The sequence below is a fragment of the Pinus tabuliformis genome, chromosome 1_1 (genome assembly GCF_031772625.1).
Source record: "Pinus tabuliformis cultivar Carrire ecotype Pingquan chromosome 1_1, CPIR1, whole genome shotgun sequence".
In the NCBI taxonomy this organism is placed as follows: domain Eukaryota; kingdom Viridiplantae; phylum Streptophyta; class Pinopsida; order Pinales; family Pinaceae; genus Pinus; species Pinus tabuliformis.
The window spans coordinates 937,972,688-938,044,776 of NC_142297.1; the positions used below are offsets into that span (position 1 = coordinate 937,972,688).

At 36.4% G+C, this 72,089-nt stretch overlaps 2 protein-coding genes across 2 annotated transcripts; both read right to left on the reverse strand.

Moving 5' to 3' along the window:
• Positions 1 to 1,596: 1,596 nt before the first annotated feature.
• Positions 1,597 to 13,728, reverse strand: LOC149217554 (cysteine-rich receptor-like protein kinase 2). Its single transcript, XM_089390275.1, has 10 exons — positions 13,658 to 13,728; positions 13,097 to 13,551; positions 3,942 to 4,268; positions 3,788 to 3,832; positions 3,242 to 3,367; positions 3,011 to 3,150; positions 2,707 to 2,917; positions 2,363 to 2,597; positions 2,079 to 2,226; positions 1,597 to 1,974 (listed from the first exon to the last, which is right to left on the reverse strand). Exons 1-10 carry the CDS (start codon positions 13,726 to 13,728, stop codon positions 1,597 to 1,599), a joined length of 2,136 nt encoding a protein of 711 aa, XP_089246401.1.
• Positions 13,729 to 26,097: 12,369 nt separating this feature from the next.
• Positions 26,098 to 28,915, reverse strand: LOC149217555 (cysteine-rich receptor-like protein kinase 2). The gene is made up of 8 exons (XM_089390276.1): positions 28,453 to 28,915; positions 28,290 to 28,334; positions 27,743 to 27,868; positions 27,521 to 27,651; positions 27,208 to 27,418; positions 26,864 to 27,047; positions 26,580 to 26,727; positions 26,098 to 26,475 (listed from the first exon to the last, which is right to left on the reverse strand). The coding sequence occupies exons 1-8, from the start codon at positions 28,913 to 28,915 to the stop codon at positions 26,098 to 26,100; spliced, it is 1,686 nt and encodes a 561-aa protein (XP_089246402.1).
• Between the last annotated feature and the right edge of the window lie 43,174 nt (positions 28,916 to 72,089).

Sequence of the window (72,089 nt, forward strand, 5' to 3'; positions counted from 1 at the left end):
TAAAAATTTGTTATATTTAATAATATATTTTTGCAGATGATCTTTTTAACTCTTTTATCCTTCTATACATCGTTACATTTTTAAATACAATTATTATTTTACAACCTTTAAAAGGAAAAATATAGTCTCTCTATCTTGAATATCCATTTTAAAATATATTAATATTTTTATTTTAATTAAATTTTAAAATATTTTAGAATAAGATGGACTAAAGCGAAAACAAAGCCAATTTCCCATTAAAATATAAAATTATTACAAAATTTATGTTTAAATTATTCCAAAATTTACAATGGGATTACGCTTAGGTTTCGGTCTCTCGTCAACCTCTGCGATGCCAATCAGAAGAAAAACTTTAAAGTGCATCCACGGCACAATATTTAAACTAATATAAAACTAAATATATTATTTAAACTAATATAAAACTAATATTTAGTATATTATTTAAACTAATATAAAACTAAATATATTTATAAATAATTACATTAATTAAACATAAATTATAAAAACTAAATATATTGGTATATAATTACATTAATTAAACATTCTATCTATACTACAAATATTAAGATGCATAACCTCAATTCATATGTCTATACCCCAATGCTATGATTTGAAAAGAAGCCAATTCTTTTGTTTGGTTTGGTTTGCATATTTATTTATCATTAAATATATTATTGTTTAAATAATTTTAATGTAGAAAAAGATGATTGAATATTTTTAAAATTAAATTATTATGTTATATGGTTTATATATATGGTGGTTCAAGTGAAATAGTTTTAAGAAAGATGAATACTTTTATTAATAAAGAAAGGTGATTTTCAGATTTATAGATTATTGAGATTCTCAATCAATTTTTATAAATCTGTAACAATAAAAAAAAAAAATAGAAGTTTTTTTTAATATAGAAACATGGTTATTCTAAATGAAAATTTTCTATAAATTATGAGTGAAACCTATCAAAAGTGAATAATCTCTTAAAATAGATCCAAAAACATTATAGATAAGATGTGGAAAATATCACAACCTTTCTCAAATTATATAACTATTATCTCAAATTATAGAAAGTCCTATTAAATCCACACTTCCAAGTGACATGGTATGAAAAATCTCAATACATAAAAGAATATAAAAATAGCTAAAATTATTGTCTAATATTTTATAAATGAATTCAATATTGTTTTAACTTAAAACTACTAATTCAATATTGTTTTAACTTATATTTTATATAACTTAGTAAAAAAATTTACAAAATAGCTCAAAAGCATTTGCCAATATTTTAAAATTTTGAATTATTTTAAAATAAATAAAAAATCTTGAAATTTACCTTACTATTCAACAGATAATTCACAAATTATATTTTAATTAATAATTTACAAATTATAAATGAATTTACTAATTATACAGGCTCAAATGTAATATCCAATAATGAATCTACATCATCAAACGCTCTGACTCATCATAATCCATGAAACCAAGTAGAGTGACTTTTGATGCTTAATTGTCTCAAAACCATAGCATGAGAAGGGTAAATACCGCTTTATCACGCTTTATCATAATCAATCGCGATAAATATGATAGCAAGGCACCGCTTGATTTTCACCTTGCCTCCATAATGCTTATTGAAAGATTACCACCTGCAGAGTCGACATTAAAAGGTGTCCTAGAATAAGTCACTACTTCCAACGACTGAGCGTTGCTTGACGTGATGTTAAGGTCTTGAATAGGAGTAAATGTAGCACCTTCCAGTACACTCTGCTCATCTACGAAATGTGGCCTTGTGGGTGAAGGAATTTGTTGTTGCTCACCTATCAGCATCATCACCACATGGGACATCGAAGGCCTCAACATTGCGCCTGCTTGAGTGCACAGAAGACCAATTTTAATCACTCTAATCCCTTCTTCGCACGAGTAACTGCCCTCCAATGTCGGATCCATAACTTCCAATGCTTTCTCTGCGGTATACAGTCTCCATGTCTGCTAATTGACCAATATCCACAAAACCATAAAACATTAGTTAACATAGAATCATAGTTTTAAAAAAATTTCTACTTTAAAGATGAGGTCCACATGTGCCCTACAACTTCAATGAGAAACTCCATGTCTTGAGAGACACTGTAGTACTTCTTTCTTCCGCTGATAATCTCGAGTAGAAGCACTCCAAAGCTGAATACATTTGCTTTCTCTGTCAACTGTCCGTGTAAGGCGTACTCAGGCGCAATGTAACCACTGCACAATCAAATCTTCATCTCTTAACCCTCTAAAAATTATATGATCGTTTCTCTATTGTAATTGATTAATATCCCGTAATTTATTAAATAGAGTTTGGGACATCAAGAGATTGAACTGTAGAGAGACTTCTTACAAAGTTCCTGCAACCCTGGTGCTAACATGGCTCTCATCTTCTGCAAATAGTCTGGCTAAGCCAAAGTCTGCTATTTTGGGTCGGTATTTATTGTCTAGTAAGATATTGCTTGCTTTGATATCTCTGTGGATGATTCGAACCTCAGACTCCTTGTGAAGATACGCAAGCCCACGCGCAGTTCCAACTATGATTCCATACCTAGCTGTCCAGTTAAGTAAATGGCTTTTTGTTGTATCTACAATTATTGCAGCACAGTAAAAGAGTCAAGAAGCTACGTGCACAAACTTGAACAGTTACAGGATTGAATCAGAGATTAAACAGTTAAAGAGCAAGCGAGAACAAACCGAATATAATCTTGTCGAGACTACTGTTGTGGAGGTATTCGTAAACTAGTAGTCTTTCTGATCTTTGAACAGAGCAACCAAGCAATCTCACTAGATTCCTGTGAGGAACACGAGTTATCAGATTTGCTTCATTCAGAAATTCGTTGTCTCCTTGCCTTGAACCTATATTCAGCCGTTTAATTGCAACCTCTCTACCGTCAGGTAGAACCCCCTGAAGATCAATGAAATTCAAAATTATTTTTTGTTCTCCATTATAACCTACTAGTATGTAATTCAATGGAAGGCAATGATTTTAGGCCCTTACCTTGAACACAGATCCAAACCCTCCTTCACCAAGTTTGTTTTCTGCTTTAAAAGTGGAGGTAGCCTGCCTTAGAGTATCGTATTTGAAAATCAGTTCAAGATTCGCGATAGGAGGCAACAAGTTACGTTCTCCTTCTTCACCTGCGAAAGCAATTACATAATGAAATAGGCGAAGAGTTCACCACATAGAAGCTAATAAGGTGCACACTGAACTATTGAGCAATTTTGGAACCTCTGATTCGAGAAATCCGTTCCCAACGTTTTCGGTGAAAACGAAATAGGCCTATAGCGGCAATTAACCCAACCGAAACGGCCAGTGCGCCCAGAGTTATCTCAAGCACATTACGTTTTTTTCCTCCTGCCAATTTTCACACAGCCTCAGCATTAAATTGGCCATGTTAAATTTCACCAAAATGTACAAAACTAGTTTATAACTTTATTCTTATCATTGTAAAATATGTGAAGGATGATACCGGATGATGGAGCCGGTGGAGGGGATAGGAGCATGATTGCCCTCTGCCAATTTGCACACGAAGCCTCACCATTAAATCGGTCATGTTTAATTTCACCAAAATGTACAAAAACAGTTTATTCTTATCATTGTAAAATATGTGAAGGATGATACCAAATGATGCAGCCGGTGGCGAGGGGAAAGGAGCATGACGGCTCTCTGCCAATTTGCACAGGAAGCCTCAGCATTAAATTGGGCATGTATAATTTAATGTATAATTTCACCAAAATGTACAAAAACAGTTTATTCTTATGTGAAGGATGATACCTGATGATGGAACCGGTGGCAAGGGGATAGGAGCATTAATGTCCTCTGCCAATTTGCACACGAAGTGTTAGCATTAAGTTGGGCCTCATCTTTAATTTCACCAAAATGTACAAAACATCATTGTAGAATGTAAACGCTATGTGAAGGAACATACCGGATGATGGAGTCGGAGTCGATAAAAATGGATAAATCTCGTAACGCAGATCGCAGCCCATACTATAGAAATCTGCTCCAAATGACCCGTATGGGCATCCGTTTGACTGATCAAATTTTATACTTGAGAGAGCAGATAAGCAAGACTTGCAGCTCGCTCGGGACAGATCTCTCCAACACTGGGCTAAGCCAAGGATTTTCCAAGAAGGCGAAGCATACGATTGGAATTCATGTGCAGCAAAATGGTTGGGATTTCGTACGGCTGTTTCGCTAATATTCGAGAGCACGTTTAAAACATCAGAATCGAACGTTTCAGGCGGGTAACGGTCTGCGCGTTGCATTTAGAAGCATAAGGCTGGATACCCTCAGCACTATAATTGTAAAAATAATGATCGTCATAACGTATGAAGCAGCCATCCAGTTGAATGAATCCAGAAGTACTGTTTTGACATTTCTCAAGAAGCATTGTTTTTATCGTGTTTGCGCACTGTTGGCGGAGAGAGGTATTTAAATCTCCCCTGCACTGTTTTAACATTTCTCAAGAAGCATTGTTTTTATTGTGGTTGTGCACTGTTGGCGGAGAGAGGTATTTAAATCTCCCCTGCACTGGAGAAGCCCATAAACATAATCATTACTGTTTTGCCCCTCAACACTAGAGGTATTGAAACCACTAGTAGAAATGTTGAGCACCAATGATTCCAAAACCTGGTTAAGATGATGCTGGAAGAGGCTACCATTTGTATACTGACTATTCCCACAACCGTACCCATTCAGAAATGGTTGACCGACTGAAAGGCGCAGACACGTACATAGACTGAAGGTAACCAGCATGCTTCTCATTAGTAGTTTTATCTTCGTCGCCATTGCAGCACAGGGTACGAGCTCAACGCTCTTCGATGCTGCTCCTATATTAATGCTGGGCCTTTGCAAAGCTTTTGATGAATGGAGTTGCTCGTATATTTTCAGGCCTGGCAAAGTTCAACCTAACTTGACATTTTATCATGGTTTTTTTTTCAGGGGCAACTTTCATTTTTTATGATTGAATTTCTGATCGGAGAACCCACAGTAATGCAGTTTTTACACCAACGTTTCGAATCCCAAATGGGATCCATCATCAGGGAAAAGAGAAAGATGAAGAGAAAGATGATAAAAAGAAGAGCCAGATGGAGGGAATAAATACTTATGAGGGCAGAATAATAGAGGCAAAGCACAGGTCGGCTGGAAAAATAATGAAACCTAATTTTAATTTTAATTTTAATTTTAATTTTATTTATTGATTTTAATTTTAATAAATTAATTTTATTTATTTAGTAACTTTAAAACAAAATCATTAAACTAAACATTTTAAAATAATTTTAAAATCATATAATTATCTAGATACTAAAATAAATAATGATAATAATATCAAATTTTTTTTTTTTTTAAAAAAAAAAAAAAACCTGAAACCCTAATGGTAATAATATCTAGAAACTAGAATATAAATTTTAATATTTTAATATTTAAATCAAAAACCTAATAACATTAATATTTATATAACCTAAAGACATAACTAAGTATTTATCTAACCTAAGGTCTAAACAAATTCATATATATATATTAGAATTAATAACAATCAAGCCTACAACTTCATATATATATATTAGATTTAATCAAAATCAACCCTAAAGCCTATATCAATAAAAAAAAACTAAAATAAATATTTTAATATCATACCTTTATAAGACATAATCTTTATATAAAATTATTATCTAAAACTAATGTAAATATATTAATATTAACAAATATGATACTATAAGTTAATGACACTATATGACAAAATAATGTTAATATATAAGACATATAACTTAATAATAATAATAATATATATGGCTATATAACTCTAATATTAATCTAAATATGAATAAATAACCTAATGACTATATAACCTAATAATTTTATAAACTAGATCACTATATGACTTAAAACTTTTTTATTTATATAACATAAAGCCTTAAATAGCTTAAAATTTTTATGATTATCTTTTCATTCTATAAGTTTTTATGTGAGTTAAAAAATTAGAAGACTGGTTCAAATTGGAAAATATTAATATTAAATTGTAAAATTGTAAAATAATAAATAGATTCATCAAAAATAAGCGGTGGGTGGTGAGGGGTGGACATTTCTCTTTTGATATAATGTCAGCGCACATTAAAAGGGTTTTTGGTTTGTATTATATTTGACTCATGCACAGTTACTTTATTCATCATCGCATGAAGCCAATAAGGTTAAAAGTCATTTCAATATTGCAGGCAGTATAAGGAAAGAGAAGAGAAATTCTATCAAATCAAGAGAAATATTGAAAGTATGTACTTTATATTGACTATTCTAACCAAATATCAGTTCAATATTGCAGGTAGTATAAGGAAATACAAGAGAAATTCTATCAAATCTATGGGAAATATTGAAAGTATGCGTTTTATATTGACTATTGCTGCGAAATGATCAACTCAACATCTGTTTTTGGACCATGAGAATAATGACCAATCCATGCAAATGCTTAACTATTTTACCCAATAGATATTATAACTCACTGGTTTTTTTCGCTTACAGTATTAACTATATTTTGGTTTTTTCATATTACCCAATAGATATTATAACTCACTGGTTTTTTTTGCTTACGGTATTAATTATATTTTGGTTTTTTCATATTAATATATATCAACATCCAACCTAACTATTGTATTTTTATAAATTTTTATTTATAAGATGTTTAATTAGACAAACTTTTAAAGATATCAAGACTCTCAATTTGTATTACTCATTTGATTTCTTTTCAAAGAAATAAAACATAATACAAAGTGCTCAAAATAAATAAATAAAATTTAAAATTTAAAATATAATTTTGCTCAGTAACTGCCTATAAAGACTAAGGCAGATTTACTTCACAATAGACTTGGTAAAAAATATTCGAAATAATTTAATAATTGTAAAAGATTCGAATTTACGCATCTTGTTTTTTTATTTTTTTACCAAGTCATTGAAGACTCGTCCCTAAGTCATTGAATACTCGTCATTTTTATCATAAACAGATAGTATAATCATCAAAACCTCCCCAGTCAAATTCAAAACCCTAGGCCTCGTCATCAAATATGGAATTTTTGAAAACCGCGTTTACCTACCGTATTTCTGAAAGGCGTGGAATGGGCTCCATACACGTAATAGGCTTTTTATAGGCGTGGAATGGGAACTTGCATTGTCGGCATTATAATCTTGTAATTATTATAATTGATTATTAAAATTTATAATTAAGACGTTTTTATTTATACATAAACTTTTGAATTTATTATATATTAAAAATTTTGTATACGAAAGCGTGATGCACATATATTATTTGATTATTATAATTAATTTATAATTTTAAAGTTTTGTTAAAAATAATCGAACAGAATTTAATGTTTTCTAATAATTATTTGTTTAAAAATAATGATATTTAAAAAAAATAAATTTATAAAATTAAAATTATATATATATAAAATTTGTATAATTAAAAATTATAATGTTATTTTTATTTATAATTATGTTGATAAGTATGTTTATTTTGGAATAGAGTTTTTCGAATTTTAATTTAACTATCAATAAGTATTAGGTAGATGGTAGAGATTTAATCTCCACCTAATATTCTAGAGTATTTTTAATAGTGTACAAAAATTAAAGGTTGAGAGTTATCTTCAAAATAGTTATGCCATTTTTTCCATTTTAATTAATTTGATTAATTAAAACAAAATGTTATATGAACAAGTGTCATATGGAATGAGTTAGAGTTTTGTAGACATATAGTAGTAATAAACCATGCTATTGGAATATAATATTATAACAAAACTTATTTATAAATTAAGAATCTCCATGGTGAAATGGAGGTGAATCTTTATGTTTAGGTAAATGGTAATATGTTTATGTATTTTTTAATTTATATATGTTTAACATATATATAATTTTGTTTATAATTATGAATAATAATAACATAAAATAGAATTATAATTAAGTCGTAAGGCGTTCCATCTGAAAATAACTTTCCTCGTGTTATTATTGTAGGCCATTGGATTATTTGTTAGACGATTGAAAGTTGTTCAATCGTTAGATCAGATCAGGCGAAGGTAGTTAGGGATTAGTTTTTCAGTCGTTCGATCAATTAAGCGAAGGTAGTTAGGGATTAGTTTTGCTAGATTTCGTTACTTTGCCACTTCTCAGATCTTTCTGCGGCATAGAATCTCCTTCGCCTAGTGCTAACTGTCATAGTGATTGGTTTTGAGGTTTGACTGCTTCTTTGAACTGTATTATATTTCTTCCATTCCCATCTTATCTTGTTGATCTCGTTGAAAAGCAACAGATGGAACAGGCACAAGTTGTTGTGTATTCTGTGCTATTGGCTTCAGCTCATGTTGGGAACCAACGAAATGTTGTGCACGCTCCAATCAATAGATGGAATAGGCACAAGTTGTTGTGTATTCTCTGCTATTGGCTTCAGCACATGTTGGGAACCAGCAAAATGTTGTGCATGCCCCAATCCTCTTGAATACACAGGTTGTGAAGATGGATTTACATTTCCCTGTGCTGTGCAATTTTCTTGAGGACTTGTCTGGGTTTGCATGCAATGTGACTATGCTTCTATCTTCTTTTGTGCTACTGCTAATATGATGTTGGCCTGCATTCATGTTCGTGAACAGGACATCATTATTCTGGCTACATCTGACATAATCTTTGTTTCTGACTCTATTCTCCACAGTGGCATTCAGATTTTCTCCGAGACCAATGGATTGGTTGTCTATGGGAGCCCTACTAGCTTCTGTAACACCTTTTCTATTATAATTTTGTACATCTACAATCTCCAAATCTGTGTCTAGATTTCTTCTTAAAGCATCATTTTGAAGAAGGGGAAGACTAATTGGTGGAAAGGTGTTGCTTCCTGCTTGGACCTTCTTAGCTTTCACATTCTTTATATGATGTTGGTGTGCATTATGGGTTGGATCATCTCTTCACACTAAGTTTCCTGATTTCTACATATTTTCAAAGCATAGCATATTATTGATGCTAATATGTCTCGTTACAAAGCATTTGCACTTAGCTTTTGAAGATTGTGGGGCTACCTTCTATTATGATATCTCTGGTATAGGGATTTTTTTTTTTTGAGTTATTGCTTTCAATTCTATTAAAATTTTGTATTTATGTTCAAATATAGTACTTACCATGGTGAGTGTGATATTGATTGCAACAACCAAATCACGAGGATCCCCTTAACCAGGAAGTTGTTGTTGTGATGAGAGATAACCCAAAAGTGTTCAGAAGCAATGTCAAAAAGGCCATGGCAGGGGGTTATGTGGGATCTACTTATTTCTCAAAATACATGTAATTTTTTAATGGGTTCAAGCTTTACTGTGTGGCTTTGAACTTGAGAACTGAGATATGAAAGTTCTCTATCTTCTTTGGGGTATAAAAGGTATTTTTGGTCTTTCCACTATACAAATTATGTATCTTTTAATCTTTTAAAATGAGCCTGAGCTATGAGAATTTTGTAGAAAATCCATGCTATGAATTTTTTTCCTTTTTGTTGTCCTAGGAAGAATTGAGTGAGCTTGCAATTTGAACTTGAGAACTGAGATATGAAAGTTCTCTATCTTCTTTGGGGTACAAAAGGTCTTTTTGGTCTTTCCACTATACAAATTATGTATCTTTTAATCTTTTAAAATGAGCCTGAGCTATGAGAATTTTGTAGAAAATCTGTGCTATGAATTTTTTTCCTTTTTGTTGTCCTAGGAAGAATTGAGTGAGCTTGCAAGGAGAATGAAATGTGCAAAAGAAAGGTATTCAATTTCCTTCATTTTGTATGATATGAATGACAATAGTGCCCCTCGCTTTTAGGGATTCTTGGAGAAAACACTCATGCAACAAAAGGTCAATTTGTCTGTGATCAATACTAGGAAAAAATACATTATATGGCACAAAACATATATTGTTGGTAGCTTCTCTCATTCTCATTCAGTTTTCACGACTCATAGCATACCACCTGTCCATCCTGCATAAGGAATCCATCAAGTCCTTTCTTGCAAGCATCTGTGCATACTAAAAACTCTTTTTCTGGATCTGCAATCTTTAACATTGGTGCATGTGTCAATAACTGCTTAAGTTGCTCAAAACTAGCCTCACACTCCTCTATCCATTCGAACTTCATACCTTTCCTTGCAACGATGTAATAGGATAATAAATCTGTGAGAAGTTCTTGATGAACCTCCTGTAATAGCCTGTTAATCCCATGAAAGATCTCACCTCATCTAAATTCTTTGGAGCTACCCACTCCATGATGGCCCTTATCTTTTCTGAATTACTGCAATTCCCTCCTTGGAGACAACATGCCCCAAGTAGAGCCTCAACACTGTTACTAAATTATTGGCATTCTCTTCCTCATTTTTAGAGTATACCAATATGTCATAAATGACCACAATAAGAAACTTATCCAAATACGGATGCAACACACTATTCATCGAGCACATAAATGTAGTTGGAGCATTAGTTAAGCCAAATGGAACTACAATAAACTCATAATTCCCATACCTAGTCCAGAAAGTTGTCTTGTAAATGTCCTCCTCTTTGATGCATATCTGGTGATCTCCGGATCTAAGATTAATATTCGAGAACACTACTTCTCCCTTCAACTGATCGAACAAGTCATCAATCCTCAACAATGGATACATGTTCTTGATGGTCACTTTGTTCAACTGTCTATATGTTAGGTCCCTATACTACTAGTGTAGTCCCATATTTTTATTAGTGTAACCCCTTTATTGTATGGTTGTGCCCATGTAGTCCCAATATTGTTATTATTGTGCCCCATAGAAGCCTACTATTGTTATTGTTGTGCCCTTACATTATTATTGGTATGTAGGCTCTGATTATATTGTGACCCCTTAGACTCATATATATAGAAAGGAGGTATTGTCATTTGTATCATCGAATAATTGTTCATCTGTGTAATGTAAGGGATTTTTCCCCCTCGAATAAGCTAATTTTGAATTCATTGATCTATCCTTTCTTTTATTTTGTGATATGGTTGCATAACATTTGGTATCAGAGTTCTGGATTCTAGGGTTTCGCTGCTTCAATCCAATCATCATAGAATTTTCGCTATAAATTTTTTTATACAAAGCTTCAGAATCTGAAATTAAAACCTATTTGAGCCGAAATCTTAGTGAACCTTGTGTACAAATTTTTGATCTTATCTCACTTTATTTTCAGAGATATCATCCGAAGAAGTTATGGTTGTTGCAGGCTCCAGAATTAGATCTAAAATAGGTGACCTGGGGAAACTCGTCATAAATTTATCTCTAAGCATCAGATTCAAATTTCATAAGAAGTGACAAAAAAAAAAAAAAACAAAAAAACAGAGTGTAGTTTTTTGGGTATCATTTTCAGGGCCGAAGGTCGAAACAGTGATACGTGGTACTTCGTACAAGTTCACTCTACTGAACAAATCTATAATTAGGTCATCGTGGGATACTGGGCATAACGCTTTCTTGGAGAATGCAATATTGACAAGACTTGTGGGGTTGGAAAGAGGTCTCAGAGGGCTCCCACAAGACATAGTTTCAAACCTTGGATATCCTAAACTACAGAGATACATCAGATTCAATATCGATCTGCTACAAAGCAAAAAAAGAACGTTTATACTTTTTTTTTTTAAATTTTGCGTAAGTTTTGTTTCAAAAAGTAGTTTGAAGTGATTCAAAGGGAATTGTGAAGCATAATTATCGTTAATTGACCCGAAGAAATAAAATGGAAACACCTAGTAAGCACCCCAAAATATCTACTATGACACATGAAGATGAGGAAGAAATGAAACATGATATATCAAAATTATGAAACCAAGTGCAACAAATTTCACTCTCAAAAAAGGCAACTGAAGCTAAGATGAATGGTTTGAAGAATGGAATCAAATATAATATTAATGGTTTGAATATTGGCAGGGAAGCTAAGATCAATGGTATAGAAGAAATATTAAAAGGAAAAATGGAAGATTTGAAGAAAGACATGGAAGATTTGACAAAGTTGCTACAAGAAATAATTCCTAATGGCGAAAAGGTAGTAGAGGAAACTCATGATGAGAACAAAATAAATTTTAATCATGATTTCATAGACTCCAACATTGGATTAAAATACCCACCATGTTCCAAAGACCGATATGAAGAAGTTTGATGGAAATGATCCCGTAACATGAATACTACAGATGGAGCAATATTTCGATCTCCGTAATGTGAAAAAAACACAAAAGGTACGCATTGAAACTTTATATTTAGAAGCCAATTAGTTTGTATGTTATCAATGGCTTTTCTCTCGTAAACAAATTGTCACTTGGTGAATTTTTACGGAGTAAATGATAGCACATTATGAGGATACAAAGAGCAACAGCGTCTTTAGCCAATTGATAAATCTCAAACAAAAATGTTCAATGCAGAGCACATTGATGACTTCAAAAATTTGAATATAAGGGTAAATGATATTCCAAAGGAGCATAGGGTTGATGTCTTCATAGGGACTTTAAAGGATAACATCCAAAATGAGGTTTGTCTTTGGGAATTTGATTCATTGGAGGAGGCATTCAGGTTGGAAAGAAAAATTGAAAGAAAAATTATGGCAACAAGGAATTCTACCACTCACAACTATAAAGATGGAAGTGTTGTTGCTCATAGCCTTCCACAACCTAAAAGGTTGATACCACAATAATTAGAATAAAAATGAGCAAAAGGATTTGTTACAATTGTGATAGCAAATACACTAAAGGTCATAAGTGTGCTGCGAGGAAATTAATTTACATAGATTGTGAAGAGGAGGAAGAAAATGATCAATAAACATCAAAAGAAGAGGATATACACCAGGAAACAACCTCAGAGAAAGAAGAAATGGATCCGACCATATATTGTAATGCATTGGCACTTTATGGATATCATCCACCATTTGTTGGGTGTGGAGCTTGATTATCTTCTTTATTCAGAGGTATTGTCGCATTGGACCTAAGTTTGTAATGTGGTGGCAACACTGCCCATAAAATGCGTGCCACAAAGGGGGTCCAGGGGGATGCAATGACGATTATTTGGAATGGAGATTTATATAAATTATAAATCTCGTAACGCAATTTGCAGCCCATAGAATATATGCGTGCTCCATTTGATCCGGTTGGGGATCCAAATGTTATATTCGACTGAGCGGCATATAAGCAAGACTGGCAGCCCTCTTGGGACAGATCTGTCCAACACTGGGCTAAGCTGTAGATTTGCTTCGAAGGCGAAGAAGACTCTTCGAATACATGTGCAACAAAAAAGTTGGGACTCCGCACGGCCGTTTGGGTAATATTTGAGACGACGTTTAAAACAGCCCATGGGAACGGCAGGGCAGTGGTGCCCTGGTTGAAGGCAACAGTATAAGGCTGGGCACCCTCACTGTAATTGTAAAAATAATGATTGTCGTAACGTAAGAAGCAGCCTTCGAGTTGAATGAATCCAGAAGTACTGTTTTGACATGTCTCAAGAAGCACTGCTTTTATCGTTAATGCGCACTGTTGGCAGTCCGAGGAATTTAAATCTCCCCTGCACTGGAGAAGCCCATAAACAGAATCATTGCTGTTTTGTCAGGCTCAACACTCGAGGTATTGAATCCAGTCCTGGAAACGTTGACCACCAATGATTCCAAAACCTGGTTAAGTTGATGCTGGAAGAGGCTACCGTTTGTATACTGGCTATTCCCAGTCCCACAACTCTCCCCATGCCAAACACCAGCTGTAAAATTTATCTGTTGACCCACTGAGAGGTGCAGACACGTCAATAGAGTGAAGGTAAGTAGCATGCTTCTCATTAATTGTTTCATCTTCATCGCCGTCGCAGCGCACGACATGACCTCAACGCTCTTCGCTGCTGTTGCTGCTCCGATAATAATGCTGGGCCTCGTAAAGTTTTTGATGAATGGAGCTGCTCGTATCTTCTCAGACCTTTTATCATGAATCTGTATTTTTTTCCGGGCTGCTTTTTATTCTCTTTTCATTTGATTTAGGTTTATTTATTTTTCAAAAGACTCGTTCAAAATGAAAAATATTAATATTAAATTGTAAATTCAAATATAATAAAAAAAATTATTTTGTTTGAGAGTGGGTATTCCCTTGATTTGATATGACGCTAGTATACACAAAAGGGAGTTATAGTTTTCAATATATTTGACACATTTGATGGATCATGGTATTAAGCCAGCACAAACTTAAATATTATTTTAATATTGTAAACAATATATAGAAGTAGAAGAGAACAGGAGAATTTTATCAAATAGAAGAAAATATTATAATATAGATAGCAAGCTGGTTATTGTAGCAAAGAGATTAGAGATTCTAACCAACTATAGTTGACCAACTATCAATGATGCCTAGAGATTCTACTAAAATAGTTTTTTCTGTCTTCATGTATATCAATTTCTGACCATTCTAACAAAGAGATTAGAGATTCTAACTGACTAACCATAGTTGACCAACCATCACTGATGTCTAAAAATAGATTAGTAAAGAGATTAGAGATTCTAACCAACCATCAATGATGCCTAGAATTATTCTACTAGAATAGTCTTTTTTGTCTATAAGTACATCAATTTTAGAATAGTGAGTATATTTTTATAAGTTTCTATTTACAAAATGTTCTATTTAAACAATGTATCTCAACACTATAAACTTATGTTATTAATCTCATTTCCTTTCAAAAACAGTTAGTTGAACTTTTTTTAGCTATATAATTTTCATTTGACATTATGTTCAATGGATAATTTAAAAATAAAAATAAAAACATAATTTAAATAAAAATAACATTATAACTTTAAAATATAATTTACTTAATAAACAACCATATAAATTTAAAATACAATTTTGTTAAATAAACATCAAAACACTGGCTTCACAATAAATTTAATAATAAAAATAATTTAATAATTATAAATCAATTCAAATTTACGTGTATTGTTTTTTAAACTTTTTACAAAGTCATTGAAGAATCGTCACTTTTATCATAAACTAATGGTGGGAATCATTATATCTTATATGGTTCCAATAGACTTTATGAAAAAAGGGATTGATTGGACTTCATTGTTTGTGATAGACACAATTATTCCGTATTCAAGACTTTAGCATTTAATAAGGACCACGAGACGTGAGGAAATTTCTTCACGTGAATGGTTGATTGAACCTTCAATGGTCCACAAGTGTGGAAATTCGTTGCATGATCACAAAGTCTGTGGTTGATTGACTATTCTCCTTCTCGAGTGTGGAAATTCCTTCCATGACCACAACGTCTGTGGTTGATTGACTATTCTCGTGGACAACTGTGGCACGACAACGCTTGTGGCTGATTAACTTTTCTCTCGAAATTTGTTGATATGATAAGTGTGGAAATTCCTTGCATGAGCACCACGCCAATGGTTGATTGAATATTAAATCGTGGAGAAGTGTGGAAAATTCTTACATGACCACAACGTCTGTGGTTGATTGATTACATGACCACAACGTTTGTGGTTGATTGACTATTCTCGTGGATAACTGTGGCAATTGCTTGCAAGAGCACGACGTTTGTGGTTAATTGACCGCTCTCGTGAAATTTGTTGATATGGTAAGTGTGGAAATTCGCACAACGTCTCCGGTTGACTTGTGGACAAGTGTGGAAATTCCTTGCATGAGCACGTCCTTGATTGACTATTCTCGTGGAAGTGTGGCAGTATATTGCATGACTGTAACTTACGTTTGTGGCAGTTCATTTTAGTGAAATGCATGCGTGTGGGGTTTAGTTTTCATTTAGTTAAAAGAAAATTTAATGAAAGTTTTTTGTTTGAATTATTATATGTTTTTTAAAATGGATGTAAAGGTAGAGTTATGGGATTAACGATTAAAGTGTTTATGGATTTTTAGTTTATGGGTATGAATTGTAAATTAACATTACTTTTTTTCAAAATAGAAACAAATCGAAAAAAATTCGAAAGCTCTTGATCATTATAGTACTTTATGAGATAACTAGTCTCATAAATAATTAGTCTCATAAACTTTTTTTATCTCGTTAAAATATAATTTTAGTTAATTTTTAATAAATAAATAAATAAATTTTTAAATTAAACCAGTATCTTACTCTTTATTTAGTTAAAACGAAAAATCTCTGAAAACCTATGGGTTGCATCATTAATTACTGAATGAATATACAAGGGATTAAAAATCAAATCTTCCCTGAGAACGACGTGTGTGTAAATTCGTTGCATGAGTTTACACGCAAACAAAGTTTTTGATAAAGTGTCATCACACACTTTTGAAATTCCAACGCTGTATTTAAACATTACGATTAAATCAAATACGGTTTGGTTTTGTTTGTTTGTTTTGGAGAAGTGAGGTGTCCAGTATATTTAGTTGTATTAATAAATTTATTTTTTATTTTATATATTAATATAATTTTTATTAATTATATATAATATATATATATATATATATATATATATATATTTTTAAATTTATAAGTTTAAAATTAGACGGGTAGAGTATGTATGTCTTGGTAGATTTAACAGTCAAATTGTTACACGGAGGTGGGTCCCTTGTCCCATAAACAAGGGGGTCGCACGGATTTTCAGGTGCCGGAATCTGGCAGAAACAATTGAGGTGAAAAATTGATTTGTGTTATTTAAACTAGTTTTTTTAATATATATATATATATATATATATAGATTCAGCACCCTGAAAAACCCTAGGGCACTTTGATTGTTCAGGAGTTACCCATCAATATTTGTGATTTCAATAAATTCCTACCGGATTTTATAGAAATTAGACCTGAAAAACTTCCAAAATATTTCACTAAAAACAACTCATTTTTATGATGTGATATGAAAATATGCATAATTTTTTTGTGTAGATTTAAAATATTATAATTAAAAAATTATTTGATGTGATCTCTCCAAATCTACTCTAAATATTTAAATGTTAACCATAAATAAAATATTTTAATATTTAAATTAAATAATATTATGTTATATTATTTTTCCATATATACAAAAAAAAAAAAAATAATTAAAAATATATACTTTTATATTTTCTAATATAAAAAAAAAATTAAATTTTTTAATAACAACAAAATATATCATTTACAAATAAAATGTTAAAATATTCACATTCAATATAAACTTGATATAATTTTTAATTTTTTTTATTTTAAACCCTCTTAATATATTATAAATACAAAATTAAAATAAATTTATATTAATAATTTGAAGTTAAACTCGCTACACAAATAAATAAAAACTCCAATCAATCCATTTTTTTAATTGTTATAGTAGAAATCATTATCTTGAAGTAGGAGATAGAGGTCCCTCATGTTCCTTTTATCCTCTTCATTTATTTCGTTCTCTTTATGGGTTCTCTTGTATTTTCCAAGATTCAATTATTTGATAGCCGGAAGTCTCATCTTGGTGATGTTTACAATCACGAGGCTCTGCTTGGATTTATGTTTGAAGTCACTATAGGGTGTCATTTTTCTTCTTCGTTCTTAAGAACTTTGCAAAAATATTTTTCTATTTTGGAGAAGGACAAGAAGGAGAATCCAATGTGTTTTTAGGAATCTATTGTAATGAAAAAGGAGATTGTTCTGATATTACAACCGTAGTGAGCTCTTCAAAAGTTTGAGCTTCCAAAGATTCTTCTTCAACATTTATAGTTTTTCTCCTTTTAAATGCTTTGAATGTTGATTTTTGTAACTATGACCCTGTTGGAGATACACTTTCTCTTAGTCTCTTTAGCTCTTTCTCTATCATCCTTGGAGTTTCCACTGTTTTTTTACTAGAAACTGGCTCTTCAATCTCTTGGAATGTATTCTCTGCCCATTCTTCCATGTTGGAAAACTACTCAATTTTAGGTTCTACCACATGCATATATGGTACAAATTTCTGAGCAATTCTCATTGATGAGATTACTCCTAATGGATCATATGACCAACTAAAACTTAACTTAAAATTCATCTGGCTCAATAATTCATTGACCTCTTTCTCTACAGCTCTGGTGTTGACTATGAATGGACCAACTTGCGCTTTCAATTTAAACTGAGTTTTTTGTTTTCTGGAAACAAAATGAACCTCATCCATGTAAAGCATTTGTCTAATGTAATCAAGAGAAAAAATCCTTATGGGGAGGAATACTAGCAATTTGTATGGTTGAAGCTCGTAGCCATAAATCCCGAGTTCAGTGAAATTTTGGTATAAATACCAGTCTCCAACCTTTGTCTTCTCACTCAAATGAAAAATTATCTTGATCTCTGTTGAAATCCTGGGGACTACATCATTGTTTAACAAACAAGTAGCTATATAGAAGAATTGATTAACAAAATCACTAAAAGAAAACTCTTCAAGGTTTTCCTCACCAAAGATGTCCAATGGATCACTGAAAGAGGTTTACCTTCAGCATCCAACTTTTGTAAACGAAAGTTGAATCTTTTAGATTGATGATATAAGAACAAGTAAACTAAGACTAACTGGTGGTTAAATGATATTTCAGCATTGAACTTTAAAAATTGATCATGAATAATATCAAAAATAAACTAACTGTAGTTGAACATAATTGAAGGTTTTTTACTAGAAGAAAACACTGGTAGAAATCCCAAAATGACTTCATCAACCCACTGGTCACTAGGATATCCTAATAGACAAGAAACTAAGGAAATAACCTGCCTAGAAATATCAAGAAACATTCCCGAGGAGTAAGGAGGGTTAGTTCTGGGTAATTCTGAGTTTTCTAATAAAAATGACTTAAATATGTGAGCTCTATGTGGGAAAGTAAGTTTCTGATAGATTTCCACTAGATCATTTGAAAAAAAAGGGTGTAAAGAGTCCTGAGGGTTTAGTTGGAGGGCTTGGAAAATTGACTCAGTTGTAAATGATGAGTTTGAGGGAAGCAGAACTAAGGCAATAGGGATTCCCAAAAACATAACTCATTACTGACGTTTTCAAACTTTTGAAATGTCCAATTATGAAGTTCGTACAGATTGAACTCACAATTGGTCTCTACAATTAAACTGAGTGTCAACCAGTGGGAGTTCATCTAAATTAATGATAGGGGCAACAAAATATTATCTACATGCACTTTCACTTTTCCTTTATGGGAAGCCGTTAGAAAAACAAAACGTTGATAAAATAGAGATAGAGTTACCCAGAAATATCGCTGTTAGAGGTCGTTGTTAGCTGGGATTCTGCTTGCAGTGGCGTTCTCGCGAATTGTAGTGATAGGTAGAATTGAGAAAATTGGCAATTTGAAAAGGATAACATAGTTTATTAGGATCGAATAACGTTTTATTTGTTAGTTTAACCGTTATTGGTGTGGAAAATGCAAATGAACGTTGGCAAGAGTTTAATGAGCAACGATCATTTTCTAAGTTTAGCGGAAGGGATAGCGATGATTAAATATGGCGGGATATTGGCAAGTGGTGAGAATAGCAGGATGTCAAATGGCGGGAGAAATGAGTGGCGGAAGAGTGGTTTGCGGGGTGCGGGGGCGGGAGTAGTAAGTGGTATTGAGTGGAGGGGGGCTGCAATCTTTGCGGGAGTGATGCGTAGAAAAAGAGGGATTCATCAAATCCACTTTTTCGATCCCCTTCCCCCCTCCATGCCCCCTTCGTTAACGTTGGAGGATGTAGGGGGTCCGCTATTATCCGGGGTCGTTGATTCAGGTGGCCTCCAAGGCTTCATCATTGATTGTTGCAACCGCGTTAAATGCTGGCAGACGACAATAAAATCAGTTATGATGCTTGTGCAATTTATCAAGATATTTAAGAATGTTGAAAAAATCTAAAAAGATGTTAATTTTCTTCACATGTAGGAAGTGGGACACTTTTTGTGATATTTAGTCATGACCATAGTAAAAAAGCATATTGATATTATTTTGCATTCATCACTGTAATGCCATATTCTTTCTTAATGTTATATCTTGTGTAATGTACTTTAAAAACTTATTAATAATGCTCCATAAAACCCATATTGATTAATCTCTAAATCTTGTAGGTCCAAATTAACCCCCTAAACAATATACATTAACCCCCTAAAACCTTAACCCCATTCCCCTAAGTCCTTAAACCCCTAACCCCTAATCCCTTAACCCCTAACCCCTTAAAAACCCTTAAACAATAACTCCTTATCCCTAAGCCCATAAATTAATTAACCCCTAACTTGACCTAACCCCTTAATTGACCCTAATGAAAATAATCAAATAATATTTCTAGTCCACATCAAGATGACAACATAGTTCAAACACCTCCTAAAAGAATATTATAAAATACATTTACAATAGAAACTTAATACAATTTACAATACAAAGACATACAATCTAAAATACAATATACATATAAACATTTACAAAAACAATCTACAATACAAAGACATATAATAAATAACTTGTACGATATTCATGTCCGCCTTTGGTGTTTCCATACTCTCTACAATCATTTTTAGCTGATGTTATTAGAATTCTCCTTGGCCTCAAGCCATTGTATTTTCTACAAAGGCAATAACATTTTCCATCCTCAGAAGCCCTCAATGTTAATCCCACATATCCTTGGACTCCTTGAGGGATGTTATGTGACATTTTTTGTTACCAAACTTTTAGTGATGATTTTTTTCAAACATTAACCTCAAAATAAGCCTAAAACCTTTCAAAACAATTGTCACTAGTACGTATAGCAACTATGTCAAAGTTATATGATGTTAGGACACACTCGCGCGCACACACACACATTATAATTATAATAATATATGTAATAACTTTATATATATAATTTATATTATAATCCTATAATATTATATTAATATTAATATTTAAATATATATATATATATATAGATTACATATTAATAATTTTATATTTAATTATAGTATTAATGTTGTATTTATTTTAATTAGTGAAATTGATCCCAGATTAGACATTGTCAGCGCAAAATGCCATTAATGGTGGAATTGAATGTTATGCAATGGTTATTTACCATTTGTAGGAAATTGGACAACACATTTTCATATTGTACAGATCATCAGATATTGACGATAAAAAATGTAGGTCAAATATTCGACGACAAGAGGGATTATAGGAAACTATCGGATAATCAACGGGATAGGATAGGTCAAATATTCGACGACAAGAGGGATTATAGGAAACTATCGGATAATCAACGGGATAGGATAACTGTTGAATATTCGACTAGTAGATCGTTGTCATTGGATATTCAACGACAGTCAACATTAAAAAAACAAAAAACAAGAAAACTAATTTAACTTCTAACACTTTTTCTGATTTTAGTCATTCCGTCTAATTACACAGTCGAAATTTTCGCCCAAATATAGTAGTGTTACATGAAGTCATTAAGTTGATTTTATAAATAGTTCTCTTAAACTATAACTAAGTAAGAAATTCAAGTTTAATTAGTTCTCATTTCATTTTTTAATGTTATATCTATAACTCCCCGCCAATGTGTGCATATAGACAATACAACATAAAACAAATATATACCATAACTATTTTATTCTTACCATTATTACACACTAATCATCCCAACATTATTACACACTAAACATCCCATCATGGGATAGATAAACTTTCTTACCTAATAAACAACCCTATATGGGATAGGTCAAGTTTATTATGCTAAACGAACATACATGGGACAGACCAAAGATTCATCATCTATTTTGTTGCAAACACGAACTAAATATACCAGATAAAAAAAATCAAACACGCCACACTTAACTATATATCTCACTCATTGAGATATGTAAATATACATATCTCAATGCACCATTATCCCTTGTAAATTCTGAAAACGATTCTCAAAATTTGCGATCTAAAATTTCAAATCAATCGTATCACCATGAAGCTGAAGAGATTTCGAAAACTTGGTCCACATTATCAACATTTAACTTGATTTCCCGAAACTTAATTTTTTGACCCTATCTTAATGCTCATTTAATTGAATTTTATGAAAATTTTGAGCATGAACTTTTTTTATACATTTAAAAAGAGGAACAAGTATGAGTCATAATCTGGATATGTGTAATTGTCCAATCAACAGTTAGATAGCTATTATTAACTGTTATCTATGAATACAAATTGACTCATTATTGATATTCATTTGTTTTGTAGATGGTGATGAAAACCAAAAAAATTATGTTTTGGTGATGATGTAGAAACAACCTCGGTATGAGAGCTGCCATATATAACTTAATTACACCACAGGTGTTTCCTTTTGAAACACTTCAGCGCTGAATTTAGTCTACCATTTTGTTTTGCACCATTGATTCGAATAAACAACTGTCACTATTTTTTGGCTCAAGCAGAAGCACATATTTATGCAAGGCATGTCCCCGCTACTATACCAAGGGGGAGTACTAAGAAGCATCCCCATCTGTGGTGGCTATAGGAAAAACAATAAAATGACGTCACTGAATCCTAATTGGTGGACAATGTAGTTGCGGAAATCACCGATGATGCCACTGTTGATTGAATAGAGGATCGTTGCAACAAGGACCCTGCATTATAGGTTGCATACAATAGCATATGAATGAATCCCCCTCACCTTCATACGTGCATGACACTCCCTACCATCACCGCCACCAGCTATGACGAATCGGTGCTCGGACACAACCAGAGCGGCTTATAGGCAACCACCATGCGGTTGGGAGCTGACGAAGTGGTCTTCATTGTTTTCCCTTCATCCTCAACTTCCAGCGTCGGGCTTCTCTCCTACACATTTGTAGCGCAGACCGACCAAAGAGATACCATTGTCCCCATTTTCAATTATAGTTTGAACCTATTTGCTGGTTGGGGCATTGGGTATAAGAACCTATTGAATGCTTGTGCAATGCACGAAAGCGACATTTGGCAAGATGACTGTACAACCAATGCAGAACGAGAGAAATAATGATCACTGGAATAATCTTGAATGGTTGTTGTATTCAACCGGGCAAGAATTGATCGACGTGAATGGGAGAACACGACACTCAGATCGATATCTACAACTTTGTCCATTTTTCCATCACGCTGTGTGGGTAGGCTGTGGAGCATTACAATTTTGTCGGTGAAATGAAATTTGTTACAAAACAGGTCTAATTTCCCTGAACTACTATACGAAACTAACCTATTGGATTTCATCTGTATTTCAAGAATTAGTTAATTGCTCCATTTTAAAGATCAAACATGAGCCCCACATTGAGGGGCATTGTGGAAGGCGGTTCTTGAATTCGTATCATTCAAATGAGCACCAAATTCTGCGAAAAAAAATATATATATAATTTTTTAATTTTTTTTATTTTTTTTAAATGTTAAATTCAAATTTATATAATTTTTATTTTGATATATCTATATATATATATATATACATCAAATTTAAAATATGATATTCGCTTTGAAATTTAATTCACCAGATAATAATTTAGATTAATTAAATCTAAAAACATAAAATATTTATAATATATTCATTTAAACTAATATATACCTTTCCTATATATTTTTAATATAATATTATAATAATTAATAATTAAATTCATATATTCATATTTAAAGTCATCAATGATATTTTTGTGGTCAATGATATTTTTGTGGTCAATGATATTTCAGTACACATAAATTTTAAATAATATATATAATATTTTTTAGAAATATTTATATAATAAAAACAATTCCTTAAAATGTGTATCATAGAAGACTATTTTTATAACATTGTTGATTTGAAAATGCACATACCAAACATCATTTCATTAATTTCCACAAGCTCTAAATAAATTATTTATAAGCAATCACAATTTCTAAAAAATAATTAAATCATGAAAAACCTTTCATCACTCTACATTGCTGGAACCTAGGATTATTTAACTCAAGTCATGAACTTGCCATTCTTCAAACTTTCCATTCCCTCCAACATTAACTTAATGACGTGAGTTTCAACTCTGGTGTTGAAATGAGACAAGTATCCAAGAATTCATCCATAGTGGTGTACTTATAATCTCCATAGAATTGAGAAGCCTCCAATTTTTCATATCCCAATTCGAAACTGGTTTGATAATCTTTAACAAAAATGCTATGAAGAAATGAGATACATTGAAGAATAGAATATTTGGGAAAATCATCTAGAAAATTACATCCCTAAATATTTTGAAAAAATAGGCCACTCAATAAGAGTGTTACATTTAATAATATATTTTTCTAGATAATCTTGTCAACTAAATATTATGGTGAACTTAAATACATTCAAAGATAGAAGACTTGTGAATTTCACGCGTGGTTGGGCTGGCAGGATATTTGCCTCCCCACCTGAGATCGACCCACGACACATGATGCCTTGCCGTCTTCCATGCAGCTATTGTATCCTTAGGCCGATGTAATATATTGTGAATATTGTATATACCGAGGTTAATATAGCTTCTTCAGAAGGTCTTATCCCTCATTTAAAAAAAAAAGATAAAGAGATTTAGAAAAATCTATCACTAAATATTTTGAAAAAATACACCACTTAAAATAAGAATTTGTTATATTTAATAATATATTTTTGCAGATGATCTTTTTAACTCTTTCATCCTTCTATACATCGTTACATTTTTAAATACAATTATTATTTTATAACCTTTAAAAGAAAAAATATAGTCTCTCTATCTTGAATATCCATTTTAAAATATATTAATATTTTTATTTTAATTAAATTTTAAAATATTTTAGAATAAGATGGACTAAAGCGAAAACAAAGCCAATTTCCCATTAAAATATAAAATTATTACAAAATTTATGTTTTAAATTATTCCAAAATTTACAATGGGATTACGCTTAGGTTTCGGTCTCTCGTCAACCTCTGCGATGCCAATCAGAAGAAAAACTTTAAAGTGCATCCACGGCACAATATTTAAACTAATATAAAACTAAATATATTATTTAAACTAATATAAAACTAATATTTAGTATATTATTTAAACTAATATAAAACTAAATATATTTATAAATAATTACATTAATTAAACATAAATTATAAAAACTAAATATATTGGTATATAATTACATTAATTAAACATTCTATCTATGCTACAAATATTAAGATGCATAACCTCAATTCATATGTCTATACCCCAATGCTATGATTTGAAAAGAAGCCAATTCTTTTGTTTGGTTTGGTTTGCATATTTATTTATCATTAAATATATTATTGTTTAAATAATTTTAATGTAGAAAAAGATGATTGAATATTTTTAAAATTAAATTATTATGTTATATGGTTTATATATATGGTGGTTCAAGTGAAATAGTTTTAAGAAAGATGAATATTTTTATTAATAAAGAAAGGTGGTTTTCAGATTTATAGATTATTGAGATTCTCAATCAATTTTTATAAATCTGTAAGAATAAAAAAAATAGAAGTTTTTTTTAATATAGAAACATGGTTATTCTAAATGAAAATTTTCTATAAATTATGAGTGAAACCTATCAAAAGTGAATAATCTCTTAAAATAGATCCAAAAACATTATAGATAAGATGTGGAAAATATCACAACCTTTCTCAAATTATATAACTATTATCTCAAATTATAGAGAGTCCTATTAAATCCACACTTCCAAGTGACATGGTATGAAAAATCTCAATACATAAAAGAATATAAAAATAGCTAAAATTATTGTCTAATATTTTATAAATGAATTCAATATTGTTTTAACTTAAAACTACTAATTCAATATTGTTTTAACTTATATTTTATATAACTTAGTAAAAAAATTTACAAAATAGCTCAAAAGCATTTGCCAATATTTTAAAATTTTGAATTATTTTAAAATAAATAAAAAATCTTGAAATTTACCTTACTATTCAACAAATAATTCACAAATTATATTTTAATTAATAATTTTCAAATTATAAATGAATTTACTAATTATACAGGCTCAAATGTAATATCCAATAATGAATCTACATCATCAAACGCTCTGACTCATCATAATCCATGAAACCAAGTAGAGTGACTTTTGATGCTTAATTGTCTCAAAACCATAGCATGAGAAGGGTAAATACCGCTTTATCACGCTTTATCATAATCAATGGTGATAAATATGATAGCAAGGCACCGCCTGATTTTCACCTTGCCTCCATAATGCTTATTGAAAGATTACCACCTGCAGAGTCGACATTAAAAGGTGTCCTAGAATAAGTCGCTACTTCCAACGACTGAGCGTTGCTTGACGTGATGTTAAGGTCTTGAATAGGAGTAAATGTAGCACCTTCCAGTACACTCTGCTCATCTACGAAACGCGGCCTTGTGGGTGAAGGAATTTGTTGTTGCTCACCTGTCAGCATCATCACCACATGGGACATCGAAGGCCTCAACATTGCGCCTGCTAGAGTGCACAGAAGACCAATTTTAATCACTCTAATCCCTTCTTCGCACGAGTAACTGCCCTCCAATGTCGGATCCATAACTTCCAATGCTTTCTCTACGGTATACAGTCTCCATGTCTGCTAATTGACCAATATCCACAAAACCATAAAACATTGGTTAACATGGAATCATAGTTTTAAAAAAATTTCTACTTTAAAGATGAGGTCTACATGTGCCATACAGCTTCAGTGAGAAACTCCGTGTCTTGAGGTACACTGTAGTACTTCTTTCTTCCGCTGATAATCTCGAGTAGAAGCACTCCAAAGCTGAATACATCTGCTTTCTCTGTCAACTGTCCGTGTAAGGCGTACTCAGGCGCAATGTAACCACTGCACAATCAAATCTCCATCTCTTAACCCTCTTAAAATTATATGATCCTTTCTCTATTGTAATTGATTAATATCCCGTAATTTATTAAATAGAGTTTGGGACATCAAGAGATTGAACTGTAGAGAGACTTCTTACAAAGTTCCTGCAACCCTGGTGCTAACGTGGCTCTCATCTTCTGCAAATAGTCTGGCTAAGCCAAAGTCTGCTATTTTGGGTCGGTATTTATTGTCTAGTAAGATATTGCTTGCTTTGATATCTCTGTGGATGATTCGAACCTCAGAATCCTCGTGAAGATACGCAAGCCCACGCGCAGTTCCAACTATGATTCCATACCTGGCTGTCTAGTTAAGTAAATGGCTTTTTGTTGTATCTACAATTATTGCAGCACAGTAAAAGAGTCAAGAAGCTACGTGCACAAACTTGAACAGTTACAGGATTGAATCAGAGATTAAACAGTTAAAGAGCAAGCGAGAACAAACCGAATATAATCTTGTCGAGACTACTGTTGTGGAGGTATTCGTAAACTAGCAGCCTTTCTGATCTTTGAACAGAGCAACCAAGCAATCTCACTAGATTCCTGTGCTGAACACGAGTTATCAGATTTGCCTCATTCAGAAATTCGTTGTCTCCTTGCCTTGAACCTATATTCAGCCGTTTAATTGCAACCTCTCTACCGTCAGGTAGAACCCCCTGAAGATCAATGAAATTCAAAATTATTTTTTGTTCTCCATTATAACCTACTAGTATGTAATTCAATGGAAGGCAATGATTTTAGGCCCTTAACTTGAACACAGATCCAAACCCTCCTTCACCAAGTTTGTTTTCTGCTTTAAAATCGGAGGTAGCCTGCCTTAGAGTATCGTATTTGAAAATCAGTTCAAGATTCGCGATAGGAGGCAACAAGTTACATTCTCCTTCTTCACCTACGAAAGCAATTACATAATGAAATAGGCGAAGAGTTCACCACATAGAAGCTAATAAGGTGCACACTGAACTATTGAGAAATTTTGGAACCTCTGATTCGAGAAATCCGTTCCCAACGTTTTCGGCGAAAACGAAATAGGCCTATAGCGGAAATTAACCCAACCGAAATGGCCAGTGCGCCCAGAGTTATCTCAAGCACATTACGTTTTTTGCCTCCTGCCAATTTTCACACAGCCTCAGCATTAAATTGGCCATGTTAAATTTCACCAAAATGTACAAAATAGTTAATAACTTTATTCTTATGATTGTAAAATATGTGAAGGATGATACCGGATGATGGAGCCAGTGGCGAGGGGATAGGAGCATGATTGCCCTCTGCCAATTTGCACACGAAGCCTCACCATTAAATCGGTCATGTTTAATTTCACCAAGATATACAAAAACAGTTTATTCTTATCATTGTAAAATATGTGAAGGATGATACCAGATGATGCAGCTGGTGGCGAGGGGAAAGGAGCATGACGGCTCTCTGCCAATTTGCACAGGAAGCCTCAGCATTAAATTGGGCATGTATAATTTAATGTATAATTTCACCAAAATATACAAAAACAGTTTATTCTTATGTGAAGGATGATACCTGATGATGGAACTGGTGGCAAGGGGATAGGAGCATTAATGCCCTCTGCCAATTTGCACACGAAGTGTTAGCATTAAGCTGGGCCTCATCTTTAATTTCACCAAAATGTACAAAACTAGTGCTCCATCATTGTAAAATGTAAACTCTATGTGAAGGAACATACCGGATGATGGAGGCAGAGACAATAGAAAGGAATAAATCTCGTAACGCAGCTCGCAGCCCATACTATAGAAATCTGCTCCAAATGACCCGTATGGGCATCCATTTGACTGATCAAATGTTATATTTGAGAGAGCAGATAAGCAAGATTGGCAGCTCGCTTGGGACAGATCTCTCCAACACTGGGCTAAGCCAAGGATTTTCCAAGAAGGCGAAGCATACGATTGGAATTCATGTGCAGCAAAATGGTTGGGATTCCATACGGCTGTTTCGCTAATATTTGAGAGCACGTTTAAAACATCAGAATCGAACGTTTCAGGCGGGGTAACGGTCTGCGCATTGCATTTAGAAGCATAAGGCTGGATACCCTCACTATAATTGTAAAAATAATGATCGTCATAACGTAAGAAGCAGCCGTCCAGTTGAATGAATCCAGAAGTACTGTTTTGACATTTCTCAAGAAGCATTGTTTTTATCGTGGTTGCACACTGTTGGCGGAGAGAGGTATTTAAATCTCCCCTGCACTGTTTTGACATTTCTCAAGAAGCATTGTTTTTATCGTGGTTGCGCACTGTTGGCGAAGAGAGGTATTTAAATCTCCCCTACACTGGAGAAGCCCATAAACAGAATCATTATTGTTTTGCCCCTCAACACTAGAGGTATTGAAACCACTAGTAGAAATGTTGAGCACCAATGATTCCAAAACCTGGTTAAGATGATGCTGGAAGAGGCTACCATTTGTATATTGACTATTCCCACAACCGTACCCATTCAGAAATAGTTGACCGACTGAAAGGCGCAGACACGTACATAGACTGAAGGTAACCAGCATGCTTCTCATTAGTAGTTTTATCTTCGTCGCCATCGCAGCACAGGGTACGAGCTCAACGCTCTTCGATGCTGCTCCTGTATTAATGCTGGGCCTTTGCAAAGCTTTTGATGAATGGAGCTGCTCGTATATTTTCAGGCCTGGCAAAGTTCAACCTAACTTGACATTTTATCATGGTTTTTTTTTCAGGGGTCAACTTTCATTTTTTATTATTATCTTTTCATTCTATAAATTTTTATGTGAGTTAAAAAATTAGAAGACTGGTTCAAATTGGAAAATATTAATATTAAATTGTAAAATTGTAAAATAATAAATAGATTCATCAAAAATAAGCGGTGGGTGGTGAGGGGTGGACATTTCTCTTTTGATATAATGTCAGCACACATTAAAAGGGTTTTTGGTTTGTATTATATTTGACTCATGCACAGTTACTTTATTCATCATCGCATGAAGCCAATAAGGTTAAAATTCATTTCAATATTGCAGGCAGTATAAGGAAAGAGAAGAGAAATTCTATCAAATCAAGAGAAATATTGAAAGTATGTACTTTATATTGACTATTCTAACCAAATATCAGTTCACTATTGCAGGTAGTATAAGGAAATACAAGAGAAATTCTATCAAATCTATGGGAAATATTGAAAGTATGCGTTTTATATTGACTATTGCTGCAAAATGATCAACTCAACATCTGTTTTTGGACCATGAGAGTAATGACCAATCCATGCAAATGCTTAACTATTCTACCCAATAGATATTATAACTCACTGGTTTTTTTCGCTTACAGTGTTAACTATATTTTGGTTTTTTCATATTACCCAATAGATATTATAACTCACTGGTTTTTTTTGCTTACGGTATTAATTATATTTTGGTTTTTTCATATTAATATATGTCAACATCCAACATAACTATTGTATTTTTATAAATTTTTATTTATAAGATGTTTAATTAGACAAACTTTTAAACATATCAAGACTCTCAATTTGTATTACTCATTTGATTTCTTTTCAAAGAAATAAAACATAATACAAAGTGCTCAAAATAAATAAATAAAATTTAAAATTTAAAATATAATTTTGCTCAGTTACTTATAAAGACTAAGGCACATTTACTTCACAATAGACTTGGTAAAAAATATTCGAAATAATTTAATAATTGTAAAAGATTCGAATTTACGCATCTTGTTTTTTTATTTTTTTACCAAGTCATTGAAGACTCGTCCCAAAGTCATTGAAGACTCGTCATTTTTATCAAAAACAGATAGTATAATCATCAAAACCTCCCCAGTCAAATTCAAAACCCTAGGCCTCGTCATCAAATATGGAATTTTTGAAAACCACGTTTACCTACCGTATTTCTGAAAGGCGTGGAATGGGCTCCATAATAATAGGCGTGGAATGGGAACTTGCATCGTCGGCATTATAATCTTGTAATTATTATAATTGATTATTAAAATTTATAATTAAGACGTTTTTATTTTTACATAAACTTTTGAATTTATTATATATTAAAAATTTTGTATACAAAAGCGTGATGCACATATATTATTTGATTATTATAATTAATTTATAATTTTAAAGTTTTGTTAAAAATAATCGAACAGAATTTAATGTTTTCTAATAATTATTTGTTAAAAAATAATGATATTTAAAAAAAAATAAAATTATAAAATTAAATTTATATATATATATATATAAAATTTGTATAATTAAAAATTATAATGTTATTTTTATTTATAATTATGTTGATAAGTATGTTTATTTTGGAATAGAGTTTTTATAATTTTAATTTAACTATCAATAAGTATTAGGTAGATGGTAGAGATTTAATCTCCACCTAATATTCTAGAGTATTTTTAACAGTGTACAAAAATTAAAGCTTGAGAGTTATCTTCAAAATAGTTATGCCATTTTTTCCATTTTAATTAATTTGATTAATTAAAACAAAATGTTATATGAACAAGTGTCATATGGAATGAGTTAGAGTTTTGTAGACATATAGTAGTAATAAACCATGCTATTGGAATATAATATTATAACAAAACTTATTTATAAATTAAGAATCTCCATGGTGAAATGGAGGTGAATCTTTATGTTTAGGTAAATGGTAATATGTTTATGTATTTTTTAATTTATATATGTTTAACATATATATAATTTTGTTTATAATTATGAATAATAATAACATAAAATAGAATTATAATTAAGTCGTAAGGCGTTCCATCTGAAAATAACTTTCCTCGTGTTATTATTGTAGGCCATTGGATTATGTGTTAGACGATTGAAAGGTGTTCAATCGTTAGATCAGATCAGGCGAAGGTAGTCAGGGATTAGTTTTTCAGTCGTTCGATCAATTAAGCGAAGGTAGTTAGGGATTAGTTTTGCTAGATTTCGTTACTTTGCCACTTCTCAGATCTTTCTGCGGCATAGAATCTCCTTCGTCTGGTGCTAACTGTCATAGTGATTGGTTTTGAGGTTTGACTGCTTCTTTGAACTGTATTATATTTCTTCCATTCCCATCTTATCTTGTTGATCTCGTTGAAAAGCAACAGATGGAACAGGCACAAGTTGTTGTGTATTCTGTGCTATTGGCTTCAGCTCATGTTGGGAACCAACGAAATGTTGTGCACGCTCCAATCAATAGATGGAATAGGCACAAGTTGTTGTGTATTCTCTGCTATTGGCTTCAGCACATGTTGGGAACCAGCAAAATGTTGTGCATGCCCCAATCCTCTTGAATACACAGGTTGTGAAGATGGATTTACATTTCCTTGTGCTGTGCAATTTTCTTGAGGACTTGTCTGGGTTTGCATGCAATGTGACTATGCTTCTATCTTCTTTTGTGCTATTGCTAGTATGATGTTGGCCTGCATTCATGTTCGTGAACAGGACATCATTATTCTGGCTACATCTGACATAATCTTTGTTTCTGACTCTATTCTCCACAGTGGCATTCAGATTTTCTCCGAGACTAATGGATTGGTTGTCTATGGGAGCCCTACTAGCTTCTGTAACACCTTTTCTATTATAATTTTGTACATCTACAATCTCCAAATCTGTGTCTAGATTTCTTCTTAAAGCATCATTTTGAAGAAGGGGAAGACTAATTGGTGGAAAGGTGTTGCTTCCTGCTTGGACCTTCTTAGCTTTCACATTCTTTATATGATGTTGGTGTGCATTATGGGTTGGATCATCTCTTCACACTAAGTTTCCTGATTTCTACATATTTTCAAAGCATAGCATATTATTGATGCTAATATGTCTCGTTACAAAGCATTTGCACTTAGCTTTTGAAGATTGTGGGGCTACCTTCTATTATGATATCTCTGGTATAGGGATTTTTTTTTTTGAGTTATTGCTTTCAATTCTATTAAAATTTTGTATTTATGTTCAAATATAGTACTTACCATGGTGAGTGTGATATTGATTGCAACAACCAAATCACGAGGATCCCCTTAACCAGGAAGTTGTTGTTGTGATGAGAGATAACCCAAAAGTGTTCAGAAGCAATGTCAAAAAGGCCATGGCAGGGGGTTATGTGGGATCTACTTATTTCTCAAAATACATGTAATTTTTTTAATGGGTTCAAGCTTTACTGTGTGGCTTTGAACTTGAGAACTGAGATATGAAAGTTCTCTATCTTCTTTGGGATATAAAAGGTATTTCTGGTCTTTCCACTATACAAATTATGTATCTTTTAATCCTTTAAAATGAGCCTTAGCTATGAGAATTTTGTAGAAAATCCATGCTATGAATTTTTTTCCTTTTTGTTGTCTTAGGAAGAATTAAGTGTGCTTGCAATTTGAACTTGAGAACTGAGATATGAAAGTTCTCTGTCTTCTTTGGGGTACATAAGGTCTTTTTGGTCTTTCCACTATACAAATTATGTATCTTTTAATCTTTTAAAATGAGCCTGAGCTATGAGAATTTTGTAGAAAATCTGTGCTACGAATCTTTTTCCTTTTTGTTGTCCTAGGAAGAATTGAGTGAGCTTGCAAGGAGAATGAAAAGTGCAAAAGAAAGGTGTTCAATTTCCTTGATTTTGTATGATATGAATGACAATAGTGCCCCTCGCTTTTAGGGATTCTTGGAGCAAACACTCATGCAACAAGAGGTAAATTTGTTTGTGATCAATGCTAGGAAAAAATACATTATATGGCACAAAACATATATTGTTGGTAGCTTCTCTCATTCTCATTCAGTTTTCACGACTCATAGCATACCACCTGTCCATCCTGCATAAGGAATCCATCAAGTCCTTTCTTGCAAGCATCTGTGCATACTAAAATCCCTTTTTCTGTATCTGCAATCTTTAACATTGGTGCATGTGTCAATAACTGCTTAAGTTGCTCAAAACTAGCCTCACACTCCTCTATCCATTCGAACTTCATACCTTTCCCTGCAACGATGTAATAGGATAATAAATCTGTGAGAAGTTCTTGATGAACCTCCTGTAATAGCCTGCTAATCCCATGAAAGATCTCACCTCATCTAAATTCTTTGGAGCTACCCACTCCATGATGCCCTTATCTTTTCTGAATTACTGCAATTCCCTCCTTGGAGACAACATGCCCCAAGTAGAGCCTCAACACTGTTACTAAATTATTGGCATTCTCTTCCTCATTTTTAGAGTATACCAATATGTCATAAATGACCACAATAAGAAACTTATCCAAATACGGATGCAACACACTATTCATCGAGCACATAAATGTAGTTGGAGCATTAGTTAAGCCAAATGGAACTACAATAAACTCATAATTCCCATACCTAGTCCAGAAAGTTGTCTTGTAAATGTCCTCCTCTTTGATGCATATCTGGTGATCTCTGGATCTAAGATTAATATTCGAGAACACTACTTCTCCCTTCAACTGATTGAACAAGTCATCAATCCTCAACAATGGATACATGTTCTTGATGGTCACTTTGTTCAACTGTTTGTATGTTAGGTCCCTATACTACTAGTGTAGTCCCATATTTTTATTAGTGTAACCCCTTTATTGTATTGTTGTGCCCATGTAGTCCCAATATTGTTATTATTGTGCCCCATAGAAGCCTACTATTGTTATTGTTGTGCCCTTACATTATTATTGGTATGTAGGCTCTGATTATATTGTGACCCCTTAGACTCATATATATAGAAAGGAGGTATTGTCATTTGTATCATCGAATAATTGTTCATCTGTGTAATGTAAGGGATTTTTCCCCCTCGAATAAGCTAATTTTGAATTCATTGATCTATCCTTTCTTTTATTTTGTGATATGGTTGCATAACATTTGGTATCAGAGTTCTGGATTCTAGGGTTTCGCTGCTTCAATCCAATCATCATAGAATTTTCGCTATAAATTTTTTTATACAAAGCTTCAGAATCTAAAATTAAAACCTATTTGAGCCGAAATCTTAGTGAACCTTGCGTACAAATTTTTGAACTTGTCTCACTTTATTTTCAGAGATATCATCCGAAGAAGTTATGGTTGTTGCAGGCTCCAGAATTAGATCTCAAATAGGTGACCTTGGGAAACTCGTCATAAATTTATCTCTAAGCATCAGATTCAAATTTCATAAGAAGTGACAAAAAAAAAAAAAAACAAAAACAAAAAAACAGAGTGTAGTTTTTTGGGTATCATTTTCAGGGCCGAAGGTCGAAACAGTGATACGTGGTACTTCGTACAAGTTCACTCTACTGAAAAAATCTATAATTAGGTCATCGTGGGATACTGGGCATAACGCTTTCTTGGAGAATGCAATATTGACAAGACTTGTGGGGTGGAAAGAGGTCTCAGAGGGCTCCCACAAGACATAGTTTCAAACCTTGGATATCCTAAACTACAGAGATACATCAAATTCAATATCGATCTGCTACAAAGCAAGAAAAGAACGTTTATACTTTTTTTTTTTAAATTTTGTGTAAGTTTTGTTTCAGAAAGTAGTTTGAAGTGATTCAAAGGGAATTGTGAAGCATAATTATCGTTAATTGACCCGAAGAAATAAAATGGAAACACCTAGTAAGCACCCCAAAATATCTACTATGACACATGAAGAAGAGGAAGAAATGAAACATGATATATCAAAATTATGAAACCAAGTGCAACAAATTTCACTCTCAAAAAAGGCAACTGAAGCTAAGATGAATGGTTTGAAGAATGGAATCAAATATAATATTAATGGTTTGAATATTGGCAGGGAAGCTAAGATCAATGGTATAGAAGAAAGATTGAAAGGCAAAATGGAAGATTTGAAGAAAGACATGGAAGATTTGACAAAGTTGCTACAAGAAATAATTCCTAATGGCGAAAAGGTAGTAGAGGAAACTCATGATGAGAACAAAATAATTTTTAATCATGATTTCATAGACTCCAACATTGGATTAAAATACCCACCATGTTCCAAAGACCGATATGAAAAAGTTTGATGGAAATGATCCCGTAACATGAATACTACAGATGGAGCAATATTTCGATCTCCATAATGTGAAAAAAACACAAAAGGTACGCATTGAAACTTTATATTTAGAAGCCAATTAGTTTGTATGTTATCAATGGCTTTTCTCTCGTAAACAAATTGTCACTTGGTCAATTTTTACGGAGTAAATGATAGCACATTATGAGGATACAAGGAGCAACAACGTCTTTAGCCAATTGATAAATCTCAAACAAAAAGGTTCAATGCAAAGCACATTCACGACTTCAAAAATTTGAATATAAGGGTAAATGATATTCCAAAGGAGCATAGGGTTGATGTCTTCATAGGGACTTTAAAGGATAACATCCAAAATGAGTTTTGTCTTTGGGAATTTGATTCATTGGAGGAGGCATTCAGGTTGGAAAGAAAAATTGAAAGCAAAATTATGGCAACAAGGAATTCTACCACTCACAACTATAAAGATGGAAGTGTTGTTGCTCATAGCCTTCCACAACCTAAAAGGTTGATACCACAATAATTAGAATAAAAAGGAGCAAAAGGATTTGTTACAGTTGTGATAGCAAATACACTAAAGGTCATAAGTGTGCTGCGAGGAAATTAATTTACATAGATTGTGAAGAGGAGGAAGAAAATGATCAATAAACATCAAAAGAAGAGGATATACACCAGGAAACAACCTCAGAGAAAGAAGAAATGGATCCGACCATATATTGTAATGCATTGGCACTTTATGGATATCATCCACCATCTGTTGGGTGTGGAGCTTGATTATCTTCTTTATTCAGAGGTATTGCCGCATTGGACCTAAGTTTGTAATGTGGTGGCAACACTGCCCATAAAATGCGTGCCACAAAGGGGGTCCAGGGGGGTGCAATGGCGATTATTTGGAAACCCCCCCTGGCGGGGGATTGGGAGCAGCGCCCCCAAAGCTAAAAATAGATTTAAAATTGCCTTGTAGAATGTTGTAATTACATAGTCAATCTGGGTCATTCATTAGGTGGAGATCTAACGGTAGAAGTTATGTTTAATTTAGGGTTTTTTTTTCCCTAGAAGGCAACCCCTCAATATATATGAGGGAATTATATTGCGTCTATGTAGATTTGTGGTCTGATTGAGGAAGAGAGAGGGGATTGAGAGCGAAGAGGGAATTACAGTGGATCTATTGTAGGTTGTATCTCTTCATTTTGATGGATAATATAAAAGGAAGGATTGGTTGTTTCTCTGTGGACGTAGCCCAAATAGGGTGAACTGCATATATCTGTGTCTCTCTTGTTCTATGCATGTTCTGTGTTTATATTTCTACAATATTTTATGTGTTCCATTGCTCTGTAATATATAATTTTATAACAACTAGTATCAGAGAAGAATATCTATTTAGCTGATAAACTCGTAGGAGAGAAGGGTTCCTGGTTCGAGTGGGAGCAATGGTGAAAGATGGTAGGTTTAGGGTCAAAAAATTTAACGACCAAAACTACCAGCTGTGGAAGATGCAGATGGAAGATTATCTGTATCTGAAAGATTTGTACCTACCATTGAGCGAAAGACAAAGAAGACGATGAGTATGACAGACACTGAATGGGATATTCTCAACAGAAAGGCACTTGGAACAATATGGCTATGCCTAGCAGCCTCAGTAGCCTTTAATATTTCAAAGGAAACGACAACATAGGGTTTACTGTCAGCATTGGCCAAGCTATATGAAAAACCCTCGACCTCAAATAAGGTATTTCTTATGAAGCATTTATTTAATATGAAGATGTCAGAAGGTGGCTCTGTTGCTAATCATTTAAATAAATTTAATATAGTTACTAGTTAGTTAAGTTTTGTAGGGGTAACTTTTGATGATAAAGTTAGGGTTATGTTATTTATATGCTCATTACCAAAAAGTTGGAATGGTTTAGCTATGGCCATTAGTAATTCTGTCTCTGGATCTAGTACTTTAAAGTTTAATGATGTTGTTGGTGCAATCCTTAGCGAGGAAATGCGACGGAAAAGCTCTGGTGAGACATCAGGTAATGCTTTGATTGCAGAGACTAGGGGAAGAAAAATGGAAAGAGGAAAGAGCCAAGGATATCGCAGTAAGTCAAGGAAAGGAAATTCCAAGTCCAGATCGGGGATAGTGTGCTAGAAATGCGAGAAGAAAGGACACCTGAATAAATACTGCAAGTCTCGGAAGGGAAAAGGAGACGCGCAACAAGAAAACAATCATGAAGTGAATGTGTCAGGTTATGTGTTGCAAGATGTTTTGATTCTTTCATTAGAAAATGTTATTGATGCCTAGGTGGTAGATTCAAGGGCCTCATTCCATACCACACCTGATAGGAAACATTTTCATGATTATGTTCAAGGAGATTTTGGACAGGTTCGATTGGGTGATGATAAACCCTGTAAAATCATTGGAATGGGTACAGTTTTCATAAAACAACAGAATGGAAATCAATGGCTATTGAAGGAGGTAACACATGTTCCAGATCTGAAGAAAAATATGATTTCAACAGGGCAGTTGGGAGGTGAAGGTTGTGTAACTACTTTTACAAATAAAACCTGGAAGGTCACTAAAGGAGCCCTGGTAATAGCAAAAGGAGAAAAGGTTGGTACATTGTATTTATGCAATGGTATTTCTAATTATGTTAATGCTTTAACCTCTATAGGAGAAGATACGACATTGTGGCATCATAAGCTTGGGCACATGAGTGAGAAGGGGATGCATATTCTTCACCCAATAAATTTGTTGCTAGGTTTGAATCTTGTTGATTTAAATTCTGTGAGAACTGTGTTTATGGAAAGCAGAAGAGAGTCAGATTCCTCAGAGTTGGGAAAGAAAAGAATAGCGAAAAATTAGAGGTTGTGCATACAAATATATGGGGACCTGCTCATGTATCATCTCTCGGCGGCTCTTGTTATTATGTTACTTTTATTGATGATGCAACCAAAAAACCTAGATTTATTGTATTCGAAATAAATCTGATGTATTTTATACTTTCAAGAAATGGAAAGATTTGGTTGAAAATGAGACAGAAAAAGGTTGAAGTGTCTCAGATCAGATAATGGAGGTGAATATTGCAGCAAATATTTTGATAAGTACTGTTTAGAGAATGGAATTTGCAGAGAGAAGACAGTTCAAGGAACACCACAAGAAAATGGTGTGTCAGAAAGGATGAACAGGACAATCATGGAGCGTGCAAGGTGCATGAGATTGCATGCAAGATTGCCTTTACAATTTTGGGAAGATGTTGTAGATACTGCTATTTATCTAATAAACAAAAGGCCTTCAAGTTCCCTGGATGGTGGTATTCCACAGGAGGCATGGACAGGTAAAAAGGTAAACTACTCATTTTTAAAGACTTTTGGTTGTGAAGCCTTTGTCCACATTAATAAAGAAAATAGAACAAAGCTTGAGGCAAAATCAAAGAAATGTACCTTTATTGGATATAGTGTTAACGATTTTGATTATCGCTTTTATGATTATGAAAAATAGAAAATCATTAGGAGCATAGATGTCATATTCAATGAAAGGTTTTGTATAAGGATCAGTTGCAGGAAAAAAAACAGGAAAAAGAAAAAAGAGAATACACATTGCTTGATGAGATCATAGAAAAGTGAAGGTGCCTGAAAATCATAATGGTCAATAGCCAGAACAAATACAACAACCACAACAGCAACAAGCACCTCAAACACTTGAAAGTGGTGTTAGAAAATCTACCAGGATAAGTAGACCCCCTGAACGATACTCTCCTTCATTATATTATGTATTGTTAACTGATTTTGGTGAACCAGAATGTTATGAAGAAGCGGTGCAGGTAGAAACCAGGAAGAAGTGGGAGCAAGCCATGAAAGAAGAGATGGACTCCTTAGCACATAACCAGACTTGGGACTTAGTCAGGTTGCTTGTAGGAAAAACAACATTGCAGAATAAATGGGTTAGAAGTTGAAGAAAGAAAATGGAGGTAGAAAAAGGTATAAAGCTAGACTTGTGGTGAAGGGATTTGCAGAGAAAAAGGGTATAGACTTTGATGAGATATTTTCTCTTGTTGTTAAAATAACTTCAATCAGAATTATTGTAAGGTTAGTAATAGTTGAAGATTTGCATCTTGAGCAGTTAGATGTAAAGACAATCTTTCTCCATGGGTATTTGGAGGAAGAGATATATATGCAGCAACCACAAGGATATGAGGTAAAAGGTAAGGAGAAACTAGTGTGCAGGTTGAAGAAGAGCTTGCATGGCTTAAAACAGGCTCCAAGGCAGTGGTATCTAAAATTTGACAGGTTTATGTCTGAACAAGGTTATACTAGATGTCACTCTGATCATTATCTCAAAAGGAAAAATGATGGCAGCTATATTATATTGTTATTGTATGTAGATGACATGCTTGTTACAGGTTCTAACATGCAGGAAATAAATGTGGTCAAAATAAAATTGGCAAACTCATTTGCAATGAAGGATTTGGGTGCTGCAAAACAAATCCTTGGTATGAGAATAACTAGAGACAGGAAGAATCAAAAATTAACATTGTCTCAGGGTGAGTACATAGAAAAGGTGTTGAAAAGATTTAATATGCAGAATGAAAAATCAGTTAGTATACCTTTGGCTAGCCATTTCAAACTAAGTAAGGAGGTGTGTCCCAAGACTCAGGAAGAAATAACTTATATGTCTAAAGTTCCATATGCATCAGCAGTTGGAAGCTTAATGTATGCAATGGTTTACACAAGGCTTGATATTGCACATGCAGTGGGAGGTGTAAGAAGGTACATGAAAAATCCAGGAAAAGAAAATTGGATGGCGGTGAAGTGGATTCTCAGGTATTTGAGAGGTACCACAAAACAAGCATTATGCTTTGGTGGTTCAAACATTTCTCTACAAGGATATGTTGATGCAGATATGGCAGGTGATAGAGATAACAGGAGGAGCACAATAGGGTATGTGTTTACTATAGGTGGAACAATTGTCAGTTGGGTTTAAAAACTGCAAAGTGTTGTTGCACTCTCAACAATGGAAGCATAGTATGTTATTGCTATAGAGGCTAGTAAAGAAATGATTTGGTTACAAAGGTTTCTGGATGAATTGGGTAAGAAGCAGGAGTTGGGAAGGTTATACAGTGACAGCCAGAGTGCCATACATCTTGCAAAGAACTCTGCATTTCATTCCAAGACTAAACATATACATCTCAAGTACCATTTCATACGGTCAGTGTTGGAAGCTGGATAGTTGAAGCTAGAAAAGATACACACTAGGCAGAATCCTGCAGATATGTTAACAAAAGTTGTAACCGGGGAGAAGCTGAGGTTCTGCTTAGTTTCAATTAATCTTCAAGTATGATGAAGAAGATGAGAAATAGCTAGGTCCAAAGTAGAGTCATTGTCCAGCAAATGGAGCAGCGGCAGAGTTGTTATAATCAGTCTCCATGTGGGATATTGTTGGGTGTGGACCCTGATTATCTTCTTTATTCAGAGGTATCGCCGCATTGGACCCTAGTTCGTAATTTGGCGGCAACATTGCCCGTAAAATGTGCGCCACCAAGGGGGTCCATGGAGGGGGGGGGGCAGTGACGATTATTTGGAGCCCCCCCCTGGTGAGGGATTGAGGGCAGCACCCCCGAAGCTAAAAATAGATGTAAAATTGCCTTGTAGAATGATGTAATTATGTAGTCAATCTAGGTCATTCATTAGGCAGAGATCTAACGGTAGAAGTTATGTTTAATTTTGGGTTTTCTTCCCTAGAAGGAAACCCCTCCCTATATATGAGGGAATTATATTGTGTCTATGTAGATCTGTATTTTGAGCGAGGAAGAGAGAGGGGATTGAGAGCGAAGAGGGAATTATAGCGAATCTGTTGTAGGTTGTATCTCTTCATTTTGTTGGATAATATTAAAGGAAGGACTGGTTGTTTCTCCGTGGACGTAGCCCAAATTGGGTGAACCACATATATATGTGTCTCTCTTGTTTTATGCATGTTCTGTGTTTATATTTCTGCAATATTTTATGTGTTCCATTTCTATGTAATATATAATTTTCTAACACCATCCATCACATCATCTTTAAGAGAAAATTCTAAGGTTCAAGCAATGGAATCTCACATCGAGCATCAAAAAAAATATCTCCAACTCTTAAAGGATAACCTCACTTTGGCACATAATCGAATGAAACAATATGCAAACTAACATCGCAATGAAATAATTTTTGATGTAGGCGACTAGGTATTTTTACGGCTACAACCATATAAACAAATGTCCCTCAAGCAAGCTAAGAAGTATAATAAATTATCACCAAAGTACTATGGTCATTACAAGGTGTTGCGAAAGATTGGTACTATGACATACAAATTGGAGCTTCCTGCATCTTCCTGAGTGCACCCAGCTTTCCATGTTTCATGCTTAAAGAAGGTTATAGGTGATAAGCTCCCAATTCAAACAATATTTCTGGAACTTGATGAGGAAGGAAAATTCATATTGGAACCTGAAGCAATCATGGAATCAAGAACCCGACAACTACAAAATCGATCAATTTTTAGAGTATCTCATCAAATGGAATAACTTATTCGTTGAAGATTCTACATGGGAGGATGATAATTTTATACAGAATCATCCAGAACTGTTAAAGCGTTGAGGACAACACTTTTTTGGAGGAGAGGGGCATGTTAGGTCCCTATGCTACTAGTGTAGCCCCATATTGTTATTAGTGCAAACCCCTTATTGTATTTTTGTTCCCATGTAGTCCCCATATTGTTATTATTGTGCCCCATAGAAGCCCAATATTGTTATTATTGTGCCCTTACAATATTATTGTTATGTAGGCTTTGATTATATTGTGACCCCTTAGACTCCTATATATAGAAAGGAGGTCTTGTCATTTGTATCATCAAATAATTTTTCATTTGTGTAATGTAAAAGAGGTTTCCCCCTCGAAGAGGCTAATTTTGAAGTCGTTGATCTATCTCTTCTTCTATTTTGTGAGCTGGTTGCATAACACTCTAGTCAATGCATAATCTGAGAGTACCATATTTCTTCTTCACAAATAGTACTGGTGCTCCCCAAGGTGACACACTTGGCCTAATTTATCGCTTGTCCAACATTTCCTTCAGTTGTAGCTTCAACTCTACCAGCTCAGGCATGCTCATCCTGTAAGGTTCTTTTGATGCCGGAGCTGCCCCTGGCACCAACTCAATAGAAAAGTCTACTTACCTGTGAGGTGGAAACTCTGTAATGTCCTCAAGAAATACATCCTTGAACTACCGTAAAACTAGGTACCTTCTCAAAACATCTACATCCTCAACTTCCTTACCTTTGTCACTAGAAATGTGTACTATAAATAACACACCCTTTTCTGCGACTACATTTTTCTTTCATAGTTGTTACCATCCTAATTGATGTGGCTTACTTCTTACCCTGTAAGACTCTTGGTTCTTCATTGTCATCCACACATTCAATGGCCTTGTCATAACAATCCACCTTGGTTCTATGAAGGTATAACCAATCCATTCCCAACAACATATTGTATGATCCCAAAGGTAATACATTCAAATGTGTTGCAGTAGGCATACCATTCAAATCCAATGCATAAGATCTTACCCAATGGTGAACTCACTTCTTTGTACCTATATCCAACTACACTAAGCAAGATTTTGCATGCAATTCCTTACTCAAACCACAATTATCCATCAAGTCAATACTAACATAGATATTATTAGATCCAAGGTCAATCAAAATAGAAATAACTTAATCAAAGAGTATCGTCCATATTGATGATAGATTCCTGATGGTATACCTGTTTGTTATCCAATGCGGCATAAAAACGAGGAACGTTGTGACCAACACCCCCAACATTCTCTGCCTCTTGTGCACTATATATCTGAGGCCTACCACCCTGATTCTGCATATAATCTCTCCTACGATGATCTTTGCCACAAGTCCAAAACTCTATGGGCTTCCAGCCTACATCCTTATTCTTCTCCTCAGATCGATGTCCCTGTCCTCTATCTAATGCATTGAACTTCTTAGATGGCGTAACATTCTCTTTATTACCTGTACCCTGAGGTCTTGCTTTCTTTCTATCCCATTTTCCTTTTTTTTTGCATTACCTTTCTAGTCTGGCTTAGTCTCAGATCTATGCTTCGATTTTTCATAGCAATGCCTTAACTTTTGAATGGCCTCCTCCAATGATCTAGGCTCATCAAACTCAATCTTGTCTTTGATTGCAACTAACAATCCACTAATGAACCTATGAATTTTGGCATTTTCCTCTGTGAGATAAGGCACATACCTCGGTAACTCCAAGAAACAGGTAGTGTTTTCTCATCTGTCATCGATCCCATCTTTAGCTCAAAGAATTCTTTTGCCTTGTCATCAAAGTATCTCTCCAACAAATTATTTTTCTTAAATAACCTCTCACTCACTCTAAGTTAAGTATTCCTCATGAATACATCTGAAATTCTTCATGTCTTCCCACCAAATGTCTTCTTTACCTTTGAGACTGAAAGTAGCTACTCTGGATTTCATGTTCTTTGAATAGTCATGTAACCTGAAGAACTGCCTCATGCCATGAAACCATGCCTCTGCATCCTGTGGTTTCTTCATCTCTCCATAAAAAGTAGGTGTATTTTCTTTCTTAAACTCATTCAGCAAGTATCCCCTATCACTCCTCCTGTAAGGATGATAATGATGATGATCATAGTGCCTATCTGAATCAGAATTAGAATAATACATGTGTCTATCCCCTCTCCTATCCGGAGTGTCCAACAATCTACCATCTCTAACTGTCATCTCTATCTGGCGTGTGACCACCATGTGATCTACTACCATATGCCCCATTAGTTCTGCCGTCATGTTCATAGCTTATCTGGCGTGCTCCCTGTCATTGCAAATCTGACAAATTTTGAAGTATCACTACATTTACCTCTTCTTGTTTCTCATGTGCTTGCATGATTCTGTCATTATCTGCCTTACAACTCCTTATTTCTTCATTTAATATTCTCAATGTATCTACCAAATCGGAAGTATTCCCAACACCATACTACTCATTTGATTCATAGAATCATAGGGAGAGTCTTTGTAGTCTACCATCATGCTAGCCATTTGATATTTCTACCTTTAAGGTATATCATGTCAACTAAACCAAATCACAATAAACCAACGTACCTTAGTATAGTTCAGGGAGGATACCTTGTCTGAAAGATCAACAAATCAACATGATACATGTATAACATAATCATGAGAACATATAGAAACACAACACGTAAGTATATAACCATGCAACCCTCATTCTAGCTAGGGTCCAGTCATCAATGCATGACCTTAACAGCAACACATACCATGATCTCATGCATGAAAACGACCACTACATCATTATACACTTGACCAATGCAAACATTAATATGCATAAGCAATGCGTAACCAACCATAGGCATGCATAAATACCTGTAATCAAGTATAAATGAATAATACTTGTAACCAAACCTACAAGAATGATACATGTAACCAAGCATGCAAGAATGTAACCAAACATATGAGAATGTAACCAAGAATACAAAATGATACATGTAGGTGACATATAACAACATGTAACTAGTCATACACTCATGACGATGCATCCCACAATAACAAGAACAACTTCCACATGGCGACATCACAACAACCATGATCAACATTATCAAAATGCAACAAGCACACAGAATGCAAGCATAAGAGACACACATGAAAATGACATGCATGCATGACCAACACACAACCCATCTAGTCTGAGGGGTGAAATTTGCTCTGATACAACTCTATAACACCCTCCTCCCACATCTACCTAAGCAACCGGCCAGCTGAGTAAACATGTGACGAGAGGCCACTATGATATGATTCAACCTCCTAAGTCACGTTAAGGAATTAGAACCTACATAAACACACCATACAAACATTCAACATTAGTATTAGGACCCTCAGGAACCAATTTGAACTTTCTACCAACTAGCCCCTCAGTCCCACTAAGCTTTTGAACCACTTGACCTCTAGACGCTCTCATGCTATGGGCATGCAAACATCCAGGGACCTCTAGATTCTCTCATAGGCCTGGAAGCTAGTGTCCAGGGACATTTTGCACGGTGTTGTGCCAATATCCCTGGGATTTGAGCCACTTTTTCAGGCCCAGAGCCCAAGTCACTTCCCATAATAGAATGACATCATCAGAATAGTAATATGACAAGGAAATAACAGTGCAAAAGCAATTAATTGAATAAGACCTTTACTAGATCCCTACTACCCATGACAAGAATTTCGCCAAACATATCATGAATATGTAATCTATAGGTGTAATTAACAGATATAAGCATAAGGGTCTCATACTTAGCTGAGAATCGCTAAGAGATATTGATGCCTCAACACATTGGCTGCCATTTCATCCATTAGGTCATTGATAGATTGTTCACTCATTTACAAGTGAAAACATGATGAGAGCCATACATAGCTACTTTCATAAAACATATATATGACCAACATAATAGTAACAAAAATACCAATGAAATTACAACCATATAAACCACATATAAACTAGTATAATATTCATAGAAATATAAGGAGAAATAAACTCTTATTGATGATGAAAAATTCAAACCCGGGATGGGACTTCCATGTTTGACCTGACTGTAGAATGAATAAAACAAAACAAGGAAATAAACCCACAATCTCCATGGCTATCCAAGAAATGGAAAGGCTAGGCAATCCACTATCAATCTAGGAAATCCTCCATGTCAGTGATAGATCATGACCAAAAATCCACATGCATATGCCATGCATGCCAAAACTAGTGAGGAAAACATACATGCAACTTGGTACCTGCAAGAAAATCCCATTGTAGTTGTTGATCTCGGTGTTCTCTTGTGGTTTCCTTATCTTCCTTTGCCTTCTTTCTCCAAAATTCCAAGTATGCCACACCCTCTAAGAGTTCTCCATGAAAACTCTAAGTATCAAAGAGTATGAGAGAGAGAGAATAATGAGAGAGCTCCAAAGTTGAACTAACAATAGGGTACCAACCGATCCACAGAATCCTTTTTCTGAATGACACCTATATTTTCTTCATTTTCCATTATTTTCCTTCATTTTTCTCCTCACATGCAACTTGTGACCTTTCACCTCTCTTTTCTCCTAATTTCCATTATTTTCATAAATAAATGTGCCAAAATGCCATTTTGCCTTTCCAAAGCCTTTGCCATTTCCTTAGCCATAATAAACCGATGAACACCCATACTAGGATGTCTTTCCCAACGTTCATATTGTAATAAGCGCCCCATCAACTGTGGTTATTATTTTTTCTTTATTAAATTTTATTACATGGAATTTTCACTAGGGTTGTTACACATGGATGGTGGAGAGACACTAGAAATGACGCTTCTTGGTAGAGACAATTTGGTTTTGGATCTGTGGTACTAATTTTGTGCATATGTTGTATATGGTGTACATGTTGAATATGTGATGTTGTGTGCATGTAGTGTTGTGTATATATAGTGTGTGTACATGTTGTTTATGCAATGATATGTACAAGGTGGTACAGATAGTGTTGTGTGAATGTTGCATATGAAGTGCTAGGTATAGATGGTGCTATGTACATGTTGGATATGTGGTGTTGTGTACATATCATACTGTGTGTATATTGGATATGCAGTGTTGTGTGCATATGGTGTTGTGCGCATGTTAGATATGCAGTGTTGTGTACATATCACACTATCTACATGTATATGTAGTGCTATGTACATATGGTGTTGTGTGCATGTTGTGGATGTGGTGCTATGTACATATGGTGTCGTGTGCGTGATTGTACATGTGGTGTTGTGTACACATTGTACTTGTGGTGATATGTGCAGGTGGTGTTGTGTACATGTCATGCATGTGGCGTTGTGTAAATGTGGTGTCATGTACATGTCGTGCATGTGGTGTTGTGTACATATAGTATAGTGTACATGTTGTACAGGTGGTGCGGTGTACATGTGGTGTTGTGTACATGTTGTGCAAGTGGTGCCATGTACATGTGATGTTGTGCACACTTTGTGCACGTGGTGTTGTGTACAAGTGGTATTGTGTATGTGTTGTACATACGGTGCTTGTGTACATGCGGTATTGTGTGCATGTCATACATACTATGTTACAACATGCGATACAATGTATGTGCATTGTGTAGGTGTGGTATCATGATATGTGTATTCGTTGTGTTGTACTTTGTGTATGTATATGTATTGTGTTTTACATTGGGTGTAGGTGTATATATTGTTTTGTGGTGTACACTGGATGTAGGTGTATGTATTATGTTGTAGCACAATGGGTGTAGGTGTATGTGTTGTATGTCACGTATAGATGCATGTATTACATGGAATTGTATGTCGTGTGTGGTTGTTTGTGTGTGATGCGCATTATGTGTATGTGCACATGGTTGAGGATAAGGCATTGAGTGTTTGTGGAGTGTGTAAACCGAACCTATGTGCGTATGGAACAAGGAAAAAGATAGAAGCTAAGGATTGATTAAAGGATGAGTATCAATATTTTATTTCAGTTCTATTGTGCATGTGATTTATGATTCTGGTCTATGATGATTACATGTGATCTGTGATTCTGGTTTATGATGGTTACATGTGATTTATGATCTCGATCTATGATGGTTGTGTTTTGAGCTAACCTGATGTGATATGTTTATACATGATGATTTGATCAAAAAACTAGTTTGACTTGTGGTGATAGGAAGTGAACAGGATTGCAAGTGTACCTTATTGATGAGCTACCAATGAGGTATGATGTGAATTTATTTCAATTTATTTTAAACCTAATGGAAGTTATGTGCTTGGTACAGGAAGCACGAAAATTCCTGGTTAGGTGGTTGAAGCTGACTACAAGAATTAACAGTGAGAGTGAAAGGAATTAGAATAGGCAACAATATTCTGGTAAAGTATTCAGGAGCAAGGCCATTGTGGGATACTCGTACCCAATAATGTCCATTGATTTCCATGATCATTTTATGACTAGTATGATGGTTTTAAGGCAAGGATATGCCTTGGTTTTGTATCTTCTGATGCTAGGAAGCCTTGCCAAGGGATGGACTGCCCAGGATGGGGGTGTCAGCAAAACTTGGAAGGTGAATGACTACACAGAAGAGGGTGACCAAATTACCTGAGCGACTGTGTAGCAGAGAAGGGAAGGTCAGGGATGGATTTGTTTTGGTAATTATCATTTCCACATGGAATCAAATTCATATTGGGAGTGTGCCCTGGAACAATGAGCCGATAAATATTCATTGATAGGACAAGTGGTGCAGGATTATAGCGCTAGACATTGGATGTAGATTTGACCTTGCAGTGGATTCTGGACTTCCTGGGAAGGAGGTGAATCCTGGTATTACTTTGAGGGTGGAGGTTTGAGCCTCTGGATTCCCTTGTTGCAGTTGCAGACATCGTATCCTTTTATCTTTTGGATGAGAAAATGTGCATATGTGTATATGTGTATATCATTGTAAATATTGTATCGAGCTGGATTTATAAAAATCCATAGACAGTATGGTTATTTTCTAGTTGAAGCAAATGTGTATGTGTGTATATGTGGTTATTATTGTAAATACCGTAATGAGTTGGGTTATAAAGCTCCATTAAATAGTATGTTTGTCATGTTTTAGCAGATGGTAATTGTAAATACTACAATAGGATATGTTATAAAGCTCCATTAAATAGTATGTTTGTCATGTTTTAGCAGATGGTAATTGTAAATACTACAATAGGATATGTTATAAAGCTCCATGGGTAGTATGTTTTGTTTTCAGCAGTCTTTCTGGGTATCGGTGTCATTGAACATCGAGGACGATGTCCCCTGAAGGGGGGGGGGGATTCTGTAATATCCCTCGTTAAAAATCCATGCAAAAATATATAAGAGAACGGTCATGGGGAAGAAAATAGAGGCCTCATGGATAAAAAGGCTTATGAGGATCAGTGGGTAAGCTTGGTCAGTTTAGTTTTGGTGGAGCTCTTTTCTATTCTCTCTCATAATCTTGGACACTTAGTGTGGCATACTTGGATTTTTGGAGCAAGAAGGAAAAGGAAGAGCGAGAAAGCACAAGAGGACATCAGGATCAACAACTATAATGGGTTTCTCTTGTAGGTATCGAGTTTCATGTATGTTTTCCTCACTAGTTTTGGCATGCATGTGGTTTCTTAGTTATGATATGTCATTGGCATGGAGGATTGCCTAGCCTTTCCATTTCCTCGATAGTCATGGTGTTGTGGGTTCATTTCTTTGTTTTTCTAGTTGTTTCTCATGTTTCCTTTAGCTTGGGTTGAGTTATTAGTTCTTGGAAGCCCTGGATGGACAAACGCTCTGGAATTCCTGTAACAACCTAGGTTGAGTTACTAGTCCTAGAAGCCTTGGTTGGAAAACGCTCTGGAATCCCTTGGTGCATTGAGTTACTAGTCTTGAAAGCCCTAGTTGGACAAAGTCTTTGGAAGCCTGACGACAGCTGTGGGTTGAGTTACTAGTCCTGGAAGCCTTGGTTGGAACAAATATCTTAAGCCCTTGAAGGCTTGGGTAGAGACCAATCTGATGATGGTTTTGTGATGTCCGACCATGAGGTGGAACCATTGTTTGATGGGTTGAGGTGGTTGGCCTCTAGAAGCCCTGGCTAGTTTTGGATTGATGTGTTTTATGAGATCCCACATTTGTGCTTGGAATATGGCACGAGAGTGACTAGCTAAAAGAAATATTTGGTTTAGTCATGTCTACGGTCAGGTGGTATGTGGATGTCCTAAACTTGGTCGGATTTTCCTATGTATAATAAAATTTAATTTCTCTTACTTGTTTACTTATTTATATGTGGATTTAATGGTTGTTATCTCACTATTATTTTCATGGTTTTATGCTGGTTATAAGCATGGTTAATTGACTGGTTCATGTCATGGTTATTTCATATATTTACTTGTAATTGTTAAAATTATGGATGCAAGATCTAATTTATGTCATAACAGTTCAAGGGAGAAGGTGGTGATCCTTCTTGTAATGTCTCATAAGAGTTTTTAGTCATTCATTCTTTGTCTTGTATACTAGACCTATAGATTGCATTGATGCCAAGTGTTTGAGAGAATGTCAATCCCGGTTGGGGATGGTACGGCCTAGTCCTGGTGTTAGTTTTTGGTCTATTAGCAATGTCATCATGTGTTTAATGGATTCCAAAAGTTACAACAAGTTCTAGGAAGTGGTCAAAATTTTGGGCTTGAAAAGTTCCTTAAATCCCGTGGACTCTCGCACAGGTCCGCTAGAAATAGTCACTAGACGCAGACATGAAAGCTTGTGGGAGTGTCTAGATCTCTTTGGACGTTGTCATGCCCATAGAATGGGAGCGTCCAGAGGTTTAATAGCTTAAAAACGCAGTGGGACCCAGGGGCATGATACCTGAGTGGTTGAGATGGCTCTTGGGAGTGTTTTTGCTGATGTGAAAGGTATGTTTGAGGTGTTTCCATCAATTCCACTTCCTTAAGGTCACCTAGGAGGTTGAATCATATCATAGTAGCCTATTGTCACATGTTTACCCCGGTTGGCCGATTACTTGGGTAGATGTGGGAGGAGGGTGTTACAGTAAGAGACCCCTATGTTCATATGTCTATCTCTGAGCTATACATTTCTTGTCCATGATGTGTTTTATGAAATGGTTGTCATGGTTCAGAGGGGTCAGGTTAATTTCTTGATCAAGTTTTGCATTAAAGGCTTTGTCTCTTTGTTATTTTTCATTTCTAAGAGTTTCATTAACTTATGGGTAGAGGCCTAGACCCTAGCCCTGAAAAAGTGTCTTAGATATCGCCGTCACAGGTGTACCACTAGGTGAAAAACACTGCAGTCGCTCCCTTGTGGGTTTATCCATGTGACTAGAGGGTTACAGTCAAATTCAGGCAGTGTTATTCGAGTGTCTAAGACTCCAAATCAGTGAAAAATAGGCTTAACTCAAGGTTTGGACACCTGGGATGGTGGTGTTTATTTATGTTAACATCAGATGTGATCTAAGTCTCAAATTTTGCACGGAGGCTTAGGTACATGTATTCCAAAGAACCCATAAATAATTTTGGGAAATTCCACTCAAAAATAGTTTTATTAAAATAATTAATTATTTTTAAAGATACCCTAAGTCTAAACTTAGGAAAATAAAATAATTAAAGGGTATTAATATAAACTGTGGGTGTAACTTGTAGAGGAAGACGAGGATCAAGAAGAAATGATCTTAGCTATTAATTAGCTTCTAATCTAGTTTGTTGAATATCAAGGAGGATATTATTTAAGGAGGCTTGTGGGTCACTTGGAAGGAAACACATAGAGTTCAGAAGTTCGATTTTCTGAAGCAGAACAACTGCTAGGATAATTTCGATAGTGAGATTGTGCAGTGAGGGACAGGGATAATTTGGTCAGAGAATCTTCTCCTGAGCCAGAATATGCAATAGAGAGGCAGAGAGACACCAGGAGGAGGCAGTGCAGGACCCAGGAGGGGTTGATGCTGAGCCATAATGGCTCACATAGAGGCAACATAGTCCTCCCAACAGAAGTCCAAAATTTGCAAGAGGGTTTGACGTCTAAGCCGAGACGGTTGATGTCAAAGCTCCAAGAGAGAAAATAGACCCAGCGTAGAGCTGATGTAGAGCCTAAAGGCTGATGCAGGGCCCACGCAGGGGCAGTGAAGAGATAGTTGGGGACACATTATTTCAGTTGCCCGATCAGCTGAGACTTGTCGGGTAGAGTGAGGTGATCTCATAGATTTCTTATGCCAGTTGATTTCTCTGTAATTGGATTGCCAGAAGGGCATCCAGAGTTGTATTCAGAAAAATACTGCATAATAATAAAAAACCTCAGGGCTGCTGCACCGGTTTCCCGCATTGGGTTTTTCGGACATATTTGTCCAAAAAAAATGTCACTTGTGGAGAAATTCTCACTGTATATTAACCTGATAATGCAATATAACTAAAGCAAAACACTTTACTCTACTTCTATAATCAAACTTGCAGAAGCTTAATAGATTTAAGCAAGATCAAGCAAAACACATATAACCAGAAGCAGAATCGATGCACATGAAACACAGAAGAATACTGAGGGGAAAGCCTTAGCTAAAAACCCCACTATCTGTATTATCATACAAGTGGAAATATCTTAGGATTACACACAGCTTTAGCTCTCACAGCTAGCCAGCTCTCAGTGCAATCTTCATAGATGTTCACAGGCAAAATAGACTTCTCATTAAGTCCTCCACACTGCCCTCCAAGCTCCTATTGCCTAGTGCAGTTTTTCCTGGGTGATCCTACTGTTACCATGTGTAACATTGATCACTCACACTGATCTTACACCCTGTAAAACTGCGCAAATCTCAAGGAAATGAATTCATTCTACATGCAAGAGTTTTCCTTATAGGAGAATTCTTGCAACTGATAGTACATTGTCCCTGTCTTTAATCTCAACTGGGTCTTGCTCTCAATAGACATGCATGAGCTATTTATGAGAGAATCTTCAGCTATCTAGAGTACACTAGTTTGATCCATGCATGCATTAACTGACTGAACTCACAATTATTTCCTCAAACTATTTGGAACTAATTTAACTGGACATAACTCAGTTAACTGAGCTAACTAATTACAACTCAATTATAACTCATCCTTATCTCCTTAATTAAAGGATAATCTCCTTAATTTAAGGGATAACTATTGCATGACTTCACAAAGATTTCTAGCTTGAATTTCTCCAACTAATTAATCTAAGATGAATTAATTAATTTTTTTCAAGCAGCTAGTGAGACTAAATTCGAATTTTAATTCTCAATTTTAATTCAAGGGAAAATTAAAATTGGAATATTCTTGTTGCCACATTTCAACACTCCCTCTCAACAAGAAAGGGATTATCTGCCACCCCAATCCTGTCTCTATGGAACTCAAATTTACACTTTGAAAATGCCTTAGTCAAAATGTCAGCATCTTGCTCCTCGGTTGAAATACACTGCAACAACATGATCCTTCTCACCACACTGTCTCTAAGATGATGATATTGAATGTCGATGTGCTTGGACCTGTCGTGAAATACTTGATTCTTAGAGAGTTTGATACAACTCTGATTATTACAATAGGTCACAGTCGGATCCATCCTCTGATCAAACAAACCAACTAAAATTTTCCACATCCAGATGGCCTCACATGCTGCCTGAATTGCAGCCATGTATTTTGCCTCTCCCATGCTGAGTGCAACCGACCTCTGTTTCCTGTTGTACCAAGAAACTGTCGCCGACCCAAGGTTGAAAATTCCACCTGATGTGCTCTTCCGATCTGATGAACTCCTTGCCCAATGTGCATTAATGAAGCCCTGTAGCTTCACTCCTCTATCCTTGTGTACCATAATCCATACTGAGATGTGCCTTTGAGGTATCTCAATACATGCTTTGCCGCCTTCCAAAACATCTTGGTAGGTTGAACCATAGGTTGACTCAACTAGTTTACTGCATAGCACAAATCTGGTCGTGTGATCACTAAGTACATCAGTGAACCCACAAGCTGTCTGTACACAGTACCTTCTACTACTTCTCCTGAAGTAGCATCCTCCTTCCTCCAGTTACCTACTAGAGGAGTCTGCATGGGCTTGCACTTCTCCATGTGGAATCTCCTGAGTATCTCATTGGAATACTTGCCTGAGACACAAAAAAATCCCCATCCTTCTACCATACTTCCATGCTAAGGAAGTAATGCATGAGACCCATGTCTTTCATCTCGAATTATCTTGCAAGGTCCTCCTTGCAAGACATGATCAACTGATCATCACCTGTCAATATGAGATAATCAACATAAAGTACAATTATCAACTACTCACCTTTCACCATGATGTGGTACAGGTTTGCATCTTCTTCACTCTTTGTGAAGCCCAACCCGGTGAAGTAGTTGTCTATCCTAGTGTACCAAGCACAAGGTGCTTGCTTCAACCGATACAAAGCTCTATTGAGTCGGCACACATGCGACTCACGATCAAAGGTCTCAAAACCTTTCGGCTACTCTATGTACACCTCTTCCTCAATCTTGCCATTGAGGAATGCAGTCTTCACATCCATCTGATTAAGATCTTCCAACCCATCTGTGCTGATAGTGCCAACATCGATCTAATGGATGAGTACCTTGCGACAGGAGAAAAAATCTCATCATAGTCAATCCCTTCAACCTGAGAAAAGCCATGGCCAACAAATCTTGCCTTATGCTTCTCCACACTACCATAAGCAACTTGCTTTACCTTGTAAAGTCAACAGGAACTCACAACTGACTTGTTCTCCGATCTTGGAACCACATCCCAAATATTGTTCTGAACTATGGAGTCATACTCCTCCACCATAGCATCAACCCAAATTGGCTGTTGTATTGCTTCCTCAAAGGAAGATGGCTTGGTCTCAACACATTCCCCAACAAGGGCCATGTATCTAGTGTACCTCTCAGGTGACCTCCTCTGTCTGCACTGAGAAGATGGTTCTCCCACATTCTCTCTCACATCCAACAACAATCTGTCAGCTTCTCTTGTGTTCTTCTGTCCATCTCTGGAAGACTCTGCTTGAGTGGATGTCTCCACTCCTAGAACCTCTGCATGCAGCTACTCCACATCAGTTTGAGGCTCCTCCTCTTTAGGAACCAACAGTTCCTCCACAGCCTGTAGTTGGAGCTCCCTCTCAACGGAAACTCGCATGGCCTTCTTCTCATCAAACTTGAGATCTCTGCGAACCACTGTCCTTCGACTGGTAGGCAAGTACACTTGATAGTTGTGGAATGTATCAGTGTACCCCACAAGTATCCCCAACTCATTTGTCAGCTCAAGCTTCTTTCGTGCATCCTCTGTCACATGGCAATATACCGAAGAGCCAAAAATCCTGAAGTGACCCACATTTAGTCTCTTACCGGAGAAAGCTTTCTCTAGTGTTTTCATCCCAAGTATGCGATGCAGGCTTCTATTCTGCAAATAAACCGCTGTGTTTGATGCCTCAGCCCACAAATGAAGTGGTAGGCCTTGGTCATGCAGCATCGCCTGTGCTACCCCTAAAATCGTTATGTTCTTCCTCTCGGCCACCCCATTCTGTTGTGGGTTATGAGGTGCCGTCAACTCCCGTTTAATTCCTTCCGCTGCACAGAAGTCCTTAAAATCTTGAGAGACATATTCTCCATCATTTTCGCTTCTCAAGGCCTTGATCTTCTTCCCTGATTCTTTCTCAAACAAAGCTTGGAACTCAGAAAACTTTGATAAGGTTTGATCCTTCTTCTACATGAAATAAATCCAACATTTACGACAATAATCATCAATGAAAATCACATAATAACTTTGCTTCACTGTGGATGCCATCGAGAATGGTCCACACAAATCAGTATGAACTGGCTCTAAGATCATTTTTTCACGATTGTCTCGATCACGAAAGGAAGACTTGGCGTACTTTCTCAAGGTACAACCTTTGCATGTGTCAAATTGCTCAAGTTTACCTTTGGGAAGTCCTGTAGATATCTGTTGCATTATCTTCGAGGCCCCATGATGCAAATGGCCCAACTGCCTGTGCCATAACTCACCAATGTCTTGGCTTTGCACCAATTCTGCTTTCAAACTCAATGCAACACAATCATCTACCTCTAGTTTATAGAGATTCTTCACTCGAATCTCAATCCTCTTGGTTGTAGAATTTCCCACTGTAGATCACCTGATAATGCAATATATTAAAGAAAAATACTTGATCTACTTCCACAAATAAACTTGCGGAATCTTAATCGATTTTGAGCAAAATCAAATAGAACACATATAACAGAGAATGAGAAAGCAATCACACATGAACACAGAAGAATACTCTGGGGAAAGCCTCAGCTAAAAACCCTGATCTCTATATTATCATACAAGTGGAAATATGTTCAGATTACACAAAGCTTTAGCTCACAAGCTATTCAACTCTCAATACAATCCCTCAATGCTTCTCATAGACAGAATAGACAACACATATGCCTTCCTCCAATCCTCCAAGCCTCCTATTTCCTTGCGCAGTTTCTCCTGGGGTCCAATGTTGCCACCTGTGTGAATTGGCCTCTCACACAACTCACCAAAATCAAAATTAATTACACAATCTCCAAGGAATGAATTCCTTCTGCATGCAAGAGATATCCTCAATGGAATATTCCTGCAACTGATAGTACATTGTCCCATCATCTGATCTCAACTGGGTCTCTGACTGAACTGACATGCATGAGTTATTTATGAGAGAATATTCAGTTATCTGAAGTGCAACAGTTACATGCATGCATGCATTAACTAACTGAACTCACAATCAGTTTCACAAACTGTTGGAACTAATCTAACTGGACTTAACTCAATTAACTGAGCTAACTAATTACAACTCAAAGTACAACTCATCATGATCTCCTTAATCAAGGGATAACTTCCTCAATCAAAGGGGAAACTATTGCATGTCTTCACATAGACTTCATGTTTGATTTTCTACAACTAATTAACTCAAGATGAATTAATTAATTATTTTACAAACAACTGCTAAGATCAAATTTGAATTTTAATTCTCAATTTTAGTTTAGGGACTAACTAAAATTGGAATGTATCCCGAAATGCTATTTATAGCAGTGTTATTTTTAACACTTCTATTTTTAGCATTTCTTGTTTCTATTTTCAACGCTCCCTCTCAATAAGAAAGGTATTATCAGTCACCCCAATCTTGTCTCTGTGGAACTCGAATATGCATTTTGACAATGCCTTAGTCAAAATATCTGCATCCTACTCCTCGATCGAAACATAGAGAAACAACATGATCCTCTTCACCACACAGTCTCGAAGATGATGATACCGATATCTATGTGCTTGGACTTGTCATGAAATATTGTATTCTTAGAGATTTTGATACAACTCTGATTATCGCAATAGATCACAGTTGGATCCATCCTCTAACTAGACAATCCCACTAGAATCTTCCACATCCAAATGGCCTCGCATGCTGCCTGACTGGCAGCCATGTATTCAGCCTCTGCTGAGCTAAGTGCAACTGACCTCTGTTTCCTACTGTACCAGGAAACTGCAGCTGAACCAAGGTTGAAGATTCCTCCAGAAGTGCTCTTCCAGTCCGATGGACTCCCTGCCCAATCTGCATCTGTGAAGCCCTAATGCTTCACTCCCTCTGTTCGTCTATACCACAATCCATACTAAGATGTGCCTTTGAGGTATCTCAGCACATGCTTCGCTGCCTTCCAAAACAGCTTGGTAGGTTGAACCATAGCTTAACTCAGCTGGTTCACCACAAAGCACAAATCTGGTCGTGTGTGCACTAGATACATCAATAAACCCACAAGCTGTCGATAAACAATAGCACCTCACCTGAAGTAGAATCCTCCTTCCTCCACTTACCAGCTAGAGGAGTTTGCATGGGCTTGCACTTTTCCATGTGGAATCGCCTAAGTATCTCAATGGCATACTTGCCTTGAGAGACAAACACTTCCCCATCCTTCTACCACACTTCCATGCCTAGAACGTAGTGCATAAGACCCATGTCTTTCATCTCGAACTCTCTTGCAAGGTCCTCCTTGCAAGACTTGATCAACTGATCATCACCTGTCAAAATCAGATCATCAACATAAAGAACAATGATCAATGGCTTACCTTCTACCATGATGTGGTAAAGGTTCACATCTGCTTCACTCTTGGTGAAGCCTAACCTAGTGAAATAGTTGTCGATCCTGGTGTACCAAGCACGAGGTGCTTGCTTCAGCCCGTACAAAGCCCTCTTGAGTCGGCACACATGCGACTCATGATCGAAGGTCTCAAAACCTTCTGTATGCTCAATGTACACCTCTTCTTCAGTCTTCCCATTAAGGAACGTAGTCTTCACATCCATCTGATGGATCTTCCAACCCATCTGAGCTGATAGTGCCAACATTGATCTGATAGATGAGTACCTTTCTACAAGAGAAAAAGTCTCATCGTAATTGATCCCCTCGACCTGTGAGAAACCACGGGCAACAAACCTTGCCTTATGTTTCTCAACATTGCCATCAACTACCTGCTTTACCTTGTAAAGCCATCGGGAACTCACCATTGACTTTTTGTGAGGTCTTGGGACAACATCCCAAACACAGTTCCGAACGATGGAGTCGTACTCCTCCACCATAGCATCAACCCAGACTTGTTGCTACACTGCTTCCTCGAATGAAGAAGGTTCGGACTCTACACACTCCCCAACCAGGGCCATGTAACCAGTGTACCACTCAGGTGACCTCCTCTATCTGAGGCTCCTCAGGAACTAAAAGTTCCTCCTTTGCATGCAACTTGAGCTCCCTCTCAAGTGATAATCGCATGGATTTCTGCTCGTCGAACTTTAGATCTCTGCGTACCACTGTCCTCTAACTGGTAGGCAGGAACACCCGATAGTTGTGGGGTGTATCAGTGTACCCCACAAGTATCCCCAACTCAACTGTTGGATCTAGCTTCTTCTAGGCATCTTTGGTCACATGGCAATAAACCGATGATCCAAAGATCCTGAAGTGACTCACATCTGGTCGCTTCCTGGAAAAGGCTTCCATTGGTGTCTTCATCCCTAGTATACGGTGTGGGCTTCTGTTCTGCAAGTATATTGTTGTATTGCATGCCTCAGCCCACAAATGAAGTGGTAGGCTTTGGTCATGCAACATCGCTCGAGCTGCTCCCACAATCGATCTGTTCTTCCTTTCGGCCACCCCATTCTGCTGTGGGTTATGGGGTGCCGTCAATTCCTATTTAATTCCTTCTGCTACATAGAAGTCCTTAAGCTGTTGGGAGATATACTCTCCACCATTGTCGCTACACAAGACCCTTATTTTCTTTCCAGATTCTTTCTCTGCCAAGGCTTTAAACTCAAAAAACCTTAAGAAGGTCTAATCCTTCTTTTGCATAAAGTAGATCCAACATCTACGAGAAAAATCATCAATAAAAATAACATAGTACCTTTGTTTAGCGGTGGAGGCTATAGAGAATGGTCCACACACATCTGTGTAAACTCGCTCCAGGATTGCTCCAGCTCTATTGTCTTGATCCTGAAAGGAAGATTTCACATACTTACCTAAGGTACAACCTTTGCATGTATCCGTCTGCTCCAGTTTTCCCTTGGGAAGTCTGGTAGAAATCTGCTACATGATCTTCAAGGCCCCATGGTGCAAGTGGCCCAATCTTCTATGCCATAGCTCGCAAACATCTTGGCTCTGCACCAACTCTGCTTTGGAACTCAATGCAACACAGTCGTCTACCTCCAACTTGTAGAGATTCTTTACTCGAATCCCAATCCTCTTGGTCTATCCAGTGCCGATATGCCTCAAGACTACCTTTCCTTTACTAAAGACTACATCATAGCCTTTGTCTTCGTGCATAGCAATGGACACAAGATTCTTCTTCAGACCCGGTACATACTTTACATCAATAAGGGTGAGAGGAGCTCCATGCTCCCTCTAAAACACAATCGTACCTTCATTTGAAACATGGTACTTTCCATCATCGCCCATCTCAATCCGCATCTGGAGATCCTTCTCCTCCAAGGTACTGAAAAGATTCTTGTCGCCGGTCACGTGGAATGAAGCTCCACTGTCCAGGTACCAAACACATCCCACCATCGATGAAACCATGCATGTGATGAGGGAGAAATCCAATTCGAACTATGAGGCCAGTGCCTCACCATCTGATCCCTTCGAGGATCACTTATTGGATTTCTTCTATGGACAATTTGTAGCATAATGGCCCACCTCATGACAATGAAAGCATCTCACTTTGTCAAACTTCTTCCCACCATGGGAAGAACTGGATTTGGAATGGGATGCCTTCCCTTTCCCTTTCCTCGCCTTACTCGCTAAGGCTAGATTTTCTTCATCATCTTGCTTTAATGAAGATCCATCTCTGGTGCTTCTTCTTATCTCCTCCTGCATCAGATCTGACCAGAATCATTCCCAATCTGGCAGTTTCTCTCTTCCATTTACCAAGTCTTGGTAGTATGCTAGCTCTTAGGAAGACCGAGGAGAGCAAGACTCACCATGTCATCATCGACTGTCGTGATCCCTACACTTCCAAGCTCATCCCTGCAGGTGGTTAGCTTGTTTAGATATGTAGAGATTGTGTCGCCCTTTTCACACTTGATTTTCCGAAGCTTTTCTTTTAGCGCCAGCTTCCTTTGATCGTTGTTGTTCTGATATAGATCCTTTAATGTTTTCCACATTGAAAATGGTGTCTCCTTCCCATGGAGACTCGAGACTATGTGGTCTCAAACTCCCTCCAGAAGGATTCTCCTCGCTCTAGCCACACATTTCTTCCATTCCGCCAATTCTTGGGCATTAGTTGTTGCTAGCTTGGGGACTTCTTGATCAATGAAGTCCTTTAGACCGTCGTCCTCTAATACCACTTCGATGCTATCCTTCCAAGCTATATAATTCGAGCTGCCATCAAGGGCATACTCGAGCCTCAAACCATTGAATGCCATTGGTGAAATTTGAGATGTGATAAGAATTCGAATTCTATAATCAGGAACTTCAAACTTCGAACTTCTCCCTTCTTTGTATATTGTTCTTCGCTTTGATCACCTTTGCTCTGATACCATGTATAATTTCCCACTGTAGATCACCTGATAATGCAATATACTAAAGCAAAATACTTGATCTACTTCTACAAACAAACTTGTGGAAGCTTAATCGATTTTGAGCAAGATCAAATAGAACACATATAACAGAGAATGAGAAAGCAATCACACATGAACACAGAAGAATACTCTGGGGAAAGCCTCAGCTAAAAACCCCAATCTCTGTATTATCATATAAGTAGAAATATGTCCGGATTTCACAAAGCTTTAGCTTACAAGCTATCCAGCTCTCAGTACAATCCCTCAATGCTACTCATAGATAGAATAGACAACACATGTGTCTTCCTCCAATCCTCCAAGCCTCCTATTTCCTTGTGCAGTTTCTCCTGGGGTCCAATGTTGCCACCTGTGTGAATTTGCCTCTCACACAACTCACCAAACTCAGAAGTAACTGCGCAATCTCCAAGGAATGAATTCCTTCTGCATGCAAGAGATATCCTCAATGGGATATTCCTACAACTGATAGTACACTGTCCCATCATCTGATATCAACTAGGTCTCTGACTGAACTGACATGCATGAGTTATTTATGAGAGAATATTCAGTTATCTGAAGTGCAGCAGTTACATGCATGCATGCATTAACTAACTGAACTCACAATCAGTTCCACAAACTGTTGGAACTAATCTAATTGAACTTAACTCAGTTAACTGAGCTAACTAATTCAACTCAAAGTACAACTCATCCTAATCTCCTTAATCAAGGGATAACTTCCTCAATCAAAGGGGAAACGGTTGCATATATTCACATAGACTTCATGTTTGATTTTCTATAACTAATTAACTCAAGATGAATTAATTAATTATTTTACAAACAACTGCTAAGATCAAATTCGAATTTTAATTCTCAATTATAGTTTAGGGACTAACTAAAATTGGAATGTATCCCGAAATGCTATTTATAGCAGTGTTATTTTTAGCACTTCTATTTTTAGCATTTCTTATTGCTATTTTCAACATTGGTCTCACCCGTGGCTATGTGTCTTAGGAATGTCTTTCCTTTACTGAAGACAACATCGTAGCCTTTTTCCTCCAACATCGTGAACGATACCAAGTTCTTCTTCAATCCAGGCACATACTTCACATCTGTCAAGGTGAGAGAAGCTTCATGCTCCCTCTGAGAAGCAATTGTGCCAACTCCTGAAACACTGTACTTTTTGTCATCACCCATCTCTATGCGCGTCTTGAGGTCTTTCTCCTCCATGGTACTGAATAAACTTTTATCACCGGTCATGTGGAATGAGGCTCCACTATCAAGATACCAAACACAACCCACCATCGATGAAACCATACATGCGATGAGGGTAAAGTCCATTTCGAACTGAGAGGCTAATGCCTCACCTTCCGATCCTTTTGTGGATCCCTTCTTGGACTTCTTCGATGGGCAATTAGTTGCATAATGTCCCATCTCGTGACAATTAAAGCATCTCACTTTATATTTGTCACCCTTCTTCCCTCCATGAGAAGAATTCGATTTGGAATGGGAAGCCTTCCCTTTCCCTTTCCTTGCCTTACTCGCTAAGGCCAGATTTTCTTCATCATCATTCTTTGATGAAGAACCATCTCGAGTGCTCCTCCTGATCTCCTCTTGCATGAGATCCGACCACAATCGTTCCCAATCTGACATTTTCTCTCTTCCATTTATAGAGTCCTGGTAGCTATTCCATCTCTTTGGAAGACCGAGGAGAGCAAGGCTCACCATATCATCATCAACAGTAGTTATTCCCACACTACCAAGCTCATCTTTGTAGGTGGTGAGCTTGTTCAGATATGTAGAAATAGTATCGCCCTTCTCCATCTTGATTTTCCGAAGCTTATCCTTGAGCGCTAGTTTCCTCTAGTCACTATTGTTTTGATAGAGGTCCTTCAATGTCTTCCACATTGAAAATGGAGTATCCTTCCCATGGAGACTCGAGACAATATGGTCTTGAACTCCCTCCAGAAGAATCCGTCTCGCCTTCACCACACACTTCTTCCATTTAGCCAATTCTTGTGCATTAGCTGCAGTTGGCTTGGGGATTTCTTGATCAATGAAATCCTTCAAACCATTGTCTTCTAATATAACTTCCATTCTATCTTTCCATGCTATGTAATTCGAGCTGCCTTCCAAGGCATACTCGAGTCTCAAGCCATAGAATGCCATTGACCAACCTGAAGTATGAGATGAATTCGATTTGTACCTACAATCCTGAACTTCAAACTTCGAATTCTCTTCTCCGTATACTGTTCACATCTCTGATAACCTTTGCTCCAATACCATGTAGAAATTATCACTGTAGATTAACCTGATAATGCAATATAACTAAAGCAAAATAATTTAATCTACTTCTACAATCAAACTTGCGGAAGCTTAATAGATTTGAGCAAGATCAAGTAGAACACATATAACCAGAAGCAGAATCAATGCACATGAAACACAGAAGAATACTTAAGGGAAAGCCTCAGCTAAAAACCCCACTATCTGTATTATCATACAAGTGGAAATATCTCAGGATTACACACAACTTTAGCTCTCATAGCTAGCTAGCTCTCAGTACAATCCTCACAAATGCTCATAGGCAAAATAGGTTTCTCATTAAGTTCTCCACACTGCCCTCCAAGCTCCTATTTCCTAGCGCAATTTTTCCTGGGTGATCCTACTGTTACCATGTGTAACATTGATCACTCACAGTGATCTTACACCCTGTAAAACTGCGCAAATATCAAGGAAATGATTCCTTCTGCATGCAAGAGTTTTCCCTATAGGAAATTTTTTGCAACTGATAGTACAATGTCCCTGTCTTTAATCTCAACTGGGTCTTTCTCTCAATAGACATGCATGAGTTATTTATGAGAGAATCTTCAGTTATCTGGAGTACACTAGTTTGATGTATGCATGCATTCACTGACTGAACTCACAATTAGTTCCTCAAACTATTTGGAACTAATTTAACTGGACATAAATCAGTTAACTGAGCTAACTAATTACAACTCAATTACAACTCATCCTTATCTCCTTAATTAAGGGATAATCTCCTTAATTTAAGGGATAATTGTTGCATGACTTCACAAAGACTTCTAGCTTGAATTTCTCCAACTAATTAATCCAAGATGAATTAATTAATTATTTTTCGAGCAGCTGGTGAGACTAAATTCGAATTTTAATTCAACGACAAATTAAAATTGGAATATTCTTGCTGCCACATTTCAACAACTTGTGTGTATCTTTATTTATTGTTTTGTTCTTGTTTTGGGAAAATTAATTAATTAAGTGAAGGCTGCAGTTGTATTAGCTTCGATATTTGTTGTAGGAAGAAGTAGATAATTTGTTTCAGTAATTAACAAATAGGAGAAGTTTAATCAGGTGCTACAGTAGTAGATTCAGGTGGGATTCATGAATTTTCGCATTGTATTAGAGCAGTGCAGGTGAAGCAAGAAGAGAAGTGCCAGAGAACCCAACACTGAGCAGAGAAGGAGATCGAATAGCTGCAGAAGGCAGCAGTTCGAATCCCCAAAGGGATTACGCAATCCCAACCAGGAGGGCTGAATTTTCGAGGAAAGTCTCTCTTTGAGTGAGTCGATAGAGAGGAAGGGCTTCCAGATCGAAACCTTATCGTGCTAGAGGAAGCAGCGCAGAGCCTCAATGTGAGGAAAGAGCTAGTGGGATGCAATTTTTTCACAGGTAGTTTTCTAGGCAGAAAATCGTTAGAAGAGAGAGGAGAAGCACAATAAGGAATTTTTCCTAAGTAGACTTCTCGCCAAGAAGTCCTTTTTCTTATAAGCTGAGTACCAGCAGTAAGAAACAGAGAGGAGCAGTTCGACATTTGTTTGGCATAGATGAAAACCAGTGGGTTGAGATATTAGGATAGGTTGGATGGGGCATCCAACTATGTCATCTTAAAAATATGAGTATTCTGTCAAGACCTATGTCGACAACATGGTGGCTGTGTCTGCAGATGAAAATCCGCTGAAGAAGTAGCAAGCAGAAATGGCAAAGGCCAAGAGGATGATACTTGATGGAGTAAAGGATCACATGGTTTGTCACGTAGCTAACAGAGGGACTACTAAGGAGATTGTGGATGCCTTGGAAACGATGTATCAAGGATCTTCCGAGCAGCGAATGATGTACTTAGAGCAGAAGTTGAGATCTGCTCAAATGTAGAAGGGGGAGTGTGTGGATCCATTCCTCATAAAGCTTCAAGAGACCCGTGATGAGTTATCTACTGTGGGGTCTACACAAGATTCATAGTTGGTTAGAGTGGCCCTTAGTTCTGTCTCAGATGAGTGACAAGTCTTTGTCTAGAGTATCCTGGGTAGGGCAACTTTGCCAAATTGGCATGTGATGTGGGAAGCTGTCAAGAAAAAGGAGCTGAGGAGAGACTTGGTCAAGTATGAGCTTGAAGGAAGCAGAAGTGGGTCGAAGTCCAAGGAGGAGGAGGATAATGCAGCCCTCACATTGAAAGGGTAGTAGGATCAATAGAGATGTAAGAAGGACGTCTCAAAGATAAAGTGCTTCAGGTGTGGTGAGACAAGTCACTACGCAACTCAGTGTCCTCTCAAGAGGAAGGACAAAGATGAGAAGCATGATTTGAAGGTTGCACCCATGAAGATCAAGGAAGAGGAGTTGGCCGTGATAGTCGAGATACCTCCATGAGGTAGGTGGGATGATTTGGAGTTGTAGTTTGAAAGAGCTACAGATGGGTAGGATCCTTGAGGAGCCCACCTCTTGGATCAATTCCTTTGCTACAGGAGCCTAGATCAGGAGTCGCAGGATGGAATAGAGTTGGATGGTGTTGAGGAGCGTCAGAGAGACAGTTGTAGTGGTTAGCAGCACCAGAGACTGAACAATGCAGAGAAGACTTGGCAGCAGTGCAGATGGCATAGAGCAGAGCTCAGCAACAATGCAGTAGATTCAGAGAGTCAGCGTAGAGACTAGCAGCAGTCAGGCTCCAACATTCACATGGTATCATACTAAACACAGTTAGTTCAATAATTTGGGATGTTTTTCCGTTGTTGATGGAGTAGCAACAGTTTGTAGTGCAGTGGTAGTTGGTAGTGGCAGTTCCAGCAGTAGCATGGATGTAGAATTGAGAGGGAGTTGTAGTACAGATGCAGTGTTGATAGTGGCAGGGTCAGCAGTAGTACAAATGAAACATTTGCACAACAATTGATGGACAACATGTCAAACATCAGCAGTGCAGAGGATGATGTGATGAAGTCAGTGTGGTGCTTCATATTGAAGGCATTGCTAGAGCACATTCCTCACTAAGAGGGAGTGTTGATTTCTGGTAGCATCGGATGCACTCTAAGTCTCAAATTTTGCAGGAAGGCTTAGGCACATGTATTCCAAAGAACCCAGCAAATGTTTTGGGAAATTCCACCCAGAAATAGTTTTATTAAAATAATTAATTATTTTTAAAGGAACCCTAAGTCTAAACTTAAGAAAATAAAATAATTAAAGGGTATTAATATAAAATTTGGGTGTAACTTCTAGAAGAAGACGAGGATCAAGCAAAAATGATTTTAGCCATTGATTAGCTTCTAATCTGGGCCATTGAATGTGAACGAGGAGATTATTTAAGGAGGCTTGAGGGTCACTTGGAAGGAAACACGGAGAGTTTAGAAGTTTGATTTTATGAAGCAGAGCAACTGCTAGGAGAATTTCGATAGTGAGCTTGTGCAGTGAGGGGTAGGGATAATTTGGTTGGAGAATCTTCTCCTGAGCCAGAATACACAGTAGAGAGGAAGAGAGACACCAGGAGGAGGCAGTGCAAGACCCAAGAGGGGTTATCACTGAGCCATAAGGGCTCATGTAGATGCAACGCAGTACTCCCAGCAGAAGTTTGAAATTTACAGGAGGGTTTGACATCTGAGCGAGGAGGGTTCAAAGCTTCAAGAGAAAATAGACCTAGTGTAGAGCTGACGCAGAGCCTAGAGGCTGATGCAGGGACAATGTAGAGATAGTCGGGGACACGTTGGTCCAACTGTTGAATCACTCGAGACTTGCTGGCCAGAGTGAGGTAATCTCACTGATTTCTTCTGCCAGTTATTTCTCTGTAACTTGATTGCGAGGAGGGCATCTAGGGTTGTATTCAGAAAATTACTGCATAATAATAAAAAACCCTCAAAGTTTTTGTACCAGCTTTCCCGCATTGGGTTTTTCCGGGGACATTTGTCCAAAAAATACTATCACTTGTGTGTATCTTTCTCTATTCTTTCGTTATTGTTTTGGGGAAATTAATTAATTAAGTGAATGTTGTAGTTGTATTAGCTTCATATTTGTTGTAGGAAGCATTAGATAATTTGTTTTAGTAATTAACAAATAGGGAAAGTTTAATCAGTTGTTGCAGTAGTAGATTCTGGTCGGATTCTCAAATTTTCACAGGTGGTTTAGCCCTTGGGGGTCCTGTAGCACCTGAGGGAAGCCAATAAGGTTTTGGTTTTGTTGATTCCACTTCCTTAACTATACCTAGGAGGTTGAGTCATGTCATAGTAAATATTCCTCTCATGTTTACCCTGGAAGGCCAGTGAAACTGGGTAGATATGAGAGGGGTGGTTACACAATTGTATTGTACAAAACATGTTAATGTCACCCATATCCTAATTGATGGGGGCCCAGCCCACGTGGTCCCACACTAGCCCAATCCTATGTGGACCTGCACTGATATTTTGATTTTGGATATGGTGTGATTGCAATTTATTTGGTAGGTGATTATTAATCAACCCACGGTACTGACTTGGTCTCTTCCCGCGACACCTGTTCTTCTCGAAATTACCAAACCCTAATTTCGCTTTTCCCTTTTCACTGCCGGTTCGCGCCTATTCGGTCATTTTCACTCCGTCACTTTGCTCTCTGTGTTTTGCTCAAGTATTCGGCTCTGCCTCTGGTTCTTGTCCGACGTTCGGCACTGTGTCTTCAGGTAAGAGATTGTTCCTTGCTATATTTCATTATCCTCTGCTCGAGCTGGTGCTAACTCTCGCAGCCCCTCTGTGGTCAGGGTTTCACTTTGTTTCTGCAGCTTATGGGTTCGGTTCACTTCAGGTATGGCTATGCTCCTCAGCCATACAAGGGTTTTGCTTTCTGTCAACTCCTTTACAGCTTCACGACGTTGTTTCTGTTGCGAGGGTTTTGATTTGGTTATGAACCCTAACGTTGCTCTTCTATGGTGGTTGCAGGTGACCAGTCCCGTGGCTTTGCAGGGACTTCAACTGCTTGTCTTCCGGGTAGCTCTGTTCTTACCTTAGTTTCTTCCGTGGTTCTTCGTCTTTGCTGTATTTACTTGCATCTGTGGTCTGTATGCGAGATAGTGGTAGAGTCTGGTCTTTATGTTATTCCAACCTGTAGCCGTAGCTTGGAGGGTTTCTGTGAATTCTTTTATTTGGTGGCCGGGACCAACGAATCCTCGTTGCACAGTCCTTTCATGTTATGGGAGTTTTATAGACCTGCAATGTAATTACACATTGGTATGTAATATATATTTAAGTTCGGTGCTGTTGCTTACCAGTTTCGACTGTGGATTGTATCTTGCGTTATTGTTTGTCTCTCCTCGCTTTATGCTCGCTCTCGGTCTCGGCTGGTCATGAGACTTTTGGAGTCGTGATACTCCGTTACTGTGTCTACCTGCAATGAGTTGAATGTACAGCAAATAGATATGTGTATTCCTTTTGGGGTCGTGAAACTCGATTACTATATTTGCCTGCAATGAGTTGAATGTACAGAAAATATATATATATGTGTATTCTTTTGAGGTCGTGAAACTCTGTTACTGTATTTGTCTGCAATGAATTGAATGAACAGAAATATGTATGCATGCGTATTCTATCATAGAGGACATAAATCTTGCAATCTTGTATTTAATTGTGCACTGAACATTTGATGAAGGAAATAAAATGTATTTTTCTTATTCTCTTTTCAATGCTTCGCTCCGGAACCCCTCTGGGTTATTTCATCTGTCTTTTTATACAATAGTTTCAGCAGTTAGATAACTGCTTGGTAGTTACTACATTACAGTTGCTCGGCAGTTACTATCAACTTACGTGACTTGACTATTTGTTTGTTTACCTGTTTCCTCTGTTACATAAGGGTTTGCTGCTTACATTGATTATTGATATTAATCTAATTCTTAACAACTCTAACTTAAGACCTGTTACTACAGTCTCTTAACAACTCTAATTAAGACCTGTTACTATAGTTAAAACAAAATAAATAGAAATTTAAGCTAACAGAATCAAATGCTGTAGTTGACCTTGGAAGAAACAAAATAAAACATAAGAACTCTGACAGACTTGCTGTCCATTTGTCGAACTGTTCATCTTTCCCAATCTTCTTCAGAAACTTTGTCTGCCCCTTCTCGGTCTTCGCCCTGTCGACCAGATGCTCCTGCATCAGGCTGCCGGGGTAAAAGAGAGATCTCATGGCTCCGTTCCATGAGTTCCTCCACCGAGTAGCCCGCCTTCCGAATCTGTATCTCGTCGAGCCAGGAGCTGTCCTCCATTGGACGGTCCTTCCACTTTACGAGATAACGCAGATACTCCTTTCTGCGTGTCTTCTTGGCCACCTGTGTGTTGATGATTCCTTCTATTTCATGGGTCTTGACCGACGGTAACTGTTTCTTCCAAAGACTGTCCTCGAACTGGGTGTCCCGTTGTGGCTGTACCATTCTTTTATCTTCTGCCTGGGCATGATATGGGAACAGGTCTGCCACGTTGAATATGGGTGATATACCTATATCAGGTGGCAGCTGAATTTCATATGCATTTGCTGAAAATTTGCGCAGAATTTTGCATGGGCCGATTTTTTTGAACTTCAGTTTGTTATACGTACCCTTAGGAAACCGTTCCCGGCACAAATGTGCAAGGACTTCGTCTCCAATTTCAAAATGTACCTCACGCCGTCTTATGTCTGCATGCTGCTTATATTTTTGCGTGCTGTCTCGTAATCTCAATTTGACTTTCTCATGCAGTTCGCTCATCGCTTCAGCAAAATCTTCCCCGTCTGCACTTCTCCTTTCTAGCTGTCCCAAATCCTGTAACTCATGTACTCCTCGCGGATGCATACCATACAAGATTTGGAATGGGCTAAGACCGGTGCTCCGATTAGGCGAATCGTTATAAGCGAATTCTGCCTGGGCAAGAGCTCGATCCCACAATCGCGAGTTTTCTCCTGTTAAGCTTCGTAACAAGTTGCCCAAACTCCTGTTTACTACCTCTGTCTGCCCATCGGTCTGCGGGTGATATGCAGAACTGAAATTTAACTGTGTGCCCAGCTTTTTCCACAGGGTGCGCCAAAAATGCCCTATAAACTTCACATCCCTGTCTAAAACTATAGTTTTTGGTAAGCCATGTAATCGAACTACTTCTGTGAAGAAGAGATGTGCCACGTTTGTGGCGTCGCTAGTCTTCCGGCACAGAATGAAATGAGCCATCTTTGAAAACCTATCTACCACCACCATCACTGAATCATATCCGCGCTGCGTTCTAGGCAGTCTTAGGACAAAGTCAATGCTGACTGAATCCCACGGTCTGCTTGGAACTGGTAGAGGTGTGTACAACCCCGTGTTCTGGCTGTGCCCTTTCGCCAGTTGGCAGATTTTACACCTGGTTACATACCTCTGTACGTCCCGGCTCATCCTTGGCCAGTAATAAAAATGCCCGAGCTGCTCCAATGTCTTATCGATGCCAAAATGTCCCGCTAGTCCGCCACTGTGTTTCTCTCTCACCAGATTTTCCCTCATCGAACAATCTGGAACACATAGCTGTCCTCCTCGAAACAATAATCCTTCCTGTAAATTGAAATCTAGCCATGGGCTTGTATTCCTCAATACGGGATTCTGGCATGCTTCAAAAGCTTCTTTGAAATCCGCGTCCATCTGGTACAAATCCTTCAAATACTCAAATCCCATCACCTGTATGCCACTTTCCTGTAAGAGCAAGGCTCTTCTGCTCAAAGCATCCGCCACTTTGTTGGCTTGCCCACTTATGTGTTTCAACACAAAAGTGAAACTTTGCAGGTACTCCACCCACTTGGCATGTTTATGGTTCAGTTTGTGCTGCTGTGTTATGTACTGTAACGCAGAATTATCAGAGAACAAAACGAACTCATTGCCTAGTAAATAGTGCCTCCAATGCTTCAAGGCTTGAACCACTGCATAGAATTCTTTGTCGTATGACGAATACTTCTGCCGACTTTCATTTAGCTTTTCACTAAAGAATGCCACCGGTCTGTCCTCTTGACTGAGTACAGCGCCAATAGCTGTCCCGCTGGCATCACACCGAACCTGAAAAGGTTTGCTAAAATCGGGCAGCCTCAAGATTGGCCTCTCCGTTATTTTCCGCTTCAGAAGTTGGAAACTGTCTTCTGCTGCCTTAGTCCAGCAAAAAGGTTGGCTGGCCTTTTTGATGGTTTCTAGCATGGGCGCGCAGATTTCACTAAAATTCTTAATGAACTTTCTATAAAAACTTGCTAAACCATGAAAACTACGTACCTCGAATAAACTCTTAGGTGACGGCCAACTCATGATCGCTTCAATCTTCTCCGGGTCCATCTTTAGCTCATTCTCTGCCACTACAAATCCCAGATAAATTAACTCCTTCTGCAAGAAAGTGCATTTCTTCAAATTTATCAGCAGTTTGTTCTGCTGCAGCTTCTCGAATACTCTTCGAATATGTTGAAGGTGCTCTCTTTCGTCCTGCTAAAAATTAAAATATCGTCCAGATAGACTATCACGAACTTTCCAATAAATTCCTTTAACATTTCGTTCATGAGTCTCATAAAAGTACTCGGAGCATTAC

Bases quoted from the DNA above. Each gene is read 5' to 3' on its own strand.
- LOC149217555 (XM_089390276.1), bottom strand. From the start codon at position 28,915: ATGCTTCTTGAGAAATGTCAAAACAGTACTTCTGGATTCATTCAACTG. The intron at 27,652-27,742 runs GTTCCAAAATTT...TTGCTTTCGTAG, and splicing joins ACGGATTTCTCGAATCAGAG to GTGAAGAAGGAGAATGTAAC. The intron at 27,419-27,520 runs GTGTTCAAGTTA...ATTGATCTTCAG, and splicing joins GTGAAGGAGGGTTTGGATCT to GGGGTTCTACCTGACGGTAG.
- LOC149217554 (XM_089390275.1), bottom strand. From the start codon at position 13,728: ATGGGGAGAGTTGTGGGACTGGGAATAGCCAGTATACAAACGGTAGCC. The intron at 2,227-2,362 runs GTAAGAAGTCTC...TTGATTGTGCAG, and splicing joins ACCAGGGTTGCAGGAACTTT to TGGTTACATTGCGCCTGAGT. The intron at 1,975-2,078 runs GTAGGGCACATG...GTCAATTAGCAG, and splicing joins TGGAGTTTCTCATTGAAGTT to ACATGGAGACTGTATACCGC.